General features: G+C 38.2%; 5 protein-coding genes across 11 annotated transcripts in view; 3 read left to right on the forward strand and 2 right to left on the reverse strand.

The window, feature by feature from the left end:
- Nucleotides 1-479: 479 nt before the first annotated feature.
- Nucleotides 480-8,249, forward strand: LOC146462211 (rRNA N(6)-adenosine-methyltransferase ZCCHC4-like). The gene is made up of 12 exons (XM_085085858.1): nt 480-721; nt 1,678-2,060; nt 2,153-2,244; nt 2,967-3,045; nt 3,156-3,369; nt 4,184-4,281; nt 5,003-5,130; nt 5,544-5,619; nt 6,224-6,275; nt 7,057-7,114; nt 7,455-7,547; nt 7,978-8,249. The coding sequence occupies exons 1-12, from the start codon at nt 631-633 to the stop codon at nt 8,087-8,089; spliced, it is 1,476 nt and encodes a 491-aa protein (XP_084941984.1). The 5' UTR covers nt 480-630; the 3' UTR covers nt 8,090-8,249.
- Nucleotides 8,250-11,339: 3,090 nt separating this feature from the next.
- Nucleotides 11,340-24,474, forward strand: LOC146462212 (alpha-1A adrenergic receptor-like). 4 transcript variants are annotated; one of them, XM_085085722.1, is made up of 3 exons: nt 11,340-11,955; nt 21,152-23,109; nt 23,222-24,474. In XM_085085722.1, the coding sequence occupies exon 2, from the start codon at nt 21,183-21,185 to the stop codon at nt 22,221-22,223; it is 1,041 nt and encodes a 346-aa protein (XP_084941848.1). In that variant the 5' UTR covers nt 11,340-11,955; nt 21,152-21,182; the 3' UTR covers nt 22,224-23,109; nt 23,222-24,474. The 4 variants fall into 4 exon arrangements, with proteins under 4 accessions (XP_084941848.1, XP_084941849.1, XP_084941850.1 ...); XM_085085723.1 differs by lacking the exon at nt 11,340-11,955 and adding an exon at nt 12,974-13,090; XM_085085724.1 differs by lacking the exon at nt 11,340-11,955 and adding an exon at nt 15,788-16,414.
- Nucleotides 24,475-26,445: 1,971 nt separating this feature from the next.
- Nucleotides 26,446-39,067, reverse strand: LOC146462213 (uncharacterized). Of its 2 annotated transcripts, none has more exons than XM_085085725.1 (4): nt 38,901-39,067; nt 29,706-29,784; nt 28,452-28,561; nt 26,446-27,520 (listed from the first exon to the last, which is right to left on the reverse strand). In XM_085085725.1, exons 1-4 carry the CDS (start codon nt 38,934-38,936, stop codon nt 27,257-27,259), a joined length of 489 nt encoding a protein of 162 aa, XP_084941851.1. In that variant the 5' UTR covers nt 38,937-39,067; the 3' UTR covers nt 26,446-27,256. The 2 variants fall into 2 exon arrangements, with proteins under 2 accessions (XP_084941851.1, XP_084941852.1); XM_085085726.1 differs by lacking the exon at nt 38,901-39,067 and adding an exon at nt 32,407-32,561.
- An 8,354-nt stretch (nt 39,068-47,421) lies between these two features.
- LOC146462214 (cGMP-specific 3',5'-cyclic phosphodiesterase-like) lies at nt 47,422-68,824 on the forward strand. Of its 2 annotated transcripts, none has more exons than XM_085085748.1 (22): nt 47,422-48,212; nt 51,264-51,353; nt 51,475-51,543; nt 53,110-53,199; nt 54,626-54,766; nt 55,581-55,645; nt 56,064-56,127; nt 57,321-57,368; nt 57,515-57,590; nt 58,505-58,572; nt 59,817-59,909; nt 60,417-60,467; nt 61,729-61,875; nt 62,839-62,946; nt 63,654-63,763; nt 64,455-64,542; nt 64,835-64,935; nt 65,016-65,157; nt 65,769-65,843; nt 66,488-66,571; nt 67,120-67,219; nt 68,267-68,824. In XM_085085748.1, exons 1-22 carry the CDS (start codon nt 47,592-47,594, stop codon nt 68,455-68,457), a joined length of 2,622 nt encoding a protein of 873 aa, XP_084941874.1. In that variant the 5' UTR covers nt 47,422-47,591; the 3' UTR covers nt 68,458-68,824. The 2 variants fall into 2 exon arrangements, with proteins under 2 accessions (XP_084941874.1, XP_084941875.1); XM_085085749.1 differs by having other exon boundaries at nt 55,584-55,645.
- A 154-nt stretch (nt 68,825-68,978) lies between these two features.
- Nucleotides 68,979-71,207, reverse strand: part of LOC146462215 (uncharacterized) — an 8,382-nt gene continuing 6,153 nt past the window's right edge. For both annotated transcript variants that reach the window (XM_085085831.1, XM_085085830.1), the window contains one exon: nt 68,979-71,207. This exon is cut by the window's right edge and continues 1,307 nt beyond it. In XM_085085831.1, the coding sequence (XP_084941957.1) occupies nt 69,366-71,207 (1,842 nt within the window). In that variant the 3' untranslated portion in view covers nt 68,979-69,365.

Genomic DNA, 71,207 nt, shown 5'->3' on the forward strand with positions numbered 1-71,207 from the left:
AGTATGTAAGTAGCTACGATTTCAGGAGGAAAATGACCTTCAAGTTACCCAGGCCTAGGACTGATATGATCAAGAAATCATGTTCATACAAGTCAATTATTCGGTGGAATGCCCAGGAAAACCAAATGAGATCAATTTGCGACATTGACGCTTTTAAAAGGTCACTCAAGAGTACTTTTCAGCCACACATATTGTAAATACGTATAATCCTTATATTAGTTTTATTGTGATTAGTTTAGGAAGTTTAATTTTATTGATTGTACACGACCACTGTCAGCTTTGCTGAACTTTTAATCGTGTTTAAATAAATGCTGTTATTATTATGATTATGATTATGATTATTATTATTATTATTATTATTATTATTATTATTATTATTATTATTATTATTATTATTATTATGAATAAAATGGCAGATTGCGACGTTCTATGTATTTTTACATCAAGTGATATTTCCAATGCCGCTGGTCAAATAAGACGCCTGACGGAAAACTGCTTTCTTCCCTTCCTTTTTCTTTGGTTTTCTTCGGCCTTTCTTGGCGTGACTCTATCTTCGACACAAAATAAGTCACGATTGTCATTTCGTTAAATTAACGTTTCAGTTAACTGGCTACCATCTTGGCATTCAAAATGCCGTCTCCACACGCAGCTAAGGAAAGACATGGAGTAGATGTGTGCTTGACAAAGGAGAATCTCGCAGTAGCTCCACAGTGTCCTCATGGTAAGTAAACAGGGTTATGATGGCAGCTTATTGAAATCCTGTTCAGCTTTTCGCTACCCAAAGAAAGTAGAATGGACGCCTCATTTATGAGCTGCAACCACTTCAATTCAGTGCTCTTCAGATTAATGACAAGTGGCACGAATCTCGTTTTCTTGTTCATGGAAGAACGCAGTCGTAGCGCAGATGCCAAAAAAAAAAGGAAGCCTGAAAATAATTTAGGCTTGAACAGGATACGAACCCATGAACGCTGTAATAATGTTTTCAGGCTTTCTTTTCACTGCAATGGTCATCTGTGAAAAGTTCCATGAGCAGTTCACATACATATACAGTATGCTACATCATGTGGCATAATAATTATATTTTATACATCTCAGTAGAAAGCCTTTATTTTCACTTGATGAGTTTTAAAGCTAAAAGCTTGTAGGGTGGAGTATAAAATAAGTAATAGCATAATAATAGGTGGTTTGCAACCAGTCCTTAGAGATCCAAAAGACAATGGTGTGGCAGCCATGCTGGATGACGACCCTTTTGTTTTGTCATCCAACATGGCCTCCATGCCATTGTCTTGGATGTCCAGGGATTGGTTGCAAACCACCTATAAGTGGATGTAAAAAATTAAGATTTACAATCATTTACATGCTAAAAAATGTATGTTCAGTCAACCAGGTGGTAATATTTCTAAGAACATGGTACTGTGAGGGATGCTTGTTATCAGATGTACACACTAGTTTACATGCCAAAATCTCCATCAATAGTATTAAGTGAACACATTGTTGTGTTGAGGGCCATAGACACTTTTAATAACACAAAACAATATTCTTGTCTTGTCAGAGTCAGAACATCATAGTGTATTGAACATGGTAGTGTACTGGTACAGTGTATCCATGTTCTAGTTCAATAGGTTAACCTTGCAGTCAATACAGTTTTTGTTTTCTTTAATTAACTTTACTTTGCAGGACCAATGCTCCTGTTTGAAAGATTTTACAAAGATGGTCGGCCACCTCGCAGGTTCTTTGCTTGTTCAGCGGCTAGAGACCGAAAGGACTGTTTATTTTTCCAGTGGGAAGGAGAAAATGTCTCAAAGGCCAGAAACAGTGCTCATAGAGAGATTGTAGAAGCATCAAGAGAACCCTATAGAGATGCCTGTGATACGTACAAGGAAATATTTGATGCTTTGAATAACGTGCAAAGGCAAAGATGTTTGTTCTGCCATTCTTGCAGCCTGCTGTTTGTACCCAGGGAAAAGGAAAAACATCAAGCGCATGATTATCAACAAGTTGGAGATATATCCAGACCAACAGGGATCATGAAACCAAGAGAAAATGAAAAAACACAAGCAGTAAGTAATTGAAGATCAGGTTAAATTGCAGGCAAATGTTCTCTACTGTGTGAATCATTTATGTACTGTAATTTTTAATCTTTATTTTACAGCAATACTTTTTTGCAAAGAAGTCTACACAGTTTCTTGCTAACCTTCTTAAAGATCTTGGTTTCAAGAATGTGCTTTGTGTGGGAACTCCAAGGTAAATATCAATTTATTACATGTATGTTACAGTTATGCTTGTGTTCTTTTTGCTCTAGGATGACCCAAGGTACATCTACTTAATTCTGCAGTTAACTTCAACAAGGAGTCAAAGATTTTTAAAGCCAAGTGCTATTATGTTTAATTCATATGTGACCAAGTGCCTATCCCCCGCACATTATCAGTTCTGAAATCTGCACTACTGTAGTATTTAAAGAGTCTGTACACAATTTGTAACTAATGTGTTATCCACAGAGCTGTCAGCCCCAATAAGAACATGCATATTCTTCTCCATATTTTTCCTATGGTATCAGTTTGGAGAGTTGGCAATAACATCGAGACATTTCAAGATGATCAAGTGGTGAAATTGTGGGGAGACATTACATGTAGTTGCTTGTCACTAGTAGGACAATGAAAGAAAGAAATCTCAATCCAAATTAATTTTGTCAAAAATTAAGGTACTGTTACATTGTATGCTAGCTTACATGATAGAGTTTCATCCAGTTTAATCAGTCAGGGCTCTTTATGAGTTTCTGTGTGTATCAATAATTGTTATTGAGTCACTCAGATTATTTCATTTTAAATAGCAAATCTTAGTCAAAGAGGATTTGGCAACAAAAATATCACTAACTTCATTTAATAGATTTTTCTTCTTCAGCTTATTCTGTTCCATTTGTTGATCTTTTGATTAAAGTTTGATATCATCTGCATTATTTTTGACAGGCTTCATGAAGAAATTCAGTGTAGACAGACTTCAGGTGGCACCCTAGATAGTCTTCTTCTGGATATTGACTTCAGATATGTATGTCATCCCAAATTGTGATTTGTTTCCTTAGTCATTTTGTTTTAGACGCTCAAAAACTTATAATTGCCACATCAAAATAAATTAATAGATGTGTTTTTCTAACACAGGGTCAGTTTTTCCCATCATCCAAATTCTGTTGGTACAACATGTTCAACCATTTCTTCTTTGGAAGCCACATAAGTGAACAGGCTTTTCAGGCATTTATCAGGAGGGAGGGGTTGGTGATGGTGATGGACCCTCCATTTGGTGGTCTGGCTGAAGTTCTTGCCGCCTCTGTAAAAACAATCTGGGATGTCTGGAGCCAGCAGATGCAGACTGGTGGTAAGTTTATTTCACTAAAGCATTGCTCATTTTTCTGTGTCCTGGTTGGTTTTAATTTGCCATACAGTTGAACCTCCACTAATGGACACCTCCTGTAGGCGGACTCCTCTCATAAGCGGACACTTGGTCATGTTCTCAGCTACATACAAACACTACATTTTTAACCTCCTATAAGTGAACACCTCTCTTAAGCGGACACTTTTTCTGGCCCCAAGAGTGTCAATTTATGGGAGGCTCAACTGTACTATTGTTTCCTGTCACAAATGGTAAGGTCGTACATTTTGTAGTCAAGTCAAGTCAATTTTATTCAACTCACACAAATGTTAATTTTTACAGAGATGATTATAATTTTTTTTATAACTGGGTCACACACATTAGTATAAAGGATACACTACATACAGTAGAGAGAAAAAATAAAAAATAATTTACATTTCATTGTTATCAAAAATAGTTAAAAAAAAAAAAAGGAATGAGGGAAAAATAATTGAATACTGCTGTATGTTAATTGTGTGAAGTTTGGGACACCCAAATAGCGAATAGAACCTGCGAGGTGCCCCAAAGTAAATAATATGAGCAAAGCGAATATGGTCATAAATTAATGATAATTTAGATAAAAAGTATTACTTCATGTACTAACCAGACGGATACATGTAAAATTGCATACAGTTCTAGGCACTGTTTGGAGTTTGAGCTTCATCAGTCACCAATAGCACTGGATGCATTTTGCTGTGTACAGTAACTGGTTTAATACACTACATAACACGTGTTACTTTGACAATTTACATTTCTTGAGGCAATGTTTTTCTTTTTGAAGAAAAAGACAAGGAGTTACCAACAGTGTGGCTATTTCCTTACTTCCTGGAGCCTCACATCAAAGCTGTTCTTCCATCTTTAACCATGCTTGATTACAAGGTATATTTCCATTATACATGAAACTTATCTCTGACACCTGTCCCTCTTCTTATCTCAAAAAGGATGTTGTTACTCTACTGAGCTGGTATTCATTATGCTAACAGTAATGTATTAATATACTGCACATGATATAATAATAATAATAATCATCATCATCATCATCATCATCATCATCATCATCATCATTATCATCATCATTATAATCGCATGGCAGTGTTCAATTCATCTGTGTGATGAGATCAGACGTCAGCATTTAAAGGCGCCACTGGCAGCCGCTATCTGTCCATGTTTTGATCTCACCCTCCCATCCAACTCACGCATGAATGTGTAAGACAGATGAAATCAGAGATAGATATAGACCACCACACTGGGGACTACGTCCCCTACTCTTTTCAAGCAGTGTGTGGGTTCTTTAACGTCCCCCCAATTATTTGGAACAAGTGTTGTGAGACAGGACCTATTGTTTATCGTCTTTATTCAGATATCATTACAAAGACAGCACTTTCTCCTCAGTTATTTTAAGACCGTGAGTTTTGGTCTGGCCAGGATTTGAATCCACGACCTCCCACACAGTAGTCTAGTGGTCTCCCAACTGAGCTAACTGGTTGGTGGTTTGAATGTTTAAATGTTGACCCCAAAGAACTTCTGTGTAGGAGACTAATATTGGTCTTGGTTTAGCAGTCTGCAGTGATAACTCGTCTCGCATATTCACTTACCACAGGTTGACTATGACAATCACCCACATTTTAAAAGTAAACACATGAAGGGATCTAAACGAGGATCACCTGTGAGAATTTTCACCAACATCAATCCTGCTGATGTAGTTTTACCAACATCGGAAGGTTACAGGTATGAAACTATTTTAATCTTTTTGCCCTCAGTACAAGTACAAAACATGTTGGACTTCAGTTGGTGTAACCTTTTCAGTGAACTGAGGCCACATCCCAACTGTCATTCCAACTTGAATGGGTGCCTTGCACCAGGGGTTTCAATTTTTTTTTTTTCAAGAATTTGATCTATTTTCAGAAAAGATCTTTAACTCTCTGGTTAGCCAAAGATTGAAGAAAACCAGTCACATTAATACAAACCATATGTATCTTATGCTACTTATTAAGTAAACTTTTTGTTTGGTTGAGTCTACATGTACGTGTTACATAAGATAGTATTGTTAAACACTATTTTGCTATGTCAAATATTTCTCCTCCAGCTCTCCTACTCAGTCAGTAATTACATATTTCTCCCTGACTGCCTTTCTATTTCAGGTTTTGTAAGCTCTGTAACAGATATGTATCACCTGAAAATACTCACTGCAACAAATGTAACGGCTGCATGTCAAAGGTAACTCAAGGAAAAAAATAAATCTAAAATACATCGTATTTTCCCGTCACAATATTTCAGTGGTCTCATTATGCATTATTACGTAAAAGCTAATAACAGCAAAGCAAAGTTTGTTTCACTGCATCCAGTAACAAAAGAAAAAAAGCCTGAAAAAAATCCAGGCTATCATTTTCATGTCATTTTTTACAATTATTGTAAAAAATGACATGAAAATGATAGCCTCTATTTTTTTCAGGCTTCTTTTCACAGCTGCTTAAGTTCCGTACAAAACTGCGATGGTGTCTCGTTTATTACTAAAAATGATACTGTTAAGCTTTCATTGAAACCAGTTCAAACATTTGGGTCTTTTGCTTTCGTTTGAATACACTTTACATTACAATGTACACGAACTGACAATAATCATGTTTTCTGTCTTTATACAGTGCTAATTGTCTGGTATTTTTCATCAGGGTGCTACTTGGTTATTTTAGAGTTTTCATTTGTTCACTGTTGTTTGATTTATTAAAAACTGTGTCTTCTAACTTAAAATTAAAACTTGAGCAGTCTAATTTTGAAAGTCTAGCAAATAGCTGTACCGTGAACAATATACTTTTACATTTGTCAGGATGGAAGGCAGTATGTTCACTGTGAGATGTGTGGCACTTGTGTCAAGCCAGGTAATCACTCCTGTAAAACTCGAGATTCTTACGACGATCAGGTTCCATCAGAGTATTAGCTGGAAAGTTTTGAACTCAGAATACTGATGATTATAATCCTTCGTCGTCTGATTTGATATCCCTCGCCCGATTTTTTTTTCGACGAGAAAACAGCAAAGAAAGGAAGTCCTTGGGTGTTAGCTGTTTGAATCTAATCAAAGTGTGATGCAGTTGACTTAAATCTCGACAGTCGCCAATCACGCTACGGCCATCACTAGCTGTTTTGTCTTTTGCAAAGGTGAAGTGAAGTGCTCGCCTTTCAGAAATTATCGAAGGGTTACAAAATAAAAAAACCCTTTTATTCTGGCTTGCTAGTATATCGCATGATAATGCTCTCGTCGGTAAAGATTGTCTTTAAACTTTCATACTTGCCTCCAAAGCTTCTCCTCACGGCCACTGAACTGTTCATTTTTCGGTCGACAATCTTTCAGCCTTGGGTATTATCATCCGTTGTATCAGCCGGCTGAGAGGGGTCCATTTACTTTAAAACTTTTTAAATACGCAAGCTTTGAAAAAAGTAATAAAGTTTGAATCACATCAGGATTCATACAATAAATCATCAGATGGACTTATGTTCGAAAACGAATAGAATAGACCAGGCTGTAATTTTTCTTAGTGTGCCAAGATCTATAGTCTTCATTCTGTTTGTTTAAGTTGCTAGCCATGCTACGAGCAATGTAGTTATTGTAATTATATGTTGAATGAAAGAAACAGCTAAGTGTGCTTTGCTGTCCATCAACAGGCCTTCAGCATTGTTTAACGTGTGATCGCTGTGAAGCAAAGGGGCACAGTTGTAAAAGGTATGTCTCCTCAAGTCAGCCTGCAAGCAAGGTAGTACCTAATAGGTTTTGTTAGCATCGTTTGCGTCCGTGGAAAACAAATTTATGACCCAGTTGCCATTGTCCTATCGCCTTATATGATCGGCTCTTGTCAGCTTCACTGTCACTGGACAATTTGATATGATGCAGAGACTCAAGACTTGACTGTTGTACGGTGCATCAGTCTCTAGAACTCCGACAGTTTGTTTCCTTGGCGATTAGCCGTCCCACCATGTACATCACTGTCACTGACTGAATTATTTAACTTTCCATCGTGTTGAGTTACATTTTCACCTTAATGCTGCTTATCGTTTTGTAACAGATCTGCAGATGCAGGCACTTGTCACATTTGTGGAGAGTTCGGGCATAAAAGAAGGGACTGTCCAACTCGCTCCTCTCAGCTCCTTCAAAACAGGTACTATTGGTTCATTACACTTGGTACATCCTTAGAGTTTGAACAATCTGCACACCGGTTTTTGTCGCCATTTTAACCTCTCACTTTTATTCAAGCCTTCGATGGTGTACAGCGTGATATAAGCGACTATACCGTAGTGCTGGGATCCGACCATACCAATTAGTCAGGTCAAAGAAACCGATTTATAATGTAAAACAGTAGAAAGGGATTTTTGTGAGTACACATCAGAGGGCATTTATTGCGATATATTTTTCGGATATATATAGCATAAAATTATTGTGTTAAGAAAAGAAAAGAAAAGAAAAAATTAAGGAATTTTTTTTATCATTAAAGTGGAGCCAAACTGTGAAAGTTCAACAAATATTACCTGTTTGGTGTGTAGTTGTTTGGTTTTGGTTTGACGAGCATTTATATTTTTTTTTTATTTCAGGAAGAAACGGAAGCAACCACATGAAGCAAAGACTGTGTTCAGTGGAGAAAAGAGTCCGTGGAAACGTCAAAGAAAAGCAAACAAGAAAAAGAAAAAAAAAAATGTGAATTAACTCGAATTCAGTTTAAAAACATCAGGCCAAACATTTTTTTCACAGAAACAAAATAGAAACTGACCAGTGTACGAAGGCCTGGTTGCAATGAACCCGTCGATTCTGGATGTCTTGAAATTCGGTTCGTTTGGTTTTGCAATAAAGAAAACAAGATCCATAATACCTTGGAGTTTTTTGTTTAATTACATGTAGCTACTTTGAGTTGCTGCATCATCATTACTGCTAGCCAGGCTGGTACGTAAAGGTAAAGTCGCACTACGAGCATATTGTAGCATGGAGAAACAAGGACTATGGCCACTCCCCTGGATGGGATGCTTGTCCATCGCAGAGTTATCGCTGGTACGTTACACCTGGGCACGGTCGTTCAAAAGCCGATGCAAGAGGTAAAGAAAAGTCTAAATCAAAACTGAACGGGGAAAATCTTTGGAAAACTGCTTATTGATTAGTAATTAAACTCGAATCAAACTTCACGTTAACCCACGATTTGCTTAATCGGGCTTTGAACAGCTGGGCCCTGGGTGAAGAGATACAATGCAGACTAATTTTTTTTGTCTAAGGAAACAGCACGACAATGCAGACACCAAACTATCCTCCAACCACTGGCCCTCCGGTGTTCCGACCGAACGCTCGATTGAATCAGTATGCGACGCGATAACAACTACACCACCGCTCCTCCACAAGACGGCTGCGACAAAGGTCTAACAAATTACCACTCTGTGTAATCAAATCACGTGCCTTGATCGGGGTCACGTGCGCTCGCCACCCATGTGTCATAGCATTTCATGAATTATAGGAAACTGCTAACAGAATTAAGAACATTGTGTAGTGTGGTCATCAGCCAACAATTTTAACCGCAAAAGCGTTTTTTGACACAGCAATAGTCGGTGGGAATAAAAGCTTACCACAGTTAACAAACTTTAGAGTTGCCATAAAACTTTTAAAAATTTATCGTCTAAGTTTTTAAATTGTAGGTGACTGATAAATTTTGGACGATACTCGGTGTAAAAACCGGTAACATTTTTTCTATATTTTCCACCCTTTTTGCCTCGCACGCCATTTTTCTGCTGGAGTCTGCCTTTTGTTTACTTTGTTTTACGTCACTTGTGAGTTTGGCAGGTTTTTACACCGAGGATAAGTGTACATTTCCTGGGGTAGGTTGCTTAAAACGAAGCATCGGAGAAACTGTTCGGCTGCACGTGCGGTATGTATTTTGGTTCCCTTTTTTGCCTTTCGTTGCAAACTAGCGTTAGGCATACCCGAGGGATTCGTTCCCGGATCAAGTCCCCTAAGATAGCAATATAGCTTTTGCTCATTTACAGTAGGTTCGGCCCATTGGCCCGGTTCAAACGTAGTTTGAACGTGCAAGCTTACACACGTCATAAAAGACATAACTAACCAGGGAAATTGACCTTCCTAGTTCACAGTTACTCCCTAACCCTAAAAATTATTAAGAATAAGACTAATAAGAATAAAAATAACTGAGATTGTCCGGGAGACATTTGAGGTGGAGTTTGATTTGTTATGACTCACTAGTTTATTGTTTCATGTGGTCGCAGGAACATGTCCCACGAACAGCTTACACGAGAGGACAATCAAACTTTGGCGAGGCAAGTCCCGGGGAATTTTCTCGAGGAGATTAGCGACATTGGCCAACTTTAGGTCCCCGCGAGTAGATTTCTGGACAACATGGGGTACTGCACGCAAACGAACTTGCGCCCGACCCCTCCCTGACAAAGTTCTTTTTTTCGTATGGAGAACGTGAGCAAACTGAACCGGTTTCCCGCCGACAACATCAGTACGTAAAGGATAAAGGTGATATCGGGTATTTGCATTGTCTCCAACGTAGACAAAATCCATAAAATTAAATATTTAATAAATAAATAAATAAAACAGACGAGTAAGAGGTTATATTTCGCCAAAATCCATGCCATTGTCAAACTAAGTTTAAATTCAAAGCAAGCGAACTTAAATATTGCAGAGTAGGTAATCCGCAAATATTACGTTAATTATCAGGAGAATAAGCATAGTTTTCTGCTGCAGACTTTCCAGCCATTGTTCAATGGTGGTGTTAGGCGTTTGATATGATAAACTTCTTTATTTAACGATAAATTCCAGTTGTCGTGTTGATCTAAAATTGTTGTGTTGCCGCGGAGATCTTGTAGGAAAAATTCTTTTTTTAATGAAATAGAAGCTGAGGGACACGCGCGGTAAAAAACGTGGATATCATTTGATTGTGAGCATTATTTCGAATGGCCCCTTGGCCGTGAAGCCGGAAATAATGTTGTTGTGTTTACTAACATACGTGTTTTATCTTAGTTTTATATTTAGTCGTCTTTCCACTGAAAGGCTTCAATTTGATCCGTCCCGCCTTACTGTTACTGTACGAAATTTGGGCGTACATGAAATTATAGCAAACAGGGCGGATAGCCTTAAGTGCAATTGATTTATTTTTCAGATAACCATGAATTAGGTAAATTTTAACATAACAACAAAAAATAAAGACAGTAATTTGGCAATGTTTTGCGCGACTTTTCTGTTCGTGTGAACGGATACCAATGATTTAAGGCTTACCATTTAATGTCAAGGCTTATATTTCATACCCAGTGGAATGGCGGAATGAAAAGCCCATTTCAATGACCTGAAATTGCTTGATGTTATTACTCTGTTCTGTTGCAAACAATTTCCCTTAGGCATAATTTTGCGTGCTAAGAAACCCACTGAGTACAAAACAATTTTATTTATCGTTTTAAAAATAGCTTGAGGTCCGTAGAGCCAGAGTTAGACGTTCTTAGAAGAGTGAATCGGTCTACTTCTGTTACGTAAACCCTGAGACAAGATAATAAGCTCTTTTACTATCTGTGGCCAGTGGAAATAATTATCGATGCAAATATATGAACACTCCATCACTTGCTAGTCTGGCGTGGTTCGAATTTTCTGTGATGTAAACAAACGTAGATACTTTCAAACAAAAAAGAAGAGTACTGAGAGCAACCATATGGTAATGTCTTGTAAACAAAGGTCTGCATTAAAAGTCATTTGCATTTTCAACTAAAAGTCCATTTAAAACCGCTCGACAATAAGTTCTCTAAATAGACCACGTAAGCTCAATATCATTATGTAAATGTTTTGTTAACGGTTACAGCAAATTTAGCGAATGGCTGAAGTTTAGTTTGAATTTGACTGAAAATAAAACTTAAAGAAAAAGGTTTAGTAAGTGGCTGGCGCTCTTATGAGTACCTCTGACGGTTATCTCTTGGTCAATACACTGGCTTATACAAAAGACGAGTTTTGACCGTAAATTTTGGCTGTAAACACTGGTGCCGGATGGTTTTAGCTTTTGTTCATTGTACAATTGACAACAATGCTCGTATTATTTACCAAATTTTATGCAGGTGAGACAGCGGAAATTCATTTCTATCTTGCTTTAATGAGCAGTCGATAGTTGAAGATGCTGTGTGGTTAAACTCTTGAGTAATCGCTCTTTTTTTGGTGGGGTTATCGTGGCTGAAAGCAAAATGCGTGCGCACCATTCCTTGCTGTGAAGTATTCAGGCAATATTGACCTAATCACTTGGTCGTCCACAAACGGTTCGTCAGTAAAATAGATGAAATTAAGCTGCAGGCCTTTTGTAAATGATCGCCACAAATGCGTCGCATGCATTTATGGCGATCATTTTCATACTCTCTACAGCGCGCAGGCCCGGCAGTAAAGTTGACACTTGTCTAATTTCGTTTCCAATTCTTGTCTTAGGTTGGGTAGGTTTGCCGCTAAGTGATTCACAGCAAAAGGGAACAAATTTCATTTCCTCTGTAGATGTGCAGTTACATATGTCTGGATTTTGACGTTGTAAAGTTCTAATTTATAAGGTAAGCGATTTCAAATGATTTTAATACAACAAGACCTGGCTGGACATAACGTGTCAAATCGGTATTTATCCCTGATACGATATTGACGCAAGTCAGGCTTATTTCATCTTATGTTTAAATTGTATAAAATGGATGTAAGAACTAACAAAAATTTGTTTATTACGCCCCACACAAATTGTCTTACTTCAGTCCCTGATGCTATTGAAATTATCTTTGCGCTGTTATCCTGCAGGCCACAAGTTACGCTCTCCAGATGTACTTGATTGACAACTTTTTTTTAATGTTTCGTGTGCATATTTAGTTTGCTCGGCCGAAACAGGATAAAACAGCCGTGTGGTGTGCTCAGCAGAGCTGTGTTAAGAGTTAAGGCGATTTAAAGTGTTTTTTTTTTTTTTTTTGCGACTAGACTTCTCATCAAGTCTTGCTTTGCATGGTAATCATTGCACGTTTCTCAAGTTTTTCCTGCGTGGATCAAGCTCAAATTTAAAGAGGTTTTTATTCGAAAACGAAGAATCTCCGTAAGGCAGATGTTGTTGTTTTGAAGGTCAGGTTATTGTTGTTGTTATTTCAACATTTCAATTCTACAGGAAAGAACGATTGAGGTCAGGGGCCGCTAAGTTTTTAATGTGCTTACGTAGCTTTATTACCTGCTACCATGATAGCCGTTGGCTATTCGCAAATTTGGTGACAACAAGTGATAGTCCCCTGAAAAAAAAATAAGAAAACTTTCAAAATTCAATGTTGGATTAATCAGGAAAAATCTAAGGTAACTAAAACTAGCACTTAAAAGAAGTATTTGATGACGGATACACGTGGCATAGCAAGTGTGGATTTCATCTCGAACTGAAGGCAGGTCGAATTTGCAAGATCTATTTGCAACAGAAGTTTTTCGAACAAAGCCTCCGACAGGAAGTTAATCATTTCGTATTTCAGCTGAAGAATATGCAAAAAATTGCATCCGGCCTGTATGAGAGAGCTGATCAAACATCATGATCACTGATCCATTTTGGACATTGCAAATGAAGAGTTATCAGTCACTTGATAGAGGAAAAGGTCGCCGTGCGAACTGATTCCTGTTACTCCACTCAGTTATCAAACGAGAAAAACGGCCAAACGAGAAACTGAATTTGGCAAGGTAGATATATAATTTTTCACCTTTATAATCTTTGCGCGTTTAACAATTTTCAAAGAATTTTATTTTATATTATGTTCATTGTGGCTTGAAAAAATAGATCCGGAGACGCAGAAAAATTCAAAAATGAGTTTGCCTTATTTAATTGCGAAATTTACAGAATCTGGTTTTGCGGGGATTATTTGGAAACTTATACATTTGCTTTGGGACGCTAAGCAGCTTGTTATATTTAATTAACATTCAAATTTGCACAAGACTGCAATTTTCTCATTCGCACTTGAAAATGGGAGAAAATCGTTTGTGTTTTTTGCGGAAACAAAAACTTGTTTCGAGTTTTTGGCGACTGGGCATGATTTGAATATTCACATGCTCTAGCTGACTGAATGGGAATTATTACTAAAAGCGATGAAACACTGTATTTGGTGTCTTATATATAAATATGTTACACTTAAAAGATTTGTCTTTCTTGGCGACCTGTTCAAAGCTCTCATATTACATGTTATTAACATATCATATTGTCAATTCTGGAAAATCATGAAAGGCTTTTGTTGAATATTTATTACTTTGAACAATATGGTTATGGAAAACTTGATTCGTTTGGCATTAGTTTTATAACTGTAGTCCCAGCACGATGCTGTATGTAAGGTTGCATCTTCCCAACCTCTTTAGTGGCCGACTAACTGTTTTTCCTTTGCAGTAATTTATTTTGTCACAAAACTAAACTGCTTGTTGCTGATGCTTCTTAATCATTAAACCCACGGCTTTAACTGTATTGCTTTCGATTTAAAAAGGCAAGAAGCGGAGCCATGTTATTTATTACGTTCATACATTTTCCTCTTTGTAATAGTGTTTTAAAAAGACCGGAAAAATATATTTCCTGTCAGGCTTATTTCAACAAAATCTTGTCATACTTTGACTTTCATAGACTGAGTAGCTTTGTACGCTGCAAAGGTACAGTGACAACTTAGACTGATAATATTGGCACCAAGCAGCTGAAATGTATTTATAGTTGGTGAAATCCTTTCACGGTTTTGGGGGGCTCTTTATTTTGACCACAATTTGTTTTTATTCTCTCTCTGTTCGCTCCAAGAAAAACGTTAATGTGCACATTCGAGGTTCAAGATTTCATCAATTTAAATTAATTGAAGGTACTAATCCAGGTAAGATGTTGATGCAATAAACTAACGCGTGGTGCTTGTAATCAGAAATAAGAAAGAAATATTAAAAAGCTCAATATCGGTGCCACGTCCATACAGGAAGTTCCGATGAAGGACTTTTTAAAACACAGCAAAACTTATCCTTAGTTTATGCTGCAAACAAGCAATTTTAATATGTCACAATTATGAAAGGCTTTACGGACCATAAGTCTGTGAATATTATGAGGATTTTTAAGGCGTGTCTTCTTGTTGTTACTCAAACTTAAGTGAGTTTAATCGTGTAATCGGTCAAAAACTGAGAAAATGTAAACTGCTCTGAAAATGGTGGGGCTTTTGTTCAGTCGCCAAGGAAACGCCAGCTCTCGACAGAAAATGTTTCAGATAATCAGTACAGACAGTGTTTACGGTAACGAAAATCAACTTGAACGTTTTTCAATGTATTTAAGTGTAAAGACGTTGTATGTTATTTTTCTTAAAGAAATGCCCCAGGTTGTTGTGTCAACTGATTGCTAAAAGTTGATAAGCTTTCCAGTGCAAAACGTGATTACATAATCCGGAGAATAGAAAAGGCTACCACTGTCGAAAGACATCAGGCAAATCGGCGATGACCGGTTTGAACGGAAACATTACTTTAAAGGCTACGAAATAGGTTACTTGAGTGGTCAGATAATAACTGAGATTATCATCAATTTATTAAAAAAATAGATTGCTTAACTCACCCCAAATCTACTAAACTGGCTGCTTCGATTGAACATTAGCGTCTATCTTTTTACCGGCAGGAGTTATTTCCGATTTGTTTTTCGTTCACGTGAGATTTTAATCCTAAGCATTGACTTCTCTATCGATTCTATTTTTAGAATAAAGAGGGTTGAAGATTTTTATGCCTAAGTGTTTAATCTTCAATATGCTCTCGTGGTCGGAGTGCAAACCAATTTACGAAACTCGTTAGAACCGCATTATGCTATTGTAGAAGGTCTTTAACGTCATGAAAAGCCCCACGAGAGCGTTTAAATAAACATTATTGCATCAAAATACCTTTAAGGGACATTTATCCTATCCATCAGGTTTTGTTTGTAAAGGGATCGTTACACTCATCACGTTCGCTGAAAAAAGACAAGTTTCTTGTCTGACACTAAATGGTTAAGTCTGTACAGGAAAGGATCAGTCTAATGATTTGAGAGTTCTGTCACTGATGGACACACCTGTATTAAAATAAGATTGATTTGAAAACTTGAGCATGTCTCGAGTGAATACTATACCATACGATGACTTTTATCTATACACGATGAGTTTCAAAACATTAGCTGGTGGAGTCGCTTACGACTTAAAAAATACGATTCTAATACTCATAAATACTGTAATATACTAATAACAATACTTACTTCTCAAAATGTTTGAGGGGATTCAACATTAAAGTCCGGCAAGAATTTTTCAGTTTTCAGCCAATGTTTTTTTTTTACAATTCAAGCAATACATTAGGCATTCGGAAAAACAATTGATCAAAACATCAATTAAAGTGGTTCCAATCAAGTCGGCCCCGTTTATGTTTTTGTGGACTGAAAGGTTTCTTGTGTTTAGCCGACAAAAAGCTGGCGCTACTTATATACCTTCACGTACGAATTAAGTCAGCTCGAGTGGAATCTTCACATATTAAGGTCCATGTTTGAGAAAAGTGAAGATTTAAGGGCGACTTATTTCACTGTGGAAGTAACTAAGAATGTTTTATGTTGTAACGAAGCTTCGATCTGGAAGTCACCGTTAGTCAGATTTCATCACTGTACTCTTACTTGTACGACTGCAGCGAACGTGTTAAGCCCTCAAGGGTAATGTGTTCTGTTAGGGATATTTTGGAAACTTTCTCAAGGACATTTGCGACTGAAACGTTTAAACACCGCATCCGCGTTGAAAATAGCTCTGTAAATGGACTTTTAATGGCCAATGACCTCGGATTGGTTCATTCTATTGAAGTTAATCACATTTATAAAGATCGTACGTTTCCAAAACCATTAGTATTCGTTTCATTTGAAAGGATAGGAAAGCTTCAACTTTTTATCCCAACAACAGCAATCGGGTGAGTTTCCGGCACAGAGAGACACATCAACTGAGATATCAAATTATCATTCGCCTTAAGTTTGGGGGAAAAAATTCCTGTACTGAACACATTAGCCCGGTAAGTCTTCTGTTGGTTTGGCTTTGCTTCAACCGTGCAGACAACATGCTAATAAACCCTTTTGTTGTCAAAATTGTTTCTCAGGCACTGTACACCACTTGTCGCCCAACCTGTTTGTTAGTTGCAATTAATCGAAGGGAATTGGTTGGCTTTTATATACGTAACTAAGCTGTTGGTTTTAGCAGCGCCGGGTGTTTATATCTTGTTATTATCCAGTAGTAGATTTAGCCAAATTAAGCAATAAGCAGTAATGTTTTAATCAGCTTTGGAAGCGAAACGAGCCTAAATGTGTCTCTCGGGGCTTAAGGCACAGACCTTATGCACAAGTTGTTCTGCACTTTTTTATAAGATAATTGAGGCTAGGCTGAGTAGAGAGTGTACTAGCGCAATCTGCTTGTTATACTAGCAAAATCAAGCAAAATACGAGAAAAGCAACAAAGTGCGTGTATAATCTATCAGGTAAGATATATAATCGAAGCAATTTGTGCCCGTCAGTTGAGGTCACCACTGTGCTAGACACTCCAGTTCTCTGCACTAGAGCCTCGTCTTAATGCGATACCAGTTTCAGCCAAAATCCGACCCTGACGCTCATTTGATGTAATGCGCAGAGTACTGCTAGAGTGGACATAATTGTTTGTGGTCGTCGAAGAAATTTCAGAAAACAACTTAATCAACTCATGCAGTTGTCAGGTTACTTCTGAAGATGGAAGCTTGTGACATTTGAGTACTGTAATTCACGAGCTTTAATTTGCGCCAAGGAAACAGACCACCAGAGACTGATTTAAGAAAACTATTTTGAAATGAATGCGGTAGTTAGCTTCTGTGGGAAGTAAAGTTTTTTTAATGACTTTTCCATTCAGTGCTTATTCATCCACTAGTGATCGGGCTTGTCATTTTTTTCCGGCTGATGATTTTTTTCACCTTCAGTTATCGAATATAGGGACAATAACTTTCTGGCCCAACTCTGCGGATGACCTTCAGCCGCCATCTGACGAAAACATTAACTGAGACAGGGACGTCCAATTCGAGTCTTAACATGTATCATCTATGGCCTATACTGTTTTTTTTTTATTTGTTTTGTTTATCTTGAATTGTTTTGTTGTAGGGGATTCAAAATGATATGCTATCCCCGACATTTGCGACACCAGTGTTCTCAACAGACCCAAAGGATTTCAAAAAGTGTATTTTAACTCGAGTGCCTGCTTTTGATTAGTCAGTTCACGACGTTTTAAAATTACAGATAATGGTCACATAAATCCACCAGTACTGTAATCTTGAGCTTGTCGTTAATCACTTCAGGATATCAGGCAATAAAAGGGTCAAAGGAGAAGTTCGTGGCTAGTCTGACGCGGCGTTTCGTCTCGGCCAAGAGACTCTTCAGAGACCTTTAGAATTTGTAGGCAAACTCGTTGAGCATCGCGCTCAAAGTCCCGTTCGCAAATTCAAGATGTTAGCAGTCTGGCCCTCTATCGCAGAAGGATTCCCAACCGCACGTACACGAGTTGAAATTTATACAATAAAGAATTGAAAAAATGTCACTTGTGAAATGTTCGTGGCTAGTCTGACGCGGCGTTTCGTCTCGGCCAAGAGACTCTTCAGAGACCTTTAGAATTTGTAGGCCGAGACGAAACGCCGCGTCAGACTAGCCACGAACATTTCACAAGTGACATTTTTTCAATTCTTTATTGTATAAATTTCAACTCGTGTACGTGCGGTTGGGAATCCTTCTGCGATAGAGGGCCAGACTGCTAACATCTTGAATTTGCGAACGGGACTTTGAGCGCGATGCTCAACGAGTTTGCCTACAAATTCTAAAGGTCTCTGAAGAGTCTCTTGGCCGAGACGAAACGCCGCGTCAGACTAGCCACGAACATTTCACAAGTGACATTTTTTCAATTCTTTATTGTATAAATTTCAACTCGTGTACGTGCGGTTGGGAATCCTTCTGCGATAGAGGGCCAGACTGCTAACATCTTGAATTTGCGAACGGGACTTTGAGCGCGATGCTCAACGAGTTTGCCTACAAATTCTAAAGGTCTCTGAAGAGTCTCTTGGCCGAGACGAAACACCGCGTCAGACTAGCCACGAACATTTCACAAGTGACATTTTTTCAATTCTTTATTGTATAAATTTCAACTCGTGTACGTGCGGTTGGGAATCCTTCTGCGATAGAGGGCCAGACTGCTAACATCTTGAATTTGCGAACGGGACTTTGAGTGCGATGCTCAACGAGTTTGCCTACAAATTCTAAAGGTCTCTGAAGAGTCTCTTGGCCGAGACGAAACGCCGCGTCAGACTAGCCACGAACATTTCACAAGTGACATTTTTTCAATTCTTTATTGTATAAATTTCAACTCGTGTACGTGCGGTTGGGAATCCTTCTGCGATAGAGAGCCAGACTGCTAACATCTTGAATTTGCGAACGGGACTTTGAGCGCGATGCTCAACGAGTTTGCCTACAAATTCTAAAGGTCTCTGAAGAGTCTCTTGGCCGAGACGAAACGCCGCGTCAGACTAGCCACGAACATTTCACAAGTGACATTTTTTCAATTCTTTATTGTATAAATTTCAACTCGTGTACGTGCGGTTGGGAATCCTTCTGCGATAGAGAGCCAGACTGCTAACATCTTGAATTTGCGAACGGGACTTTGAGCGCGATGCTCAACGAGTTTGCCTACAAATTCTAAAGGTCTCTGAAGAGTCTCTTGGCCGAGACGAAACGCCGCGTCAGACTAGCCACGAACATTTCACAAGTGACATTTTTTCAATTCTTTATTGAAGGAGAAGTTGGCAGTTTCATTCTAGGACTTACAGTATTGTACGAAATCTTTTTTTATATTATTTCTTCTGACCAAACCCAAAAATGATCACTATTAGTCGCCCAGTGGCTAAGAGCTACCGGATCTCGACTCTGTTTCCGTAACATGAGATCATCAGTATTATTACAATCAGTATTACAAATATTAAGGAGGCTAGTCTAGCGCAAAGTTATCTGCAGCACCTTTTTCGGATTCCCTAACAGATTGCAGGCATCTATTTATACACCTGAGAGGAAAAAGACATTATGAAACAAAGGTTCTTGATTCAGGAAACAACATGACTCGATGAAGAGACCAGAACCCGGTTGTTCAAAGAGCGGATAACTCTATCCAGCGGATAAAATATATTGGTTGGAGCACACTTTAATCGCTGGATGGTGATTTATCCCCTGGATGGAGTTATCCGCTCTTTGAACAACCGGGGCCAGACTAGAACCACCGACCTTTCTGAGATTTGACAAAAACTAACTTGCTAAACAAATCTGAACGTCACCAATTTGGTGATTAGACTAATTTTCACGAGCGATACTTGTTGTGACGCTGGGTATCCTCTGGCATAATTCTTGTTATCGTTGAAATCCTTTGTCATTTAGATGAGTATTAATATGGGACAGGGGACAATAGAACAATTTAGTTGTGTTCAGTAAAAGAAATCATTCTGTTTTAGGCTCTCGTACATGCCAGTCTTCTGGATTCAGATTTTATAATGCGATTGGGCTTGTATTGTTTTATTTTTGCATAAATAGTAAATAGTGATCGCTGTTACATTGTTATTTACAAAAAATGCTTCCTGAATGGTAGATAAAACTCAGCGTGACAAATATTGAATCGGGGTGCGTTTATCGATTGGCAGCTGCTCAAATGTGGAGATTAGCTTCTTTTGCTTTTACTGGTTAATTTATTCGTACATATTATGTTGGAGATTGTTTTACAATCCAAAAAGACAATATTTATGTATATTCAATGCAACTGCATCATTATACTCAATTAAGAAGTTTTAGTTTCTGCAGCGACACGCCGTACGTTGCTTAAATAGTGTTTTTTGATCCTTCAAGGCTAGGGGCTATTGGACAGGGTCTGAAAGCGGTTTGTTGTGTTCATACGCAGAGAATTAAAAGTTTATCAAAGCTCTTTAAATGGCTTAAAGTCTGATGTGAAATATTCATTAGACCGTAAACTCATGTTAATCTACAGGCCACCAATCATGGAGAACTTGAGGTGTCAAAAGGCAAATTAACTCGCCAACGGCAGCAGCTGCAGATGCTAATAATTGGTTATTTTGAATATAAGAAGCCGTTTATTACGCAAAAATAGGCTTTTACTTCTAAATATCATTTCCGTTGTGTTATTTAGCTTATACGAAAAAAAAATGAGTAGCATTGCGGTTCAATTTTCAAGTTCAAATCGACGGAAAACGTTACTGTTAAAGGAATTTCCCTTCATTCATTTAGAGTTTCAAAATATGTCTGAAAGATCTTGTTAAAAAGGTAAGCCTTTTGTTATCACATAAACTGAGTTTGAAACTTCCATACCATGTCATTGTTAATTTGCTAATATCGCATCTTAACTACGCCATCATCATGTTACTCATTGCAATCCATGGTTCTTAGAAAACCGGCAACAATGTTATGTTATTAAAAAAATAAGCTTGGCATTTCGTTGAGAGAGATATGTCTTTAAAACAGAGAAGGTATGAATGTTACGTACATGTATCATATTCTGGCATACAAAAACAAACAAACGAATTGAAATTTTGTGTTTTTATTCTCTTTGTTAATTTTGCCTTTTATCGTAGTTTCATGTTTCTGTTTTTTATTAAAATTATCAGGGTTTATCAGGGTTTATTAAAATTATACAGTGCTTTTGATATCGTTTTCATGCCATCCAGTAAGAGGTGCTAAAGTTATTCATTTTGCAGGTGAAGCAAACAGAGGCGAGAAGCCACCAAAATGAACTCGTCAGCAAGTGTCAACAACCAATCAGATACAGCCATACATCCGGATGTTGGAGATGTGTTAGCAGCTCTTTTGGGAGGCCTACTGATAGTCTGTACCTTAATCGGAAATTCTTTGGTCTGCATCAGTTTCTACTTATTTAAGGAACTTAGGACAGTCTGTCATTTTTTTGTCATTAGTCTTAGCGCGGCTGACATCCTTGTTGCCATGGTAGCAATGCCCTTTTGGTGTGCGTTACAAGTGACTTCTAATCGCTGGTTGTTTAGTGCGCAGTTAAGAACGTTCTGGAACTGCATGGACATTCTGTGCGGGACAGCTTCGATTATGAACCTTACTGCTGTTTCTATTGACCGACATGCGGCCATCACCGATCCGTTTTCTTATCCAAATGTTATGACTTCTGTTCGTGCAATTTCTATGATTGTTTTTGTTTGGCTGTACGCTATATTGGTATCGGGATTGAGATTAGCAAGCTGGCCCACCAAATCAAGTTATATGCATTTCGTTTCTGCTGCTAGCTTTTTCATACCACTCTTTATAATGATAGTCATGTACACAAGAATTTACCTTGTAGCTAGACAGCAAGTGCATCGCCTGCGCAATGGCCATAACTATGCCCGTGACATCAAAGCAGCCAAGACAATCGCCATTTTGATTGGCTTGTTCGTGCTGTGCTGGGGGCCTTTTTTCGCTATAATCCTCTGCTTTGCTTATGATCAGTCGTTTCCAGTTCCTCCTTCGCTGCTCAATGTTATCAAGTGGATGGAGTACACGAGCTCTTGTCTGAACCCAATTATCTACACTTGCCTTAATCGCAGCTACAGACGGGCGTTTGGTAAATTATGTACACTTGTGCAGCGTAAGAGCCGGGACAGAGCCGACACCTCCACAAGCACGGCATCACGGCAAAAAGCCAGAGGCTCATCTTGCACTGGCAGCACTCTTGAGTATGACAGTACTGCAGTGCGTACTAGGCGCTGGAGAAATAACTCTGTTGTTTTAGATTGTGTCAGAACCAACGATTCACGTATTTGAACCGTGTCATGTTAGTAAAAAACCCTCGAGTGTCATCAGTACAAACATATGAAAGCGTGGATAATTCATCCAGTGGATAAATCCCTTTCAATTATTAACGTCGTATAGAATTCAAATACAGTAACAATTTTACCAAACAAATTTATTTGGTCCGCTGGACTATAAAAGATCCATTCTTTAATCAAACCAATGCCAAACATCCTGTACATATTTTTCGAGTGATAACGTATAACTTGGTAGAACAATAGAATGGGCACCAAGTTCTACTAAATTCCTGTCAATGAATTCTAAACCAGTGTATATAATATAAAACTGAGATGAAATCAGTAGTGCTTTCATGTCTTCATGGTAAGGAACTGACAAAATGAAATCCTACAGTTTTAATATTAATAGAGATTTAGCTTTCATTTCAACACGGTAAGGAATAATAATAATAATAATAACAACTTTATTTGGGTCTTGTATCAAAAGCAGTTGCTCACTACGTCAGGGCACTATAATTAAATGATACCTCAACTATATCGTCCAAAATTTACAACAACAAAAAAACAACCTTTCCTAATACCATGAGTCGAAAAATTACACACAGTGACCTAAACGTTGTAAAATTAAATACAATCTAAAATGGTAACTATATACAGTATTTAGGTGTTAAAATGAGTTAATAAAAGTTAAGAACTACATAAAATACAGTTCTGACAAACATTGCTAACTAATTTCTCGAGATCTAATTTTCTCACTGCCCTCTTAAATCGGTTTCTAGAGACAGTGAATTAGGGAAACCTTCTGCTATCTTAAATCAGCGTAGTGGCCCCAAATATCTCAGTGAATGCTTGCCCTACCGCTGAATTGTGCTATATCTGGGAATCTGAAATTCCTTTACTCAGTTGGCTCATGCGTTGTGTTAGACTTTCCCAAAGTCGTCTTTTTATGCGCGCCGTAAAGAGAGACAAACGAGCGACGAAGTCACGAGGACTCCCGCAAAAACGGACTTTGAGAAAGTCTAACGTTGTGTATTCAGTCCAAATATATCACAGATGTACTCTGGGCAAAGGTTATTCCTAACCTTGTACATAGGGATAGCAATGTCCTGTAACTCCAGCACTTGATGGTACGTTGAAATCCAATCGCACTATACGGTTTGGAGGCCTTTCTCTTGAACGCACTATAATTTTCCTGTATCGCTGACCTTATATATACAGAATTTCCATACCGTATTGTAGTATGTCATATGTGGGAGAATTGCTGCTCTGAATCGAAGGTTAGAGGGTCAGTTTTTAAAGAAATTACTGAGCTCCGTCAGTGGGGGAGTGGAAACGAATATTTGGATTCGCTATGATGAAGGGCTAACGCTCGAAACGTCAGCACTCGAATCTCTTTACGGTCACTAAATTATCTTTAGTTATCAACTCCAAATATTCGTGTTCTTTGTGATAGTAAGAGGTGACGCTTACCGGTGTCTCATTTTTATCGCTAAAAATCAAATCCCGTCAGCAACTTAAGGCTTTTACAACAATTAGTGTTCCCGCTGTTAAGTAAATATAATCAGATTTAATTCTCAATCTCAGTTGTAAGCATGAAGCTTTCGCTCAAAAGAAAAAAGATCGGTGGATTTCGCCCAGTTCAGACACCGTTTCTACGGTGTGTCATACCTCAGGCTTCAAGTGATCAAGTTCGACTTTTGCGTGACTTCCGGCCGATTCAACCGACGCTCTTGTGTCAATCTTGTTCACAGAGGCTCCGTTTCTTTTGGTCGGCGCACCAAGGAAGAAAGACCTCTGAGCTAGTCAATGTCAAAATTCAGCGAATCTGAATCTGATTGGCTACTTTATTTTACTGGAAGCTGAATGGGAATAAAATTTCAAAGCAGGAAATAAAAATGAGATGTAAATTTTTCGCGCGCGTCAGAGACAAGTTATGGGACCAACAAAATGGACTTCTATAATAGTTGCGTGGCTCAAGTTTTTTTTCTTCTTAATTTACTTTCCTTAATGGCACTTGGATGTAAATTGCTTCTCTTTAATTTTCAAAGCTTGTGCTTCAGTAATATCAATATGTACGGCTGCGACAATCAACATCAGATGTCATGAAATACCACCAAAAAATTAATATCCCGGAAGGTTTAGGATTTTTTCTCTTTTTTTTTTTTTTTTTTCATTTCTACTGAAACAAAAAGTACGTATTAATGCAAGCGAAACAAAAAGGGTTTCTCTAAAAAAAAAAACATACATTCATCGAACCTCTGTCCGATAATCTATCACTCAGAGAGTGATTAGGGCAGAAACCACATCCGATTGAGCGCAGATAAAAGAAGAAATAAACAAACTTATTCCTTGTTTCTGCTTCTGAAATGAGCTATTTTTGTTTTAAAACAGTCGATGTTTTTAAGCAGTAATTCTCAAACTCATTAATAATTCATCAAGAGAAAACAAAGAAAATCACTGATGTGACCGTGGTTTGGATATATTTTCCTAATTACCATAAAATTTTGCCAACTTCAGCCTTGAATTTCTCCAAGAATTATTGATCATTTGAGAAGCCATATCAAACACTCGAAAATGTGTTGCATCAGATATCCAAACACCTCGAAGTCGTTTAAAAAAACTCGGCTGCGCCTCGTTTTTTCAACCTACTTCTCAGTGTTTGGATATCTGATGAAACTAACCTTCCCGTGTTTGATATATTACGACTTATACTGTTGCTGACCCGGTACATAGCGGGGATTTTACACGACCAAATCCGGGATTTTTAATCTTTCACGCTTTGGCCTTCAGGGGCCGGGGAAATTAACAAAATGTCCGTTTGACCGGGGCCATTTAGCGGTGATCATGTCAACAGCGCTAGTTACCGGAAGCGGGGACAAAAATTCCGTATTTAATGTGAAGGAACATTATGGCCTGAATAAAGAGAAGTTGTCTGAAAATGTGGACATTGCAACAGATGTGTATGGACAGAGTTAACAGTGCTCCACGTCACGGGGCGACGTTACAGGTATTCAAAGGAGGCAAGGACAAAGCACTTCATCAAAGATGACCTGAGTCTTCTCGCGTTTCTGAGAGGAAATGCAAAGGAGAAAAAACAACTTTGATCAACCAAATCACAACTGTACAAGTACTTTGAAGATGTATGGCAAGTCCGAGAGCGACACATAAACAGTGACTAATTTGAATACCATGTTTTCATGCTTTACTTGCGTCACCAACCAGGTTGTGTGGTAGGGAGCTCACCGATTCAACATGGTATGACAATGGCCCTCCGCTGTCGTATGTTCCTATTTCTATTCCTGACGCAAGACGACCCTGTTTAGGAGAGTGCAATGAATGTGTAGGCTTTTGTGCTGGGCATTACTTAAAACCAGAAGAGCACAGGGACTATGTAAACGAAAATGGTGTCGCTGAGTGCGGTGTGTCTGAAGCCCCCAAATGCAATAATTTAAGGAGGAGTTCTATGACCTGATAAAGCAAGTGATAGAGTTTTCACAATCTCATAGTAGAATACGTGACATTTTCGTTGGCGTTGCCGTTTCGGTTGCGTAGAGCTCCCTGCTCACAGAGATCAAAATCAAAATCTTTAGGTTTAACAATTAGTGGGTGTTTAAATGTGAAAACTCGCCCCGGTGCGAGTTTGGTACCGGTATGACATTGTGATTTCAGACCGTGTTTACTTGAATGGACACTTGATGTCGACAAACGTGATTGTGACGCCCAGCTGACGCCATATTGGATTGGATGTCGAATAATGCGCATGCGCTACCCGTTCCAGACTCCCAGGAGAGTGATTTCATGCTGGAGCGAACAGCCGTACCGCGTTTACATGACATCGAAATGAGTTTTCGTACCGGAATGAAAATCTCGCTCCGGTACAGTTACCGGGGTGAACTCGCACCGGTATGACTCGCTCTTGTGTGAGATTTCGTGCTGGTATCATGTAAACAAATACAGAGCCCCAAGAGGGAACTGGAGTGAACTCGTACCGGAATGAAAGTCGCGCCGGTATCATGTAAACACCCCCTTAGACGGGTTAAGCTGAATGCGGGCGGACCGAATACTTTACATGCAGACCGTATCGATCGTCTGGTAGCTTCTCCACACCATGCATACTAAACAACCCTAGCCTCTCGCCGATTTTTCTTTTCTCCCTATACCCCACTTGCGAGCCTGTTCACAGGCTAAAACAACCCTTACATACAGCCTTTTTGTTATTTGAACTTATAATTACCGGATTAACAATGGAATGATATTTTAATAACACAGTTGTTATTCCAGTGGGGTTTGCTGGAACTGATGATTATAATCAACTCATGTGACTTTACATCTCACCACGTGCGTTGATAGCATAATTGTAAAATTATATACCAAAGCTCTATGCTAAAAAATTTAACATTTATATTATTGTTCATCTACTCGTTATGGAGGATATGTAGTTTACAATATATATTCTGCTACAACTAAATACCTGTAGGATGTCTTGGACGTTTTTACATTTGATAATGTTAAAGACGTAGGTTGCCGAAAATGAAAATAAACAGCAACAACCACATCAGAGAATCCTAACCAGAAATCCGATGTTATCCATAAACTTCGATGGTTTTGTCATCGTACCTTGATCTCGAGAAAAGCTCTCCTCCGTTCATAAAATCCTGTCCGAGTATAGGCGTCCACTTCTCAACACGTGTCATCTTCATTTGTAGTATTCAACGACAGCAACTAAACTGCACAAATTCTCGAGGGAAAGTACAATTTCTACAGTTTGCGAAATTATTTTCGTCTGTCATCTGGCTTTTATACTTATTTACTTACTCCAAAGTCACAGCACATTGAGTGACATACAACGAGTGACGTCACTATGGAGAAATGCGAAATGACGACCACTTACAATTCTATTCGACAATGGGCCGGGAGGGCCAGGAGGAGCATATCACTCAGTGTTTTTAAAAATAGCATATTCCAACAACTAGAGAGCAACAGCCATGCACTGAGCACATGCCATTTCAGTGCCCATCACGTGATTATAGTCGGAATGGCCATTCGCTATCACGTGTTAGCACTCAACGGTAAACCGCTGGCAAGGCAAGCCCACAGCTTGCTCTGGTTTTGAAGTCTTTTGTTGATTTCAGCCAGAGCTGATGTGAATGACTTGCTTGTTTGTGTCGGCTGTTGAGAGTGAACATGCTCCACTGTTGTTTGTGTGTTCGGTTTCTCTATCTTTCCTGTTGATACTGTTGGCTCTCGTCTGAGTAGTAACGGCCGAGTTCTTCTTCTTCTCTTTCCGCGAAATATGTTGGGTGATTTGCTTTTCTGAAGTTGTAATGTGAATAAAAATAAACATTAGTGTGTTGTTCATTATTGCTGTTAGTATTTAAAGGCAATTTCTCTAACTTTACCACTAAAGTTGATAGAACATCGCTCTCCGGCGTCAGATGGCTTCCTGTGTACCTGGAGGATGAGCTCAGTAGAGAAAAACTGAAGCTTGAGCCTGATCATTGGTTTTCCTGTTGACCACCTGGCTCCACTTGACTTTATTCTCGTCGCTTCTAGACTATTATCTGTAATCTATTTGTTGCGTTCTACTTATTTTAACATTTTGCTTTATCTTCACTGTAAATCTATCGTATTTTTCCTCAAATTTTGCTTTTATCTTTATTGTAAACCAATTATGTTTTTTAAAATTCATTGTCACTCTGTTTTGTTATTGTAATATTTCGCTTTCAGTATCTTCAGTGTAAACCCACTGCATTTTCAACCCTAAAACTCCAAAAACATAATTAGAATTTGAACTGACAGAAGTGGTAGGCACTGTTTTCGTCGAACGCACGGATAATTATAACGCTGTTATTAAAAAGGTTCGTTGTAGAGTTCCTTTTTTTTTCTTTGTATTCCTGAACTGGGAGGCAGAAGGAAAACATGCCGGCTACCCAGGTTCGAAATTATGTTTGATGAGATTTTCGTTCTAACCGCCTCGGAATACTCCGTTTATCGAGAAGGTATCTCGGGAAACAAATTAACCTGTATTAAGTGTCTGCTGAATTTCACTTGAACCATAGTTGTACTTCGCACGGTATTTTATTTGACTGCTTCTCAATAATGAGTGCTGGGCCTATGTAGCGTTTGTAACGGAGCCTCGTCGTTTTGCAAGAAAGGTCTACGCTTCTCGTGGCGAAAAGCGTTATTCTCGCGCAGAAAACGCCTTTTTGTAGAAGAAAGAGTACTCGCAGTGTACTTGACTTACCTCTCTCTGTCGACTCTTTGTTGTAGCTTGGTTTCTCTTCACGCGTGGCTTTCGTGCCTGTTTTCTGCTCTCTTCTATCACTAAACGAGTGTACAACTCAGCTCTGTAATCTGAAATGGAAAATAAATAAGCAACGTAACGTAACATTGAGATCACGAAAATTAAATTTAGGTTTCGCATTAAAAGGACGACCGCGACATTTCTAGAACAGCAATGATATATGCGCATAAGAAAGTTAATATTAATTCTATTCCAAACAAACGGTTGGTCGAACGTAAATAATGCATCACGTGTTAACCATGTGTTGCACATGTTCCAAGTCTTCTGCATGTTGATCATGTACCTCGTGATATAGAGACAAACCACCGCATACTCACGGTCTCACGACTGTAACTTTGTAAAGAAAAAATACTTTAAGCCGCCGTTACACGTTGAAACTTCAGTAGCTGAAACTTGTGTGCAACGGCGAACGAGACCAGTTTCACGAAGTGGTGTTACACGGTGAAACTCTTGTTTTTTCACCACTGAGACCGTTGCAAGCCGTTGCAGAAGTAGAAAGCGGTTCTACTTTTCGTGAAACTTGTCTCGCAACGGAAGTTCGAAAAAGTTTCACGAAACCGACCATGTTACACGGTGCAACGCCTGCTGAAACTTGTTTCGCAGCGCCGTTGCACACAAGTTTCAGCTCAAAGTTTCAACGTGTAACGGCGGCTTTAGTGTCGCGGTGAACTGGGAGGAGTAATGACATGATGCAGTAAAGAAAGCAGCCAATCTCGTACCCAGAGTCCTCGGGCTCTTTGGCCAGCGGTTGGTCGCCAGGAGAGACTCTGGGCTGTTGACCAACTGCTGGCCAAAGAGCCTGAGGACTCTGGGTACGAGATTGGAAAGCAGCATGAATAGGCTCTGTAGTTAAGCTCTGTAGTGGGGGACAAGGCGGTCAGCGGAGCGAGCTGAGCGATCAATGGAGCTGGATGCTGATTTTTCATACGCACCTATCCCCAGATCTACACAGGCTAGCTGTAAGTTGTCACGCGAGCTTCTAACCTTTACGCCTCGGGATGTATAGCCTGCGCAGGCGACGAATGTCCGAAGATTTTTGCTCACCAATATGTACAAAAAAATATGCGTTTCTTAGCGACACCAAATGTGATTGGAAAATAGACCGTCGATTTCCACCTAATATTCTAAGAAGGGGTGGAGGGAGTGTTCATGCCCCTCCCAGCAAAACAACTGCTAGTTTAATATACTCAGTACCTGAAAACCTTTTTCCACCGATTGTTCGCGTCTCTGTCAGCACGTGACCACATTGACAAGAACTCCATGATTCGGGTATCTGTTAAAACACGAAGGAATTGAAATTATTCATTTCTTAATTCTCGCTTGCAAATAAATTCAACGATAAAATTGAACGACGTTTCGGAGTCGTATGACACCATTTTCAAGTTTTTAAAAAATGATTACAATGAACTGTGAGAAATAGTTCGATGAACTATTTTAAAACATAATAAACAATTATGTAATGTCACGCAAATAGCTTGGCACGAGTTCAGTCGGATTGGGAGCCTAAGGCTGGTTCGAACCGCTATGCAAATATCTAAAAAAGCTTGTTCTTTTGCATTTTGACGATGTGAACCGAACTGTAGCAAGTTATTACTAAATTAAATGTCAACGTTTGAGCTACTGTCTTCAGCGCAAATGGAAAATTCGACTGACAGACTACTGATCGGGGCCCAAACAAACCTATCAAAGGAGTCAGAATACAAAGATTAACGACATAACGACACGACGACAAACACACTTCCGTTTTCCAAACTATTGAAGGAGTCATTCCAAACGTGAGAGAGGTCAGCAACAAAGCCGGCAACCTACAGCTGTAAGTATTGTTGGCGCGCCAGAGCACTTGAAACATTAAATTCGATATTACTTCTTAATACATGTCGGATTGTATTTTAACACCTCACTCTGTGGTCCACGGCTCTTTTGTTATCTCTAGAATTGAAGTGAATAACCGAAAGACATAACAGGAATTCTACAGCCATCTGAAGGTTTGCTTTTGCGAGTGAATATTTAATATCGGGAAATAAAAAAAGAGCACCATATATAAGCTGACGCGGTCAGCTCCTTCCCAGCTAGAACGATGGAAAACGGGCACGTCTGTTGACCGTTCGTCCAGATCATCATAAAATAGGAAAGAGATTGAGCGAGTGAAAACAGCAATAAGGAAGGCATAACAAGAGTTACCGCTTCCTTTTAAACAACACAACAGCAGAATTCTCTGAGAACGAGATGCAGAAAACATCCGCTGTTGCGACAAACGACACGTGAGCCATAATCACTAATGCTGATTACGTGTGGACGGTTTCCGTAAAAATATATGCTCAATAATTGTCTGCTGCATTTGGAAATTTATTCAGTCAAGGGTTCGTTAATTGCATGCTGCTTTTAAAACTTCCGGTTTTCACTAGCAAACAATTTCGAACCAACCGTTTGGACTTCCCGGTTTCGCCGTGTCAACATAGAGAAGGAATCTTAACTTGCCCTAACCAAACTAAACAGCATGTTTTAGTTTTTTTTCTCTTTTTTCAATTGTGAAAAGGTGGTTCGTTTGATGAGCAAATGATGTCCGTGAAAAAGAGGTGGATTATTGAGAAGCGATATGGAAGATAAACAGGTTTAGCTGGTTGACAACAAGTTTTTGCTAAGGGAAGTCATAACATATTGCGCATACTGACTTTACGTTCGACTTCTCATTTTTCCGCTGTACAAAATTACCTTTACGTAGCATTGAAGACCGTTCAATTTTCGTGTGCAAAATAACTTGCATTTTGTGACTCTTGAATAATACTTCCCGGCGTGGCTGATTCAACCGCATAACAAGCTTGCCACTCAACCCGAAAGTACTTATCTATCACAAGAAGAAGGTCGTTTAGCACTGGTCTGTCGATTTGTGGTCCGTTTAAGTAAGGATACTCCCATTTACACGGCATTTACTAACGTGCATTACCGATAAATTTTGTCACCTTAGAACTTTGGTACTCGTGCACTCCTCAGGTGTAAATTCATCGGCACTCCGTCAGGTGGTGGTCTTGGCTAACTAATATTTTACACGAGCCGATGAAATGGGTATTTATAGGCAAAAAAATAAAGGAGTATTGTGCGTTTTCATATTGGTTTGCGTTCTGAAAGGAGATTGCCGATTGCATCAGTGCAAGTGAACTGTGAGATACGTTATCATACTCAGAAAAAATATTCATCAAAACCACAGCTCTTCACCAATTTACTCTAATTTGCAAAGCCTTTGACAATTTTGTCACATCCAACGCCTCGCTTCTGACATCTGGAAAATGATAGTAGCGTTTATTTCTCAAGCGAATCGTGTTTTATGAGAAATTGGAATTCAACAAATGTCAAACGTGAACATGACGTTCACGCTCGGTTAAACTGAAATATTTTTTCTTCAATACCGTTTTATTTAAATTCAACACGACTCAATTTATTGCTATTTAAATAAAACAGTGCCTGTAGCCGATGAATTGGGTAGAATAACGTTGTCGAGAGAGAACCCGTTCCTAAATCCATAACCGTTTTTAATAGCATCATGAAATAACCGCAAAGCTCAGGCGTCTGTCCGAATGTTCCATGTAATTCAGATGAGCATCTTTCGTGGCAAAAATACCCGCAATGTCTGTTTAGAACGATGGCCTGCCGTGTTTCTTCAATTAATTTTCAGGGTTCAAGAAGGAAAAAGTGGAACAGAAGGCGTCTGTGAAATATGTCTAACAGTGGCGCATTTCTCGTCTGTTCTTCTCTTGACCTCGAATGAACTACAATCAAATGATCGTCGGCTCGCTCGTTCCGAATCACGATTTTGTTCCCGAAATACTCAGTAATCTCATCGATTTCAAGACCAAATTTTACTGAGTTCATTGCTTTTAAGCCTTGAAGAATAACTTACCTGTCTGTTACAGGCAACACACTGCTTCATAGCGGCCATGTTGTCAGTCTATGTTTTCCGTCTCGTGGTAAAATTACACAATTCACCAAACGAGAGAAGGGTCGGGTTATCACGTCATAGAACATGTGACCCTCGAAACGCAAAATATCGGAATTAATTCAGGTTTAAAGTTGCCTCGTGGTTTTTCTCTATTTAAAAGCCGATTATTGATAAGCTTTGAAAATTTATGGAACTGAAAGCTTGGGTAGTATCAGAAATAAATGTTTATTAAATCGTTCAAAAACTTACGGAGTCTTTGTTTGGACAACTTTATATCTAGGCGGCAGGTGGAAACCACCCGAGGAATAAATTAACCTCAACACAGAGCTTAGAACATAAAACTGTCTGGCGATGAATTCGCCTGCTGACCCAGTAATAATGATACTTTGGAAAAGAAAACATTTTGAATTGACAGTCAACTTCCATCTGTGTCGAACATTTCGACAGGCATGGCTCGTGTAAAAACAGAAGGTTTGCGTGAAAGGCTTTACGGTTCTTTGCCTGTGGTAGGAATCTTTTGTGGTTAACATTAATGTGAGCTATTATGAGAAAACCGGGTCTAAAATAATGTGACGAGAAAGACAAGTTGGCAAAGCTGAGCACACTGAATGAATGTCTTCAAGACTGCTTGTTTACTGCTTGACAGAACAAAGATGACATCAAACAAATTAACTCGACATAGCAAGTTATTCCATCTGCATTTATCTGAAATATCATGTCGTATTCAAAATGTTTTCATATGTTTTGTTTCCTAGGTATCAGCTAAATATCTAAAAAAGCATGAGTGATTATTTCAGACGGCTCTACTGGTGCACTTTATTATTTATTTACATTCTAATTGTGACGGCAAGAACATTTTCGCGTCAACTGTCGCATTTTAACGCAAATCTAAGATGACGATTAAAGAGAATCTCTATTGTGGCTCTCAGTTAGCTAAAAAAATTATTCGAGGGTTATTTCATTGCTGAACATTTTTGTTTCGGCTAAGACTCTCGCAGTTGGATCATTGTTCGAATTACATTAACTGACAAATTCAAACAGTAAGCTGTTTTGGAAATAGATCTGACGTAGGTTGTTTGGTAAAGATAAAGAAACAGAGCAACTTTAAATCAGTAAAAACAAAAAGCTAGTAAGAGGTTTAGTCACTGACTACCTCAGGGTGTACCCAACGGATGTATGGTGGGATATCTGTTGGGAAGGCTAGGCATAAAGCGCTGCAGAAATTCGGATTTACTTGTGTTGGAAAACAAGAGTTTTCTTTTGTTAAATTTTGCTTCTGATCTTTCGTAACATGAGCAAACCAATTTCTTTTGTTTTCGAAAATAAACGAAACATCCGGTGTACAAAATAAGGCCAGCTCTAGTATTTTCATTAGGGTACTTGCCTAAACGTAGTTCATCCCAACTCATCTCAACTAAATCCCGGAATCTTCACAGACCTTATTTTTACTATTTTCGTAAAAATACTTGACTGCATAAAGTGTGACTAATAATAATAATAATAATAATAATAATAATAATTGAAATATTCCGAGCAAAATCGATATTTACAAGTTAAAAGTACAACAAAGAACTATTAAAAACCTATTTACAACTCAATTCATCATCACTAAAAATATATTTGGAAGTTAAAATACGGTCCTCGATGACGGGAAAAAAAAGAGAAAAAAAACAACTCTTATTAAAAATATAAGCGGATTATATCGGTCATTAAATAGCTAAGGGGAAAAAAAGAAAAAAAAAGAAACCTGAGAAATTCGTTCTCATCCTAAAATCTAGCCAGTTGTTTATCGATTTCAAAGTCGGTATCTGCAATCTTCAGCGGTGCTCTTTGCGTACAACGTGAGCCTCTCAAGCATAGCAGCGCAGATCTCAGGAGGGCGAATGAGACTTTGGCGCGAATCCATGACATTGTAATACCGTAATTCTCTCCCTTCTTGGTCGATAAGAGTTCGGCCAGTCTACTATGATATCTCATGCATTCACCTGCCATTCCTCCGGTGGTAGTAAATACCAGTGGAGTGAAGGATCCTTGTTCCACCTCCAGCACCCTGCTGGCGTACATTCTCTTCTTGTCACTCTCATGCTGGCGGTAGATTTGTTTTGGGGTGAGGCCTCGATAAGACTCTGCGCTCGGGTAACAAACCCTTACATCAAAAAAGGCAGAGCCTTGCCGATACCAATAATAATAATAATAATAATAATAATAATAATAATAATAATAATAATAATAACATTATTAGTTAAACATTAGAAGTTTGGATTTTCTTCAGGGTTTTATAATTTGATTCATGTTTAGAGCTTCAGTGTATATGATTTTCTTAACTGAACATTAGGATTTAGCGGTTTGATTAGAAGTTAGTGATCAGTTGTTACGGTTTAGTCTTCGTGAGGTTGGCTACGGTTTCCTGCCCAACCATCGTTTGCTTAGGTTCTGGGCATCCAGAAGTTTACACTGCCTTTGTGATAATAATAATATAGTGGTTTATTAAAACCACATATTGGTACTCGGAAGTGAATTACGAGTGTTTACAAGTGAAATTTAAAAAAATACAGTTTCTGATTTAAAAACTACTGGCGAGGGACTGGAATTACAATACTTTGAAGGTAAATGACAATTTAATCTAATCTATTTACAAATTAGATTTCAAGATATCAAGAAAAGATTCACATAATGTTCTCTTGCCTTCAATAACATCTTTCAGCTCACTGGGCAGGAAACAACATCCCCAGAATCCCTTTCACCCTTGTTCAGCGATTCTTTCAGCTAGTTTTCGTTGTAAGTTGTAAACCAGAAGTAAACAAAGGCTCCTATGAGCCAATCCGTGAAAGAAAACGGAGGGAACCCAGATGCTTCAGAACGGAAACAAATATTTGACCCTTGAGGTCTTAGAACTTTATTTTCTTTAAAAACCAACAAAGCACTCGGTCACCCTTTTAAGTCTATCACTGAAAATGATTTTTTGAGACTGGACATCTTTGAATTCTGTTGCTGTAATGATTTTTATTCTCTACTAAGAGAAGCCGGATTCTGACATATTGTTCGTTCAATGACTGCTGTATTATCCGAGCCTATCACGACTTTATTTGGCCAAGTAGTGCCTAATTCATAAGTGAAAACGAAAGAAATGTGCTTTATAGTGTAAGTACATCGTAGATTATCATGCTGTTTTAGCCCAAATCAAACTCATTCACTGAGCCCTGTTGGTACTCCCTTATATAGCTATAGGTATTTGCACCCTAAAGGGTATGAGGTTTGAGCCGTTTTGATCTCAAAATGGATACAGATTTTAACGATTTTGATCTGAAGTCTGAAAACGGGTATGATTTTACAGGCTAGCTCTGGATAGGGTATGAATTTGGGAAAAATTCATGTTTTTGGTATGAAATGGGGTCAGAGGCTTACAGAACTGGACGCCCCACATCCCCAGCAAAAATTCCGAGGAGCCAACCCACCCCGAGCCCTAGAGTCAACGAGAGCTCAACTTCTGAGTACCGTATATTCTCATAAAAGTAGTTGAAACTATTTGATAGGTCACAGTCAATAAAAGACAGTTCCAGCTTAAACTCTCGTCTATTCCAAGAACTATATAACGTGGATCGGCTCTTGACCGAGACGAAACGCCGCGTCAGACTAGCCACGAACATTTCACAAGTATTATTTTCTCTTATCTATTCTAATAAATGTTCGAAAAGATTCAAACTCATTGAGAGCACGGAGAGGTGAAAAAAAGCGCCCACAGAGTCGCGCGAGATTTCCTGAGATTTTATTGTAAATACAGTTGAATCTGAAAAGTACAAAAGCTACGACAAGTTCCAGTGATCGGAGGTTATATTAGATTATATTAGATTATTGCCATGATTTAAGCTAAAGGTTTGACTTATAGGTTTTATTGGGGCTTCGAAGAATACTTAGAGGATAACTTATGGCCAGTCATATCAGCCCTCTCATCGCAGGTTACCTAGCATCATGATCGAGATCGAGATCAGCGCCAGGATATCATACCTTAGACTGTTGTATGTCAGTTGAGCCACTGATGACCATTTTGTTGAACACGACAATGTACAAGTAGTCAGAAGCCAATTGATACAAAATTGTTATTATTCGCAGGTTGCTATCGATCGTTCGGGAAATCGATTACAGTCGAACTCAGTGCTTTTTCGTTCATCGATTGTTATCGATTAGGAAAACCGATAGCAAGCGATAATCGACCATGTGATCAGTCTCGATTCAGTGGTCACGATAGCTTACAATATGATTGTTTCAATTGTGACATTTTTCGATGAATCAAGTCTAGTGGTTATTTTAAAAGGCAGCGTGGTGCATCATGAATTAGTGAGATATATTGCAGTCAGTGAAACTTAGTTGAACGTGGGAAAACCGATAGTAAGCGATAGTCCACCATGTGTTCAGTCTCCATTCAGTGGTCACGGTAGCTTACAATATGTTTGTTTCGATTTATCGATTTACGACATTTTATCGATTTACACATTTTCTGTAACATTCTCCGCTCGCAGACTACTTCTATTTCCTTTGAGCTCAAAAAAGGAAATAGAAGCCTTATCAGCGCGCAGGATATATTCGCTAGTACTCTATAGCAATAAAAAAAATAAGAAATCAATAATAACCGAACTCACCACCTTTTGGATTACAGATTTCTATCGATTACCTGGGTTATAATCAGATATCGATCTTTGCTTTCTATTGACTGAGTATTATCGATTTTCGATCAAAAGAGCGACTACGCCAGTTGTAGTGTGCCGCAGTGCACACCAGTGAAGAGTGAAGCTTGTCTTGAGTACCTTGCTGTGACGCCTTATTTCCGACTGTACTCAGTTGTCTTTTGCTCGCCTCTTCAAGATCAGAAATCCCTTGCGCACTTTCCGCCAGTCTGGGCACATCTGTCTCAAGCTGTTTATACTTCAAATGTGCCTTTGTCGGTGTTGAGTGCCTTGAAGTGTCTTCGTAGCTACCATACACTCTTTTTTTTTTTTTGTACTGACGAACCTTTTTATAAGAACGTTAAGGCTGAGATTAACTAAAATTTAAGAACATAGTAAGAACATTACCCAGGCTGACAGTCAGTTAAGAACATTTTTATTACGACCAAACGTTTTTTTTTTTGTAAATGAACAGTATAAATACGGATAAAATAATACATGTAAAACTTCAGTCTATATTGTCAAATTAACCCAAATAATAGGACAGTCTCGGGTCACGTCCTCATAGATTTATTGAAATGCTATAACAGATAATAATTACAACATCTTAAGAACTTTTCAGGCTCAAATTGCCAAAAATAATAAGAACGTTCAGCCTCAGCCCGAAAATTATACGTTCTTATAAAAAAAGAGTGTACTCTAGTTTCATGGCCGAAATCGATCTGCATTGTGATTTATAACCCGGAAATAACCCCTTCTAAATTCAGCGCCAAAGAGCGTGAGCTTCCTTCAAAACTGAGATGGAAATGAAACCATACGGAAAATCAAACTCACTTTAAGTCAAAAACATTGTAGACAAAGACTACAGCTAATATACGCGACATGCGCAGACGAGAATTCTCCATTAGTATCTGTGTTCCCAGATTTTTATGCATGGGTAAACGCGTGAACGAGGAAATAAATCGCATAACGGACAAGAATGAATGATAAACGTCAGGATCTCGCTTTCTTCTTTGCAACTTTTCCATTTTGTATTGAAATGATTAATACAAGCACAGGCCTAACTCCATTCCCAGCAATCAAAGACGCGGCAAGCAAAATATCATTGAAGATCGTTTATGGCGCCGTTAGGCTTTCCTCAGCCTTTCTCAGGCGGCGTGAAAGAATAGGGAAAAACCGTCACAAAATACTGAGTCATTCTACACATGTACGCTTACACGCACTCCTGAAAAGCTTTACTCGGGTTAAAGAAACGACCTTCAGCACAACTACGTGATTTCTGCTCTGTATTGTTTCTATTGTGTCACTTAATCAGGAAACTAGTCAGACAAATAACGCAGAGAATAAAGAAAACGTCTAATATCAATTGCAAGTATAGGGATCAATATTTAGCGACTTGTATCGTGGGTTTAATTTAGTCGAGTTGAATCCTGCCAAAAACCAAGTCGTCGTCGGTTTCTACTAGTCTGTAACATGCTAACGTATGCGTTCTTGGATCAGTGCGATATTGAATTCATTTATGTCTGTACCGAACTACGATATTTTGTAAATTAAAATCTTTTGTGAAGCCTTTAGCGAATCTTCTATAGCAAATTAGCATATGTGCCTAGCTTTACTTTCTTAATTCGGCCATTTTCCGCTTAGCATCTATTTTGTACGTTGTCTCTTGTAGCTTAACGTACAGGTCTGACCTTTTTCTGTTGTCGTGCTATTAGGCAATAAATTCAACGGCAATTATGCGACACTGTGCTGACGTTTAATTTGAAAAAAGACGACGAATTCGTGCTGACTTACCGTCTTACCACAAGCTACGCATAGATGTGAGTCCATGCCGCCAAAATTACAAGCGTCTGAAACGTTTCCGCAGATTCTCTGGGGTTCAGATGATCTGCTTGTAGCTGCAGATCGCTGCAGATGCAAATGCGTGTAATATAAAGTGACGGGTAATTTCAAAATTAAACATGTTGACGTGATGACCGCAATCACACGTGACGCAATGACACCTCGTGATTCTTTCATTGGAGGGAGGGAACACTTTGTAGAGGAAGGGGGACCACTGCACTAAGAGGAGGGTACCGCTGGCTGGAGGGATGAGGCCGACATTAATGGGAGAAGAGGAGGACAAAGAATTTCAGGCCACCGGATAGATCGGTTCAGGCTTTGGCACTGCTGCGTTAGGGTAAGTTTACCCCGGAAAGGGTTGAAACTATTTCAGGCAATGGCATCATTCAATTATTTAGTTTACATGTCACGGCAGATGTTGCATCTCGAAAAATCCGTGATGAATAGATATGAAATTTAAACCTAACTTTGAGGCCGTGAACTCGAGTTTTATAAATGGGTCTGCTCAAATCATGCTTCTTTGACAAGTCAAGTCAAGTCATGCTTCCTTGATTTTATTTGGTTTTCTTTTTTCGCTGCATATAATTTTAGTTATAGTTTATTGATTTTTTAGCATATGATGTTATTTGTATATAGGGCCCCGTTGATAACAGTAGTTTCATTGTAAATTAGCTGAAGGTGCTACCCTATTCAAATAAAGATATCATGCCATGTCTTGACAATACGGTTCGGATGTTTTTTGCTGTTGTTGTTGTTGGTTTTTTTTTTTTTTTGGCCGTTCAAACTCTCCAAAGTCGCCAATATAAAAACAAAAGGTTGCAGTTTTCTTTCGTCTCCTCTTTCTTTTTTCTCCTTTCTTTTCTCTTTCGCATTATTCATAAACTTTCTTGGCGCTATAAAACCCGAGATTCGGTGACGTTTTAAATCAAGTTCATCGGGTACCTTTTCAAAAATTCGAGTACATCATCAGTTCATTGCATAAACGTTTTCTAAAATTTTGCCCAGGCCATTCCACAATTAACGGCGATATGAAAAGGCTCGCAGGGCAGATAATCTGCATTGTGGAATGGTTAAGGCTGCCAATGTGTCTTGTTTGTCTATTATGAATAGTAAAGCGACTACAAAAATTATCTGATAAATACGTGGGAGCCGCCAAGGAATGGAGACTCTAATATGACTAATGCAACATTCATTACAGCGTCGGAAACCAAAAGCCTTTCTTGGACATTTAGCCACATCTCTGACGCTTCAATAATCGCTTCAATGATCATACTGTCTGAGTCCAACTGAACAATCCTAACTACGAAATTCCGCATTAACTTAAGTTTATGAATATTGATAAGTTAGGAGTACAGTGCTCTAAACAAAAGAGCAATAAAAAAGCCCACTAAAAACCGAAAACTTATCCATGCTTCGGTTGGTCGTCAAATCTGACAGATTTTCTGCTCGGAAAATGGTTCCTTTCTTTTGCTGGTGATTAGAGTCTGAGCGCCGATTTGCGATTCGGAGGACTGACTCCATGCTTCGACAAAACCCCATAGAACTTTAATTCTTTTTGCACTTTCTCGTTCCTCAGCTTCTTCAAAACTTAACTTACAGTTCACGCGAGTTGCGAAGAGCACAGAGAATCGATGTTCGCATTTCCCGCTACATTAATCCTGATTTATTGAGACGTTCAGCCTACACAATGCCTAATGATTCGTTTCTCATCGATGGCTTGACTTGACTGACAAATTTACACGGAAGATTTTGGCTTGGCACTGCTACCGTCAGTGTAACTCTCGTTAGCACTATTTTCTTTTTAGCGAGTCCCCCAAATATGTCATGATCGTTGAAACTTGTTTGCATTTCGCGCCCTCAGGGTAGTCAAAGTAAAGTATAAATCGTGAAAATATACAGCTACATGTTAACACTCCTGAATAAGTCAAACAACTCCGGGAAATCAACATTAAGAAGTCCTCTGGCCAGTAACTGGAATCTCGCCGCGTCTTCTAAGGGACGGCGCTGAAGCCTTAGCTGAACCTCTTTCACTGCTCATGAATAGGACGATTAATGAGGGCTAATACGGATAATTTAATAATTTATTTACTTGTACAGCGCCCTTTAACATTAGAATGATCAGAGGCGCGGATGGAAACATGCTGTGTTAACACCTGTTTACAAGACAGGTCCCAAGACTTGTCCATTGAACTTTAGACCCACATCAGTCTTGCCAGTGTTCTCAAAGATACTTCAGACGTGTTGTACATGAAATAATCCACAAGTACCTACAAGAACGCAAACTTCTTTCGTCGCACCAATCTGGTTTTCGCCCGCTCACTTCACTCAACACGGATGTAACAAACACCCTTCTTTAAGTAGAAGAAAGATCCTCGCAGTTAGTACGCAACTTAGTAGTTGCACAAATAAAGCATGAAAAAAATCCCGGCTTGAACGGGATTCGAACCCATGAACTCTAGTGTTAATGGCGCTATCTCCGAGCCTACGTCAATTCAATTTGGAGTCCCTCAGGGCAGCGTCCTGAGCCACTACTGCTTATTATGTATATTAATGATCTTCCGCTTGTTATAAGAGCATGCAGCGTAGAGCTCTACGCCGATGACACCCTTATTTTTCTCGCTGGTAATTCCGTTAGAGAAATTGAATCTCAACTTTCATCTAACCAAGACAGTCTAATTGGCTGCTTATGGTTCATAGCCACCCACCAGAGGCTTAAAACGGTTCACAGTTTCTCGGTCATGGTAAACAGCACCAATTTAGAACGGTGGACACTTTTAAATACCTTAGTATCCTTATCAGGGACCAAACGCTATCTTGGAAAGAGGATATCCGCTCTATGGGGAAAACGATCCCCTCTAGATTAGTCTTATTAAGCCGCGCTCGAGAGGTACTACCAATATCTTCATGACTTACATTGTATAACACTAAGGTGCTACATTTGTTCGTCTGGGATAGCTAAGACCTCGGTAGTAAATCCTACTTAAAGGGGAAGTGTCATGGTGTTTTTGACCTCTTTTCTTAAAAATGGAGAAATAAGATCTTCACTTAGCTACAAAATAATTCTAGAACAACGAGTGGAAAAAATCAACTCAATTCTTGAAAGGAACATTTCTTGATCTCTTCTTACACTTTTTAGAAACAAAATGCGAGAACTTGAAAAAAATTAGCCTAACATTTTTCAAGTTTAAATCCATTCCGAGCCAATTTTGTCTCTGACTAGAGGCACTAATCGACAGTTTTGTTTCACTGGGGTGACAATTTATAACAAAACTAGACAATCATTTTCTTGTTTCTGTTGACAGACAAACGTTTCGGGGTTTTCAAATGACACCAAATTCTCGTGATACTCAGTTCCCCTTTAAACAAGCTTAATCGCCGTGCTGCATGTATAATCGAGGGCCGTTCTGTTGGATCTGACGAACTGCTCACCTTATTTAGTTGGCCCAGTCTTCAAGCACGCCGAGACGAAATTTAACTGAATTCGCACGCTCACTAGATCCACGCCTATTACACCAAGCATCGTGACCAGCTACGACTGCCCCAAGCAAAAACATCCAAGTATCAGGGCAGCGTCAGGATTAATGGTGCGCGTACTTACAGTTCTTTACTGTGGAATATTAGATCAGAAACTGACCTCGATATGTTCAATTCCCTCTCTAAAGGCCACTTTAAGCACGAGTATCTCATTAATAATAAGGCCCTATGTGCCACGAGGCACGAAAAGGATATATGATCTCATTAATAATAGTGCCTCAATGTACTTTTATTATTTAACAACATTTATTATTCAGCAAGGACTCTGTTCAACCTAGCTACTCAAAACCAGATGTTCCTGTATATATAAATCAGAAATAACAGAACAAGGTTCTAAAGTTCAAGACCTTCCCGTGGAAAATCGACAAGATATGGACCATGATTGCCTCATGGGCTCCTGATGTTGTTTGACAGCCAACCTGTGTCACCTGAGGGTCACCGCTTAATACAGGTTCGACTGTATTGAAAGTTCCCTTTATTTAAATGTCATACATTGAAAACGGAAACTTGACATCCTTTTCAACTGAATATTTGTAAACAGCCAGTTTAGTGAAGAGGTAGGTAATACTTCGAATAGAACCTTCCTTCAATACATAACCGACGAACCAATCTACAGCTTTTACAAACGAGAACAGTCACTGGTAACTAACAAAGTCGGGCACTTCACTAGTCGGAACCAGAGGGTAGTCCTCTAATATACAAGATAGCATTGAAAAGATTTAATAACAGAAAAGGATAGACGAAAAATTGACAGCTTATTGGCAGTGGCCTGGCAGCCATAACAAAAACAAAGAGGGGAGACTCCACTATCATTCTGCCCTATTCAGTCTTACTATACTAAGTACAGTAAGACACCTGTCTGCTAAAGAGTGATCAGTACTGAGAAGTTGCTCTTCTGATCTACAGTCTGCTGTTGTGACTCATTAGCATGTGTAAGTGTTCCTGATTAGTTACAATCTGTCTTTCTTGTCATCAGTTCTAACCTTAGTTATTTTTTTAGTCTGATCAGTTAATGCGAAGTGCGTTGAGACTTTTAAACGCACGGTCGAGAACTTGGTATGTACAAGCGAAAATTCTTTCCTCTGTGTGGAAGAGCCTGTTCACAGGGAGGAAGGCTAACTTATTGCTAGTGCGTTACCCTAGCATTTTTGCGGTTCTTCTTTTGCCGCTGTCTTGTTCACAAGGCAGCTAGGGTTATCTTGGGCTGAGTATTTACCCTAGTAGGCGGGACAACGTTTTCCCTTTGGAAATGCTTAAGCCCCTCTACTGGCTATGGCAACTTTAAGCTAACTTTACGCTGGTTCCCCGGCAGAATCAAAATGCCGCTAAACTTAAGGTTACAGTTGCCTTTAGAGGTGTCTCGCGTCCAAGCGATGTAGCGCGTCCGGTTTCAACTGTAGATACCTACACCCTTATATCAAATTAAAGCTTATAGAGCTGGCTATCAAACTAAACCAAGAATTTTGAAATAAAATGAATTGCCGAATTTTTAGCACTGTTTTCTCGAATCAATTTTTTCACTTAGAAAAGACACTTTAAAGAGCTAAAACTCAAAGGGAATTTGTTCGTTTGCCTTCAAATTTGGACAGTAGTTAGTTTAACATATAAACAACAAAAATGTGTCTGCAAATTTTTTCTTTCGAAATATTTTTTCTCCCAGAGCGATTTTTGTACGATCACTCCACATTTTTTTTTAATCCTATTTCGAAAATGTTCTGTAACTTTTCACTGCGACTGAATATGGCAAAACGCAGACACGTGTTTTTAGCGCTTTGGGTATGGAAACTGAGGAGCAAATTAAATTAGTGAAAAACAAAATTCGCTTTGACTTGCAGCTTTTAAAAGGTGATTCGGACGCTCATATTTAGAGGTCATAAAAAAATTTGACAATTTCTTTTCTTTCGACATTCTTGGTATAGTTTGATAGCCAGCTCTATAAGCTTTAATTTGATGTAGGGTATATACGGTTTAAACTGGACGCGCTACATCGCTTGGATGCGAGACACCTCTGAAGGTATAGGGTAACCTTAATAACGTCATAAGCGGGTAAACCTAGACGTGAGATACATATATGTTATTTACCGGGCGGGAGGTCCGTATGGTAAAAAAACTGTGCCCGGCCGAGGGCCGTACTCAAGACCAAGGGCACAGTTTTTTACCATACGGACCGACCTAGACCGGTAAATAACTTTTTTTTTTTTTTTTTCTGTTTGTTTGCTTTTTTTTTTTTTTTGCTGGTACGCGTGTAAGAGTGTAAGTTTAAGGCTGGAGGAGGAAAGTGGTAAAAAAATCCATGAAACAAATGTAAATAGGGCATCAATTTAAGTGGCATAATTATAGGAAGTTTAATTTTATTTTCACTCGCAAGTCATCATGCAAAAAAGCCGAAAAACCATTTAAGAGTCATTGAAATGACAATCATCTGTCAAACGTCAAAAGTGGATGAATGTTGACACGCTGCAAATGATGACACGCATGTCCAAAAGGTCTAAAAATATTGATCGAATGATAGAAATTGTGAATGAAGACTCAAACACGGCGAAAGTTTACTTTTCTTAACGGCTCGATGCATTTTTAAAACGTCCCTGGATTTGTGAAAACTAACTTTCCAAAAGCAAGCTCAAGTTAATCTGAGTCTGAGTCATCTGAGATGATAATGGGGCGTTTTCGCGGCTTTGATCGCCGAGCTTTTACCACCGCTGCAAGGCGCTGTATTGAAAGAGAAATTGAACGTGCAGCCTTCAATTTTACTGATGTTCGAACCAGCAAAAAAACAAGTGAAGGGATCCTCGCCTGAAGAAGCTTGCTTGTCTTCTCTCGGCTTGAATGGGTGTTGCGAGGCTTTGACTACTTGATTAAGCGGTGCATCGTTTGAAGAAATGGGAGATTTCGTTTCGCTGCTCAGTAGCAAGGACATCTTGCGCTGGTGGTCGTCGGAAGCAGTTTGTAGGAATCTAAGCTTTTTAAACTCTTATGTCCACTCAGCTGAGCTACATGATTAACAGGAACTTCTGCATCCATCAGCCTTGAAATGCAGGTTTTTCGCACAGAATGGTTGCTTACATTTTCAGGCAGTGCTGCATTCTTCGTGGCCTTCGTCAAAAATTCTCCGATCTTCTTTTTTCCGAGAGGAGTTCGACTGTACCACACCGGATCTGCAGGCTTTCTTTTGTGGTTTATTGCCAGGAAGAAAGGCGCCTCGGGTTTCTTCATTTCTTCAGGACGATCATTTTGTGTTAGAGTTGTTATGTTTCAAGCAGCGCTGAATACTTCTCTGGAGCGATGCAAGTGTACCTGGCTCGTACACTCCGCCATCTTTTTTACGGACGTCCATGAAAAATCTGCACAACAGAATGTTGAGCTCGTTAGGAGGAATATTTTCCAAGGTTCTTGTCTCTCCAACTGAGAAATAGTATCTTCGCCAAATGTTCAGATCGTAAGTTGTCTTTTTTTTAGTGTTATCAGGGCGAAGTGAGTGAATAAAATTTTGAATTTTGCTTAATTGCCTGTCATGTTCAACTTCTTCATATTTTAATGCTGTCGTTTCGTTGGGGGTTTCTTCTTCTGGGTAGTAAAATTCACTTTCGCTGTGTACACTCTCGTCTGAATCCATTTTCTTTAGAGTTTATATTTTCCTTACATATTTCCACAGGAAGTTGTTTACGTGTAACTGTTACCTTTGTTTGTAAACTTTCGCAACAATTTCAATTTGCCGCGAATAGCGCGGATAAAATTCCGGACCGTGGTCCGTATCGTAAAAAGCTGGACCGGTTACGAACGCGCGATTAGCCAATCAGATTAGAGGATTTAAGATTCCGGCCCGCCTAGATGCTTCAGAAAAAAATCAGTATATCAAAAACAAGTCTATTTTTTTTTTTGGCAGAAAGTTATTTCTTTTAATAGCAGGGTCAATGTTTCGGCAAAATTTTGGTTTTACTAAATTTTTGGTGCAAAAGACCGTGAAAAAAATTTCTTATTTGATTTGAAAACTCAGTGAGCTTAAAACCTCTGTGAAAATCAGTTTTGCTCTTAAAATAACTGATTCTCGCGAATTTTAAGTAACGTTTGAGTTGTCTTGGCAACTTTTAATTAATAACCATATCTTGCCCCTGTAGCTGGCGATATCGGTCCACAATTCCGCTTTACCCTCATTGATTTGCTAGTGGTAGCTTTTAAGTGCAAACGAGCTAATTGTGTCTCATAAATATAAGAAGACTTGAAAATATTAATTCAAATATAGAGTCTATATTGATGGACAGTTTTTGCACACAAGACGGCAGCGGGATCGATAAGTTGAAAAGTTTTCAGGACTTTCATTTAGTACAGACCAGAGGATCAAGCAAATTAACATGTCCAATAATTTCTTTTTCTACCCAAAAAAAAGCCCAAGGATTAAATGAGTTTGTTGTTCGATGAAAGTATCCAAAGCGGTTCAGATGTAAACAACTGGGTTACAAACCACCAACCGCGCGAGGACCGCGCGGGGAGTATAAAACGGAATAAACGTTTTAAATATGGATAAAGATGAGGCTCGTATAGTTTGTGTGTTACCGGAAAATAATTTTGAACTTTTTAAACATTTTCCTTACCAGTAATTCCAATTATCGAGACTCACAGAAAGGCGACTCGATAAACAATAATACGTAAACTGGAGCGGCAGCCAGCCATCTAATTAGTCTTATTAGAATTCATTTATTATTGCTTCGGTTGGCCAAATTAACGAAAAGAAAAAATGGCCAATACTTTTTTTTCGGAAACACGCGGGGATCAAAAACTCAATGTACGGAGAGTTAAAATAAAATCATTTTGTAATCACATGCGGTGCTGACATTCGCTTTGCCTTTCAAACGTTAATTGGGCAACAGCTGTATGCGCGAGGACCGCGCGCGATACCTCGTTTGTAATGTCTTGTAATTACTTATGACAATTGTGACGTCGCCAAAATCACTTATCTCTGTCAGTAATAAAGAAAACACTGACGTTATATTGACATGCGTGGCACTAGAAACCATTCAAACAGAAAACCAATAACTGTTGGGGAGAGATGAAGCGCTTGCCTCCGTGAAATATACCGGCAGCTGCTGGTAACAAATATAAAATTCTTTGATCATGGCAGACAGCATGGATTTGGACAAGGATGTTGTCGAAAAATATCTGGATGAACATCAGGACTTTACAAAGAGATATTTTGAGCGAAAGGCTACCTCTTCTATGGTTGACAACTGGATGAGCAGTAGGTCTCATCGGCCTGGCTCACGAGCTATGCAAGTGAACCATCTTCACAGAGACAGTGTCAAACCTCAGACGATTCTAAAAACCGATGGCGACTTTAACGATGGAAGGCTAAACTCGATATTCGGTTCTTCGCGCGATGGAAAGAAACATTCTATCGCACGTCGAAAATGCAGCCTGGAACAGTTAGACGAGAAAGAACTTTTTATGGAATTAATCAGAGACATCGCTAACGAACTGGACATAAACATGCTTAGTCATAAAATCCTTGTTAATGTCAGTATACTGACAAATGCAGATCGCTGCTCGCTATTTCTTGTGCGCGGGTCTCGCGAAAATAAGGTTCTCGTATCCAAGCTTTTCGACGTGACTTCCGATTCCACCGTCGAACAATCAGTAAGGTCAGAGGAAGATGAAATTTGTGTTCCGTTAGGAGTTGGCATCGCTGGGCATACGGCTGCAACGGGCGAAACTATCAACATAAAAGACGCATATTCGGTAAGTGAATTTTAGTGTTTTATGTATATTAAAATCTGCTGGCTGATTATGGATTTGATCGGAAAACTAAACACTCGGAGGAAATGACACCAACATACTACCTCCCCCAGCAGGAAGCTAGCTGGTCCGTCTGCAAGATTTTCCGGTGGTTTTAGGAACATTGCAGGCGTTCAGATTTAGAGAAACATCGAAGCATGAAATTGTTTTTTTAAGTAGGTAAACAAAATTTGTAGAATGAACAATGGATTTTTTTCACAGTTGAAAGACGTAGCCTATTATCTTTTTCAAGTCGATTTGTTATGAAACTTAGTAAAATTGATTCTACCTGACTAAAGTAATTTTCAGCTAATAAATTTGGAGTGTTTAGTGCAATAGCAACCCTTAACATTATGGCTCCCTTGGGAACATTCAACAACAGTATTTAATTGTCCTTAAAAGTGTGTCTATTAAAGGATTGGGTTTAACTCAACCTGTTGTCATGTTAAATGTTTACAATTTTCACGCATTGTGTGTGAAGGGGAAAACGGTTAGTCCATGTCTCGTACTTTCTAGTCCTCTGCCGGAATCCAAATAAAGAAGCATATTTCACTTCTTTGTCGTGATTGTACGACTTTTGGACGAGGGGATTGGGGGCCGGAGGGGGCAGAGGTGTATAATACCGAACGTCTTTCTGTGGCGAACATACCGCAGCACTGAAGAAATATTGGCTAAGATACGTTCTGGATTCTGTCATCTTCTGCCTGTTAACTTTGCCATGCATGAAATCCAGCAGCAACTAACATCATTAACCATACAGTTGACATTTAGCCACGAATCAAATGAGCTAATAAGAGCCTTCTACGCAACAGCAAGGTCCCTTTTTGTCTGGCAAGGCTTGCAAGTTACCATGGCTCACTCAATCTTCAGTGTTTAACTGTTAATCTTTAAGAACTCGCCCGCTCAGTGGAAATTGATTGGCAATATGGCATCCTTGAAGTTGTGATTACTTTCGTTGACTTATTAAGAAAATTTTTGCTCATATCAGATTTTGCTAAATGAATGTCAAAAAGAATTATCTTCTTTACTTTATTAAAATTTTAGTAACACAAAATATCAAGCAGTTATTAACAAACAGTTATTGAAGTCGAAATTGACCAACCATGTATACATCAGCTAAAGATAGACACAGTTCTCGAAGATGAAAAAAAAAATCTTGAGCAGAATATCGGGGTTATGACAACCGATGTAGTATTAAATGTTGATGTTAGCTATAGAGTGCCCCGTCCGAGCCGAGTTTTTAAAACCAAGTTCATTTTTTTTTTTCAAAACGTTTAAAGACTTGCTGCGCATCATAACGCACGGTGCTTGCGTTATTATTTACTAAAACTGAAAACCGGCAATTTGCTAAGAAAACCAACAAAACCGGTCGATTAGCTCGACCAACACAACTCAGGAAATGTTTTTAGAATTTACAACTTGAACTCAGTTTTGCTGTTCTTGCAAATGTAAATTTAATGTGTTAAGATCACTTATATCGTGGACCGAAAAAAATTTTATTTTCAATAGTCGAGCGGACCTTTTGTTTTCTTTCCTAACGCCGACATCCAATTGCCTACGTATTTAATGCAAAGCCTGTTGGTTAATGAACTCATTTCTTAAAATTCCGTGCATGATCAGGCCGGACAGGAAACAAACTGAACTAAACTTAAGCTTTCTCGGATTCGTTTAACTATTCTATCTTCTGATTATATTGCGGCTTATGGACGGGTGCTTTTCTAGCTTCAGATCTGCAATTCAAAATTCAAATTAAAAGTGCAAATAGTTCGAAAACACATTTTGCCTAGAAAAATAACCTGTTTTAATCTCTGAGTAAGCCAGAGGAATTAAAATAAAAACAATTGTATGGCAGCTGATAAAGCTTTTAATTGACAAGCCGTACACATTTTCCTCTGCTTGTGATATGTCCGCCAATCAGCATACCTTTTTAAATGTCACAGACCATGTATTTATGATGATAAATTTATAGTATGTTTATCCGTCTGTCTTTTTGATCTGGTAACGAAGACAAACATGAATCTCATGTATGCAAATTACGTTAAAAAAACATAAATATCTTTACCAAAGAAGTTTTTGTTCCAAACTCGTGCATAAGGATAAAGACCACTGTTTTCTATTTTTTCTTCTTCTTCATTTTTTCAATATTTGATTATCATCAATATATTCAATTTCGCTGAAACACACAATCAACAAACCTCAAATACAAACATTAATCATCGCAATGGTCAATCACTTTTTTTTTCATTATGCTGCATAATTAACAGCCTGCGAATGATCTCAAGCTAATGCCTCCCGATTCCTCGCGCTTCTCCCACGCGCGCACGTGCTAGGTCATCGCTCCAATACCTTTTCAGTAAGCATAGTAAATAAAGAGTTAACTGTCATTTATTTTTTTATTTGTAGTTAACAACCCATCATCATTTTGAAACCTACCGAAATAAAAAATCGAAAGGTCTCAGAAAGAGGTGACTTGAGGCGCAGGCGGAAAATATACTTTAAAATGTTCTCAATGTGCTTTGGGTGCGTTCGATTGACCCTATTTCGGAATGGGAATACATACAACAATGACAAGAAATTCCTCATAAGAGGTTTTAGGAGTCACTGGAGTACGAAATTGCTCTTAAATTCAGTATCATGTGTCAGTGAACGTTTGCACAAAAAGCTTTCCAAATTACTTCAAAAGAGAAATTTAACTATTCCGCTCATTCCTATTCCGTAATACGGTCAATTGAACGCAACCTTAGGTTTAATAAAAGATAGTTCCAAACAGTAGGTGAACAGTAAACGAAAAACCGAGAAGCAAACACGGCAAAGTGTTCCTCCTAAAATTATCCCGTGAGTGCGTACATCAGTGTACTTACAGTATACATAAATGCACGGCAATGATCTGTTAGATAGAGTGGTTCTCGTAATATCGTTTCTTTGCTGAGTTTCTTCTCAGACCCTTAAGGGGGCAAATTTACACAATATTTTCAGTCGATCTTGCGTAACGTTATTTTCCATTTTGTGTTTCAGGATCCCCGTTTTAACGCTAACGTTGATAAGGCCACTGGTTATAAAACCCACAGTATTCTGTGCATGCCAATCAAAAGCCATGACGGAGAGGTGCAGTGAAATCTTTGATATTTTACATTGTTGCAGTCTCCAAGAAACATTTATTTTTTTTATTTATTTATTTATTTATTTATTTATTTATTTATTTATTTATTTATTTATTTATTTCCAGGTTATTGGAGTAGCTCAGATCATTAACAAGAAATCAGGAGTACATCAATTCACAAAAAAAGACGAAGAGGTATATATAAATTTTTCGTGTGACTCTCAGTCTGATTAACTGTGCAATGGTATTCTAATTTGTGATAGCCTGCCCTGGGAGCGCGCACAAGGTAAATTGTAGAGTTTCTCAAACTGTCCTTTTTCGCTCGTCGGTCACTCGCTCGATGCATAAGAAGACGACTTGATGCAAGTCTAGGAAAATTGCTAAACTCGCCAACTAGCTGCTAACTACCTGTAACTCCTTCTTCCTAATTTGGTTGTGAAATAGATCTGTCAGTAGCTCAGTTTCAGTTGTTGAAAAAAATTAAACGATTCGCATCTGATATCCTCGACTGAATGGCAACAGCTACCTAACGATAAAAATAGAAGGATTTCTATGAAAATTCATCGCCAATAAGATCGAAGTAAAAAGTTACGTTCACATACCACATGAATTATTGTCTATCTCTTGCTTTTTCGTTGCATGTAACTAGCGAGGTTTAGTTTTCGTTCTTGTTTTACTCTAAAATGCGGTCAAATGGTAGTTTACATGTAAATCAGCGCACACAAAAAATAAAAGATGCACCTTTAGATGCACAGCGATTTATGTGGTATGTGAACGTGTGTATTCGTTTGGGAAAATCCAAATCCAGATTATGTGATCCGTTTTAGGATTTCATGTTTTCTTGGGATTCCGAGTAAAAGGAGGATTTTTTATTTAACCCAAATCTGGATTTCTGATCTTGAGATGTGTAGTTTAGTAAAGTAGTTCTAGTAAACAGCGATGTGATTCGAAATTCTAGGCGCCCCCATTCATGTTCAGCGTCTGTTTTTCCTTTCGTTCCTGCGCGTTTTGTTGAGTGCATACAAAGTATGAAAAAACAGTCCATTGAACAATTATTGCTCGTTTTATTTTGATCGGGAATGAGTACGGGTCTAAACATAATGTATACAATAATCTTTAAACTTCTTTCTACACGAAACGACGAAGACTTTTGGTATTTCCATGCAGAAATGGTATAGTTTAAAGCCTGTAAAACCAAACCCCAACAAATACAACAACAACAACAACAATTTTTTATAAGAGAAGACACTTTTTACAATATTAGTTACCCACAATTAGCAAGGGCTATTCGAGGTGGGTACGCATGCTAAGCACAATTCCCCGTGAGGCAGGAATCAAAAACATTTTCCTTGCATTTACTATTCGGGGGAAACATGAAATCCACCAAATCACAATCCCTCGGCCGGATTTTGCGGCAGATGAGCATTCGAGCCGTCGTTCTTTCACCCGACTGGTCAGCGTAATTTCAATATGGCGGCTTCGTGTCGGTCACTCGGTCGACTTCTGAGTCCCACTTGTCTTTGTCCTACATTAACCAAGACCTTATGGACTTTGCCGGGCACTAATGCTGCTGCACATCTTATAACATGATTCTGAACATATTGCTCTAGAATTTTACTTCTAATCATGCTTAAACCCGAAATAATTTAACACCTATGACAGAGAATGCTTAAGCTTAAATCATTCAAGTTATTAGAGACTTCAATTAGAAGTTGGCTGAGTCATGCACCGATTAATTTTAGGGTGTTTCTTGAATTGCAGGTGTTTAAGAATTATCTGACGTTCTGTGGAATTGGAATTACAAATGCTCAACTCTTTGAAATCTCTGTACAAGAATACAAACGAAACCAGGTGAGCTTATGTTGTGCACCCCCGGGCTGACCTCCGGGCATTAGGATTTTTTGCAAACTTACCGGCAAATGCTCCACGGCGGGGGCCAACGAGCTGAATTTATCGTCTTTTCCGATGAACTTATCATTGAAAGGAAGCAACATTAACAGCGCTGACAGTGAAAGTCACGAGGCAAATGCCCCAAGGGAATAGACTAATGTCCATCTCCCGGGACAGATGTGAAATATTCCCCACTGATTGATGTGCAGAAACTGCTGAAATTGACTGATGTATTGATTAGCAGTTCTAAAATAATAATAATAATAAAAAAACATTAAGCTTAACAGCAAAGGTGAAATGATCTTTATATTTTGTGAAATTAATTTTGAAAAGCCATATGTATTATAATGCATCAGTCAATTCCAGCTGTGCCCACCCACCCCCTCTCCCTGGGCAATAGTGAGGCATTTTTTCACACTGTCCATCCTGGGGGTCGGGCATTAACCTTCCACCCAATTACCCCAGGGCATTTGACCATCTCACTTTTTTCACCTTACAGCATTGTCGCTTATTTTAATGACCAGTTCATTGGCAATTCAATAAGTTTTTTATTGAATACATCTAGATAGGACTACAATACAATACTATGAGAAATAAGGCCTACATGTAGCTAGGAATAAATTTGGCCTGAATAAGCCATTTCCGAGTTGCCGTAAACCTCATTATGAAAGCGAGGCTAAGTGCAAAGCGTTTCTTATGAAAATTAGTTTTGTTTGCATATGAATTAAAACTAATATTCATAATAAAGAATTTGCACTTAGCCTCGCTTTCATAATGAAGTTTACGGCAACTCAGAAATCAGGCCTATTAGATCAGATTTTATTGAAAGTAAGACGAGAAACTAAGAAAACCCACCTTTATGACCCACCACCCTGAGGCATTTCAACAACTAGTTTGTCCCAGCCATTGGGCATTTCCTAGTTAGTTTTCAAAAATTCCTAATTCCTGGGGTCAGCCTAGGAGGGGGGGGATGGGCATTGTCGGAATTGACTGATGCATGCAAAGAATCAAGAGAGGTCTGTCAGCAAACTTTTTTATATAAAATCAAATGTTTTCGGCTTGTGTCATTTCTAGTTTGCATTATTGATTCCATGTTTTCACTTTCAATATGTTTCACGTTCAACTTTCATTAGAAATTCCAGTTCATTCAGCTAATAATAATTTATTAATATTGCTATGTGTTTTGTAGGTTATGCGCACACACAGCTAATAATCCTTCAAACTCCTTAAACTTTCATTAGGTAAAAATATATTTTATTAAAAAACACCAAATCGTATAAATACAGATGGATTTATCCATACATGTAAGATACACAATAGTACTCAGTTTATAATTATTCCAAGTATTGTTTCAAGTGACAGTCACTGAGGTATTTGTTGAATACAGATTCTCCTTCAACTTGCACGAGGCATATTTGAAGAGCAGAGTAACCTGGACACATGTGTTCATAACATCATGGCAGAGTCCCAAGAATTGCTTGATGTTGAACGTTGCATGGTGTTCCTCATTGATGAGTCATGCAAGAGTGTAAGTCTGTCAACCTTGTTAATGTTATAATTTATTTTAAAAAAAGTTCCACAAAATCAGTTCATACACCTATAGCTGAAGCTGCTATTTTCCTATGTCAAACAGTGTATGGCTTACAATGTAGTTCCATATTTAATTTTTGTTATAAATATTATTTAAAATCTTCAATTTAACAGAAATTGTCTGGTAATAACGTCTCCTTGAAACTCTAACAAATGTACACAAATGATTAGAGCAACACTTGAAGACTTTTATTGGTTGGGTTAATTTCACAAAAAGAGAAAGCAAAGTCATTCTTGCTTCATGCTAGGTACTCCAATATGTAGGAAAAAACTGGGGGCAATTCAGAGCAATTCTGATTTGGAGGCTCCACATTCGTCACTTGCATGGTTTTTGCACAAGCCCTTTCAATTGCATGCATCATGTCATGGAAAAATTATAAACCCCTTCTACATGCACATATCAGTACTAAGTACTCCTTGTATTTCATGAACTGAACTTTCTGCAACTTCACTGTTGACTAAGAAAACAGTTCTTGTGATCAAGTGTTTATTGCACAAAATAACTATAGTGCTTTTAATCAGTGCATGCTACTGAAGATTTTCTTCCAGCAGAATACTGTAATCTTGAACAGAAAATTCTTTGGTTTGATCATTATAATGGCATTGAAAATAGAATGTACAGTATATTGAAGTTAAAGAGGAATTGTTAACATACAGTACACGGGGAAAATGTGAACATGAAGTCAATAAATAAGTCCTTCACCGGTTTAAATCTCACCTGATTCTGCATATATGTTTTTTTGTGTGTACAGCAGGAGGTGATATTTTCCAAGGCATTTGATCTGCATTCCAGTGCTGTTGAGGAGGATGGGCCAAAGTAGGTGTTCATAATCAACAATATTGTTTTTGTAGCTTGTCTCCATCTTACTTAAAACATTCTCTAACTAAAGGCAAAACCTTCAGACTAAAACATCTTAAGGGAGAAATAAGATAGTTGTTGAAAATATTTTCAGGTCTTGGCATGCTTAGATACACATAGTTTATGTTACAAAGTACTAGACGTTAAGAAGTTTAATACAAAATGTATGGCTTTTAAAATAATTTGCAAGTCACACTGTTAACCATGTAATTTCTCCTTTAACCATCTGGCAACTTTGCATCTCTTTTATTGAAAATAATGCTTGTTTCTCTTTTTGTCTCTCTTAGTGTACATAAATTTTTCAGTTCATCAAATTGTTAATAAATGCCTGTTTATGTTTATGCATTTTGTACTTTTGTTGTTGTCTTGTTAATAGGACAAGTAAAACCCACTGGTCAATGAACACTGGTATTGCTGCATTAGTGGCATCTTCTGGCAAGGTAATATGAATATTGAATGTGACAGCCTGCAACAACTTCGACCACATGTTAAGTTATTTTTTCATGGTAAACTCCTAGCTTGGCTGTAAAATTGTCTCATTTTGTAAATAGTAAACATTTATTCATTAATCCAAGAGGTTTAATTAACAATTATTCCACAACACATGTTGGATTATAATAACAGATGATAAATTAAGTCAACAAAGTATGTACTGTAGTGCCAAGATGACTATAATCATCCCTGCACATCCAACAAGTGTGAGTGGAGTAATTAAACGGCTTGGTGTATAACTGACCAGTACTGCTTTTTAGATTGCTCTTTGTTGTTTCGCTCAGATTCACTGGATTTTTTTAGCCGAGAGGTTTAATTAGCAATTATTCCACAGCATGCACTGGATTATAATAATAATTATTATAAGATGATAAATTAAGCCAACAAACTGTGTAGTACCAAGATGGCTGGGTCCACAGTAATTGGCTTGCGCTGTTGCAGGTTCCCTACCATATTGTGTTGTTATTGTATATTTTTGTAAGTTGTTGATTATTATTGTAATGTACATGTTTTATCTGTTGGCGGAGCTAACAAAATAAAATAATCATCCCATATCCAACAAGAAAGCTTGTAAGTGGCTCGGTGCATAACTGACCTTTAACTTTGCGTTTCAAATCGCCTTTTGTTGGTTTAACTCAGATTCACTGGAGGTTTGCATGTGGCCTTCAACTCCTTCAGGAAACATTGCTCTAATGTTTTATCTGTTGCTTTTAATGCTTCCTTTACAATAAAAACCTATGATTGCAGGTAAAATCTCTGTTTTTGTCACAAAACTAAGCACAAAGCTTAGCAGATAAAACATTTGGGTAAGTAATGTTTCCTGAAGGAATTGAAGGCTGCTTACAAAATGTCCAGAACATCTGAGCTAAAACAACAAAAAGAGATCCTAAAGCTTACATGACATGCATGTAGGTTGGTTATGCAATGAGCCCTTCAATCACTTTATTAAAAACATGCAACCAAGAAATATCTTTAAGTTACTGATTTCATTTTGCAAGAAAGACCAGAAGACAATTTTTTGTCCACTTTATACAGTGTGTAGCTTGCTTTTAGTAGTATTTGTCAGGCATGAATCCCTCAATACATTTATTACTGAGTATGTTATCTTATTTATTTGCTTGTTTATTTGGTATTTCATTAGGCTGTCAACATCCCTGATGCTTATGCTGATAGTCGCTTTAACCCAGAGGTAAGGTCTGGATGATTTCCTTTCTAGTGCTCGAGTAGTACTGAGTTAAATGTAAAACATGGTGATAGGAGTTTCTAGGACAGTGTAATGTGGTAGCTCTTCAATATTCAATCTCTCGTTAATTTTTCTTCATTTTCTTTCTTAAGGCGGATGTGGAAAGTGATTTCAAAACCAAATCCATTCTTTGCATGCCAATTTTTGACACAAATCTAAAGATTGTAGGTAAGTGTTCAATAATAATTATTGTTATAATGTTGTTATATAATTGAACTTTAAGCAAGACATCATTATGGAAATACAATGTATACCACTCATAAAATTCATACAAAACTAGTACATCCGGGACCCAAGTGGTGTAAAAGAAAATTAGACAGTGGCTCAAAGATATGAATTTTATTTTCTCATGTTAAAACAATATTTTACTCACTCGCTGCACTCGTTTGTAAAATATTGTTTTTACCACTCAAAAATAAAATTCAAATCTTTGTGCCACCATCTTAATATCCTCTACATGTATGTACATGTATTTTTCATTGAAAGTCTAAATTTGTGAACATTTAGTGTCCAAAAAAAATGTATTGCCTTCAAAATCACAAAATACCTGTAGCATCATAAAGTGTGGCATCATAAAAAAAAATTTATATTATTTTGTGACATTACTAGAATTGATGAGTTTGAAAAATTCATCCACTTGCCGCAATTAGCTCTTTGTCATAATTTGCAGCTGAGATATGGGCACTTTCAAATCATAATTTCTCCTGACCAGTAACAAGTCTTTTTATTTTTGCAGTGGCTTCTTCGGTTTAGAATGGGGGCACAGTTTGAGAGATTTGTATAGAGAAAGGAGGAATTTAAAGAGCTCATATATCAGTTGTGAATTGCAACAATTACCTAATGTTTGCCAAGTAGACACTTTCCTCAACGCTCTTTTAAAATATCTCATCATATCCAGAAATACAAATTCAATTTTTTAGATTTGTGATGTCATCACATTAGCACGGATCAGAAAATTTCCTGAAATAACGTCATTACTAGAACTTTTCCACCACTGCATTTTTTTTTTCAGGAACAATGTTGGCAGCCATCTTTCAATTAAACTAACTTTAAGTGTAGTTTGTTGTATCTGTTTTATTTAGGTGTTGCACAGTTACTCAATAAGAACAATGGTAAACCTTTCACTGAGAGTGATGAAAATCTCTTTGAGGTAAGGTGATGCAGTTGTCATTCTCTCAGTTGAGATGTTTCAATGCAGTGTTTGAGGGACCATACCTCACTTTTTCAACTGGCTATTGGGTACATGTTCTCCAATGCCAATCGATGTGAAATTAACACAGTTACTGGTTTTGGATTTAAGTTTGTCAGGATTGATATAATTTTTGGAAAAATCAACATTACCATGACAACAATAAACAAAAAGTCTCAAAATCAGTAAAAGGTAAATTTTGCGCAATCCAGATTTAAATTAGAGAAGCCACCACCAATGTTTGGTGAAGATTTTAACAAAATCTATTGAGCCAGTCTTGAGATTTTTGCAAAAAGGTGCAAATTGGAAAATTGCATAAAAATTCATAGGCAAGCACTGTCAGACATTAAAGTTGTTCCCTAGCTAGCAACAGGGGAAATCAACAACTGAAGACTTTTTTGTCATCACACAATAAGGTCAGGGCATGTTTTGGCAATATTTTCAAGTCATCTTTATTTTTTTCTTTCTATTTACGTTTACCATACAAATGGTATGGTTTAAAATGCTTCTGCAATTTATTTAAATAAAAAAATATTTAAAATCAACAAACATCATATTTTTTTATTATTTTTTGTATTTTGCCTGCTATGTCCTATAGTTCAAGATTTTGGTTTTAGTTTTTCAAATTAAAATCTGGAATGCTCAAAATTCATGACTTACTGAGTTGGAGATTTTTTGTGAACTTCATCATGGTGATATTGATTTTACTAAAATATCAATCCTGACAAACAATCCAAAACAAATCTCACATTGATGAGTATCAGAAAGGACTACCAAATAGCTGGCTGAAAAAGTGAGGTAATTGGGTACTCAAAAACTGGATCAACATTTGAGAGCTAGTATTTTATAGAGAAATGCGCTAAGACGTTTTCTAAATCACTGGTATTTATTTACAGACTGTGGTAATTATTAAAAGATATAGCCTGCTATGTGAAAGAGTTTTTGTCAATATTAATGTCGGCTAGGTTGGTTGTTTTTGGATGGTTTGGGGGAGCTTTATTTTTTTGGAGGTTTTTTGGAGTTGTTTGTAAGTGTTTGTTTGTAAGTGTTGTGTATGTCTTGCTTCTTGTTAGTAAGTTTTGCTTCAATATTTGCATCAGGAGTTATTTTGCATGAACTATGTGGTGTCTTAGTAAATCTACAGCTATCATGTGATGATTCTATGGCTAGCCAAAATTCATATTGGCATGCTTGTCTTTTCATAGGCATTTGCCATCTTTTGTGGTCTTGGAATTCACAATGCATTGATGTATGAACAAGCATGCAAGTTGCTGGCCAAACAGTCAGTCGCCATGGAGGTAAGTAATATGAATTCCAGTTATACACAAATTAATCCTTTCTAGTTGTTGTTGCACTATCCTTACAAAACATGTTTCCATGTTGCCAATTTCCAACTTACTATCAGTAAACCACATTTGTACATTAGCAAAATCATACTGGATACTATGGTCAACTTAACCCAAGGAAAATGGAAATCATTGTCACTGAGAAAAGTGTGTTATCTTTTATTTGCCATTAGCTCTGAACATAAGTGCATGGCATTGTAAGGTTCAAGCAATTTAGTTTTTTAGGGGGCCTGTGACCCATTTACGCACCATCATGGCTCATGTTTGTATTTTTCATATTATTTCTTAGCTTAGTGATTTTTTTTTTTCGTCCATTTAATTGTAATAAGTAAACAAATAAATATTGTTGATGTATGATAACTTTTATAAAAAGTTTATAAAAGACTTCAAAAAATGCAAATAAAGCTTTTTCTAATCTTACTGCTATTCAACATTATTTTTTAACATTTCCTTTTTTAGGTTTTATCTTATCATGCCTCAGCCCAACAGGCAGAGGTGGACAAGATAATGGTAAGTATACTCTTGACATAAAATGTTCCATAGTTGATCACCAATGCATGTTTCTTTTAAAAATTCAAATTTAAAATAAAATGCTATTTGGGCATTTTTCTGGCGACTGGGTTACAGCATTTTACTACATAATTTATAATCCAGTGTTCCACGCACTTAACCCTTTAAGCCCTGATAGTGCCACATGGCACAAGATGCAATTACATGCTCAATATTCAGTTAATTTGCGGGAAATTTGCACTACTAAAAGATCTTGGAAAGATCTGCACATGGAAGGCATAATATCATGCCCCCCCTCCTATACAAGACTTGATTTACCACCCCTGCAACTTTTGGAACTTTTAATCTTTGTATTTGTTAGGCCAAGTAAATATCTGACAACAACCAATGCACTGAGGGCTGCAAATTAAGCTATAGTTTAGGGACATACCCAATCTGTACAAGGAACAGGAAAATTTTAAACGTTTTTATTTTTTTCATTTTGGGCACTTGTCAATTCAATCTGTGACCTCCCCCATTTCTTTTGGTGTGATTTATAGCATACCCCAAAAAATACCTTTCAAATGGTATATCACGTGACTTTTGTGGTCTCCTGGTTCATAGTTACTGATTTAGAAAAATTTGGCATTTCCCTTGGGGCTTAAAGGGTTAAGATAGGAGTCTTGGGTCAAAAATCTAAGAAAACTGGCTTCCTGAACTGACAGATTGAACATAAGAACATTTGCAGAGGCCCATGCCTTTTGAGCCCCCTTGAAATTCTTCATTGACTCCAGTTCTGACTTTGAAAGTTACCTGCAACACTGTTTTCCTGTACAGACAAAGTACTACCACAATGGAAAGTTACAGCGCCATAGAATAGATGGTTTTAAATTATTATGGTTTAGAAATTTCTTGACAAACGGAATGCAGCGTGTTTTCTTAGAGGGCACTTGTTTGGATTGGTCACCTGTGATATAGGGTGTGCCCCAAGGAACGATACTACATGTAGGTCCAGTCATGATTGTTATTTATATTAATGATATCTCAACAAATATAACATATATCATTAAGATTTATGCTGATGATATATGTAGTACCAAAATCTATCGCAAAATCAATGTCCCTGAGCCTGAGGTGGATATCTTAGCTTTGCAGAGTGACTTGGATAGATTGGGCGAATGGGCGAATCAGTGTAGTAATATCGCTGACTTCATAAATCAAAATAGAAAGGACCTTATACATGTAAGTCAAAGTTACAATCTTGATTACTTATTGTTTTTAGCGTCATGAGATTCGAAGTGCAGATCATTTCAAGCTGTGCACATTTGAGTTCAATGATTTTGATCTGACTGATGATGAGACCATTGAGGCATCAATAAGAATAATGCTTGAGCTTGATTTTTTGAGTGCTGTCCACACCAGTCAAGAGGTTAGTGATGTCAAACTGAAAGCATATTATTTCCTCACAGTTGGTGAAGTGAGTAAGAATGTAAGAATAGTGTAATCAAATGAATGACGAAACCTCTTTACTATCTGCTTCATGACTAGCAGACTTCAAAGGAAAGAGAGAAATTTTGCATAGTCTACCAGAATATTATTGTGTCAGGCATTATTGTTCCTCCATTCTCAAAAAGCAAGGAGCCATTACTGTATGATGGATGAGGAGAAACAGTTTGCAGTTGTTGGTAAACCCAGTATAATGCCCCCCACCCCCCCCCCCCCCCCTCCACTGGAAAAAGATGAGAACCATTTATCTTCTACAGAGCTTTGATGAAACTGAACCCTTATAGTTTTATTTCAGAAAACCTTCGCCTGTGATAACGGTTGTGTCTGATAGCATTTGGCAATAAATCTTTTGCACCAGTGAGCCCAAAGATGACCCATATGCAATGATCATGTAATAGATTGTCATCAGTACATGTATCTGTACATGTATTATTGCATCGTACGTGAAGACAATGCTGGAGGTTTTAGTAATTTGATATAAATGTGTTGAAAACATATTAGACTGGCAAGAAGGTTCTCACTGCAAAGCCTCGGTAAACATTCTAACATTGCTGTACAACATTTTGTCTGCATGTTAGATGATGACGGACATTTTTCGAATGAATGTTTTGCTTTCGTTTAGCCGTGCTTCAAACTGATTGCTATACCGCAAATGTGGGATGACTGTAGAAGGTTTTGCTTGGCCTTTATAGATTCTCTTTCATTCCTCATTCTCCATCTTTCGTTTCCTGCTGATCAATTATCATTCACTGCATTCCGTTCTCGATATTTCGTGAAGGGTCTTTGTGTCCACGATTTAAGGAGCATTACATTCCAGACAATTATGTGCTGACAACGTATTTAAAACGTAAACTTATAATCGCTTCATATTCTTCACTTATCACAGACATTGTGTCGTTGGTTACTGAGTGTAAAAAAGAATTACAGACCTGTTATATATCATAACTGGCGACATGCCTTCAATGTGGCTCAGAGTATGTTTACAATGCTTACGGTAAGGCAATAAACAAGTAGCTTGTTCTTATAAGAGAAGTTTACTTTTCTTTTTCACTTTGGAAAAGTCTGGATATACAAGGCGTCTTGTCATATTTTTATTCGTGATAATTATTATAATATTTAGAAATAGTTTTATTTGCAGTTAAGACCATTTTCAGTAACCCCACAGACAGGGTTGACCTCTACAGTAGGATCCAGTGATTCAAATCTGGCATTAGCCTTAAATTCACAAATCAACTCCAATCATTTTTTTTTTCTTTTTCAATTGACCAATCTCCCTTTGTGGGTACATCAAAGGAACAATGAAAAAAGGCTTTTAAACAAAAGGCATTAGTTTGCAGGCAGTAACACTACATCAACAAGTATTGATGGAAACAAATTGAGCTGCTTTTCATGTTCTGTCCTTGTATGACAAAAGTCACTGAAAGCTTATAATGGTTGGCTCTCATATACCTTCGAGGATATCTTCCTCTTTGTCTTCTTCACGTATTTTGAACGTTGGGTACTAAGTCATAGTTTGAGTACAGCTTCGACCAAAAAAGCAACGAAGTCTGTCTTCTTACCATCTTGCTTTATTGTGATGTGGATGGACTTAATTTCCATTCTTGAACTATCTTTTCGTTAAGAAAGATCAATGTTCCCAACTGGAATTGAACCATGACGTCCGGCACACCGTTTTCTTATGCCTTTATGTTTATTCCTCAGACTGGTAACATGAGGAGATTTTTCTCTGACCTGGAAGTGTTTGCTTTAGTAGTGGCTTGTTACTGCCATGATCTCGACCATCGCGGTACCAACAATGCCTTTCAAACCAAGTATGTATTCAGCCACTTCTTGCTCTTTTATTTTTAAAAGACGATTATCATATAAATCATGGCTATGTTTCTATGCTTAATTCAAAAAGTAGCGCCAGAAAATTTTAGCCATCAAAGGTAGCGTATGAATAAGATGAGATGAAGGATTGGTTGATCGATTGTTTGTTTCCTTTTGTGTATTGGGTTTTTTTCTAATTTCCTTGTTCGATTTTAAGAGTAAGTAGCTGTTAAAAAGGCTGGTTTACACGTGCGATAAACATAAGCCCAAGGTGACATACGCAGGCGCAGTGAACTAAAATTTTGGCGCCAAAATTTTAAATCCAAGATGGCGGACACCGAGGAGATATTCAGCGACGAGGAGGAGAGGAGATGTTGTTGCTTGTTTTTGTGCTTACCGGCTTGCGTTATCCCGGTTTACGCGGGCGACGCAATGACGCAAACATAAGCACAAGCACAGGAAAAAGGAACGATTTCCTTTTCTTGTGCTTGCGTTTATGCTTGCGTCGCCCCGGTTTACACGTTGGTTTCTTGTGCTTCTGCTTGCGTCGTACGTCGCTCTTTTACCGTTATAATAAAGTTGATTATGTCGCAGCACTATATGGTTCTTAATTGAGTATGCACTGTGGAACTTTGCCATGGCAATGGGTTTTTATAGTAGATCACTGTTGATGCAAGTGTTATCGTCAAACAGGACGGAATCTCCGCTGGCCCAGCTTTATGGAACCTCAACCATGGAACACCATCACTTTGATCATTGCATCATGATCCTTAATTCAGAGGTAAAATTACGTCTTTGTTGTTCAGGGGCTATTGCCTGGTTCGGTATGGTTTGATCAAAGTACAGTCTTAAGAGTCGTTGGTAATAGAGCTAACTTACTCAGTCTAGTAATTTTTGGGGGCGTCTAAATTTACCTTTGTTCATCGTCTTTATCCACGGTGACAAATTACTTCATGTAGCCCCACCAGTGAATTGTTCCCTCTAATAGTCCCCTTCTCTGCTTGTAACATTCCACGCAGTTATCGCAATTTAAATGTCTGTCAAATGGCTTTCCCTTCTTTCTTTGTTTCCAGGGAAACAACATATTCGAGCATTTGTCTTCCGATGATTATCGCATGACTATCAAGATTTTGGAACATGCTATCTTGTCAACGGACCTCGCTCTTTATTTCCAGTAAGTAGCTTTGTTATGTCAGCCTGACATGTCTGTTGTAGCTGTCTACTTACTGTTTCCTTTTCCGATAAACTCAACAGAAAGAGGGGCAATTTTGAGAAAATTGTTCATTGCGAGTCAACCAACTGGACTCTGGACAACAGCCGAGAGTTGTTAAGAGCGATGATGATGACAGCTTGTGATGTAGCGGCCATCACTAAACCGTGGGAGATACAAGAACAGGTCAGAAATTCATCATCATGGTACTATCACGTGCAAGAAAATTATGCACGTGTTTTTTAGGGACCATGCCATTAGGGAGTAATACCTGGAATAGATAGCAAACCAAAAACTTTCCCGAAAGAAGGTAGTCTGATTCTGCCTATCCAGTCTATGCAAACCGAATTCCGTTCGAGAGCTCAACGAACAGAGAATTATTCTGTTCACTGCAGTCTGTTGTGGGAATGGATATGTCCAAAAAAGAACATATTACAGTCCGTTGGGATGTAATTGATGCTCGATGTAATTTTGCGGCAACTTGCAGCACAATGCTGCGCTATGACATAAAAGTTGTTGTTTAGAATGTTGCAGATGTTTTTCAAAATGTGAAAACCGGATATGATCATTTTCGATTTGTTATCACTCGTTCTTTTATTGAACAATAACCGAGAAATTTGTGCACGGAAAACTTGCGTCAATGATTTTGTTTTCACCTGCACAGTTCGTGCAGTTTGTCTGTGGGCGTGGATTGCAGAATTGCGGTGTGTTGTTGTTGTTGATGTTTTTGTTTTACTAGTTTTTGAAACCGTCTTGAGCATGCATTTTAGTTAACGAGTTTTGATTATTTTAAACAGGTAGCTGAGCTGGTTGCTAGTGAGTTCTTTGAGCAAGGCGACATGGAAAGATTTCAACTCAACTCGGAACCCATTGTGAGTCCTACACATTTAACCAACGGGTAGTTTACTATCTTGTGTTGTAAAAATAACTTACAGCTAGTAACGCTAGTAATAACAGTATTTGCAATACAAATGTTGCGTCTCGCCTTAGAAAACGGATCTCGTAGGTCCGTGCAATATTCGACTACGTGACCAATTTTTTCTACTTTTTTTATTATTTTTTTTTCTTAGTTTAAGAAATCTTGCGTTGAACTCAGGAATATCTTCACTCAAAGATTTAAAAGATTTATTACTATTTTTTAATCTAATGATTAATGACAATGTAAACCAAACCTGGATAATAAGGTAATTGTAAAAAAATTCTTAAATCAAGATTCGTGAAGGAATTCTTTATGTAATCGATATATATCGAATTAATATATTATCTTTTGATTCGTGGCATTAAGTAATTATTCAATGAATATTATATATATTTCAATTAATAGTATCACTCCTTATTTGCTTTCTTTTTCCCTATTGCTGCCATGTAATATGGAAATACCGAACGGATTAAAGTTGTACCTCTACTTAATTCATTAATTCTTGTTTATTGTCATAGTTGAGTTGTTTGAGCCGTGGAGGTTTCCTTTCTCTTTGAGTAAGGCATGTACATTGCGTATTTTTGAAATCATTTTCAGCCAATGATGGACCGGAAAAAGAAAGATGAGCTACCCAAGATGCAAGTCGGTTTTATTGACTTCATCTGTTTACCAGTGTACAAGGTAAATCATATTTCGGCTTTACCACACAAGTCACTTTAGCTATGTATGCTTTTATTTTTTGTGAATTTCTTGTCTACTGAAATTTTGGGCAGATTTGAACGCCCCCTTGACTGTTTATTTCAGTTTTGAAAATATAGCGGCTGTATTGCCGTTGGTTGCATCTAAGAATGACCACTTGACGCGAAAATTCGCCTAACGTCCATTTAAATGCACCTTTCAAACCCAATTATATCAAGGTTTTTCGTCATGTGGTCCGTTTAGATGTAACCGGCGGTATCGACAATGTATCTTTCGTGTCCAACACATCGAAATTTATAATTCTACCTAAAGGCAGACCAAAAAACCTTTAACTGACTATGGTGATTATGTCTCGAACAACTCTTAACGCCCGTTTTAAGGCGGCTGAGTTGCTGTTTTTTACTGCGAGCCGCACGTTTACTATCGATGTAAAATATGGCAAAACTGAATTGCTGAAAACAAGCTGTTGCCTGTTGCATGAACGAGCTGCTTACTGAGCTTTTACTGAGTTAGTTTTATCAATCGTGTAGATGTTCTTTGATCTGGAACCTTGCTTGAGGCCCATGTACGACGGATGCGTAAACAATAAGAACAATTGGCAGGCGCTGGCGGACAAGACAAGTAGAGAAGGTAAGAATCCAGAATACTGGCAAAACCAGCATTAACACCGTGTATTTGTACTCTTTGTTTCTCTTTTAAATCATGATGTGTTTACTCGTTTTACTACATTTCACTGTCATATTTCCCCCGCTGCGTTCGTCCTGAGCACTTGTTCTTTTTCATTCCACAGTTTTCACGCAAAGGGCGTTTCTTAGATTTATCAAACCAATAGCTAGTGAAATCAGATATACCTCAGCGAACAATCTTAGGACCCATTATGTTTATCATGTACATTAAGGACATGTTGGCTGGAGATACATGGACAGTGAAATAAGACGCAGATGATACCAGGCTCTACAAAGAGATCTCTAACATGGCAGAGAATACAAATGCCCACCAATCAGATTTGTTACGTCTAGTAGAATGATCCAAAACATGGCAACTGAAGTTCAATTCCGATAAATGCGAATTAGCCGAACGGAGACTCTACTTTTCCTTGTTTGAATGTTGCAAATCTGTTTTGTCCTTAAACAACCTTGTCTTCGAGGTAGCTTCAAAGCGCACGAGGTCCAATCATAATTATAAGCTGCAACTTGATTAAGCCTTCAAATTTTAATTGTTATAAATACTCTTTATTCGTTAGAATCGTTCGCAAGTCGAATGACTTACTGGCAAACGTTCGAGAAGCCGGCAACCTCAGTTGGTTCAAAAAGCCCTTAAATATCGCGCTTTTATGTATTTTTTTTTTCTAATTCCTTGTTTGTGCATATTCTTTTAATCCTCCTTAGGTTTTACGTGATGAAAAGTTAATAAAGTTGATGTAAATGTAGTTCCTATTTAACCTAAATTATTCTAGCTTTTGTTCTTTTTTTTTTTTTTTTTTTTCATAGCGTTTTACTCCTATTTTTTTTTTTGACGCTTTAAATAAACGTGCATGTCATGTTATTATTAAGCAAGCCGACTGCTCTTTAAATGGAATTTCACTATGGAATTTCCAGAATTCTTGCTCATTGGTACCTGTTGTTTCTTTTTTGCGAACAAGATACCAATTATTGCATTTAAAAACTTTAACCACAGAGGCAGCAAATGAAGCAAGTCCGAAAGAAGACAAGAATGAAACCAACAAGAAGAAGAAGAAGTCCGCTGCTGAAAAAAACAATAAACCAACCAGTGCAGAGCGCAAGATATCCCAAATGAAAGATTTAACCAGTGGAACAGACAGCAAAAAGAAAGAAATTAAGAAGTCGAAGATGTGCAGTATCCTGTGATATTGGAGTCTTTTATACTTTTTTCGTTTTGTTTTGTTTTGTTTTCAGTCAGAATTCCTGTTTTAGTGGCTCTGAGAGCATCCTGTTTAGTTACGGAATTTCAGCTTCTGTTCGGAAGTCACAGATTTGTAAAAGTATTTTGACCTTTGTTTTTTTTATACAGCATCTCATGCTCATCTTCCAAACACAAGTGTAAGTTTACTGAAGTTATCTTATAAGAATTTATTAATGAAAGAGTTTATTTATTAATGGATATAAAGTATATATCACCTCTGGATGTGCGAAATAAAGAAAGCTACAGGAAAGGTGTATTTTTGTACAGAGAAAATGACTACAATAAATGTTTACATGCTGTAAACGGACTTTGTATCTGTTGTTTTCTTTTGTGTGCGGTGAGACGGTGTTTGTGTTTGTTTTTGTTTATTTTGTTTGTTTTGGTTTGGTTTTTTGTTTGTTTTTTGTTTTGTTTTGTTTTTTTGTTGTTGTTTTTCTATCATTTTTTTTTTTTTTTTGGGGGGGGGGGGTGTACGCCTAGTAAAGAACAGCTTGTTACACATGAAAATTATTGACACATCTATAAAAGCTCCTATACAATATCGGTTTTTGTTCCTGAAAATGATTTGCCGATTGCAAGCTGGAGGGAAGTCCATTTATGCTCTGAAATTTTCTACTTTATAGATCCTTGTGACCAAAATTGGGCATAAATCGCGTTTGTTTGTTTGTTTGGTTCGTTCGTTGGTTTGTTGGTTGGTTGTTTTTTACCATAAGCATATTGACGACCTCTTAGCTGGTACCAGCATGCTCTTCACATTATTAACTTGTAAAACAACGTGTAAGTTGTCATTTCTTCTTTGAATCAACGTTTTCCCCGTCCAAAATCTTAACTTTTTCTTACTTTGACAGTAAACCTAGAGGAGACATACACCGTCTGTATACGGATGGGAGGAGATGTAGTGAGTTTTCAAGGCGTTCTTTTGGTAAAACCCTTTCTCACAAAACTCACATTTGAATGGCTTATCGGATGCATGTGTACGCATGTGAGTGTTGAGCGTGGAAGTAAGAGTGAACGCCTTCCCACAGATGTCACACCTGTACGGTCTGTTGCCAGTGTGTCCATGGAGATGAGCTTGGAGGTTTCCTTTCTGGTTAAACCCTTTACCACAGTGTTGGCAGGTGAACAGTCGCACGTCTGAGTGCGTTCTCATGTGGTATTTAAGATGCGTCAATTGTTTGAATCCCCGGCCGCACTTGTCGCATTTGTGAGGCTTCTCACCCGTGTGCGTGTATCGATGTATTTTCATGTCCACTTTTTGATGGAATCCTTTGCCGCAAAACTCGCAGACGAACGGCTTGTAGTTGGTGTGTGCCTGCAAGTGATTGTTCAGGTTGGACGTGCGGGTGAAGGACTTGCTGCACTTGGGACACGCGTGAGGCTTGAAACTGGTGTGAGTCAGTTTATGACGAGTTAAGTTTCCAAGCTGACGGAATGATTTACTGCACAAGTCACATGGAAACGGCCGGTCACCCGTATGGATCCGTTTATGAGTTGTTAAGGTGTTACTGCGACTAAAGGCCCGTCCACATACTTCACACTGGTGTTTTCGCTCTTCGTAGAGCTCTGATGTCAGGTTTTCCAAGACAGATGTCTCAGTCACGTTTGGGGCAATTTTTTCGTCAGTGCTTCCATTGAAATAACGATTTCCACTTCGATGGAAAAGCACTTTTTCTTTTGTTAAATCGGCTGTGAACTTCAAACTTTCTAATTCGAGCAGATTGTGTATATTTTTTGGTATCCTGGTATCTTGTATGTCTGAGCGAAACCCGTCTTCTGTAGAAGATGATTTACCTTCTCTTTCAAATTCAGCACTTCTGAACGTCTTGCTGAAACCCTCAAAATTTCTTTTCGTGCCTCGTGGTTTCATATCCATGTTGCTGGGTGCTACAGACTCCTTGCTAGTGTGATGTTTACAGACGATCTCTCTGGTTGATGGAAGTAGCCTGATAAAATCTGCGGTGGGTTTGATGGATGGGTGTGCACCACCTGTCCTTTTATATGGTTTGCTAAAACTACCAGCGTGAAATGTTTTAATAAGCAGGCTCTGCTCCTCTGCGCGGGGTGAAGGGAATTCACTTACTGATGGTGCGCATGAAACACCTGAAAACACTTGAGAGGTCGGAATAGATTTTGTCTCTTCATTTTTACGCAAATGAAACTCAGAGTCTTTTGGTGGTGAGTTGCCAATGAAATACGTAGCCCGCTTTTTAATTGGTAAGTGTTCATGGAGCTTTGGCGTCTCCTTGGTTGTATTTTCTCTTGGCTTCATGTGTTGCACAGATGGCCCGATGTTGTGCATGTCATCAGCTGTGACCATCTTGTTTACCGATTCGCCATTGGCTTTGTGGGTGGGGCAAAAATCTGGTTGCGATGTTTCATCCGAGACCCGAGAGCTTACTTTCTCATTAGCTGAACACTTTTCTGGCTGTTGTTTTAGGGGGTTAGTTGGTGTAGATTCAATGGCGAAATCAAGGAAATAATTGGGAATCTGAACTATTGGTTCTTCGTCACTTTCTGAACATATTGCGTTCTTCAAGTTCTCGAATAGTATAGGCGCTGGTGTGATTAAAATCTGCGAGCTTGGCAATTTTCGTTTCGGGTTTGCTGGCTTCCAGTTAAGTGGTTTCTTCAACTGCTGTCCAACTTGATCCATTTTCTTCAAGGGAGCAGTTGCAGTTCCATGCTGTCTTCCATC

Source organism: Pavona decussata, unplaced genomic scaffold (assembly GCF_977016875.1).
Source record: "Pavona decussata unplaced genomic scaffold, jaPavDecu1.1 SCAFFOLD_190, whole genome shotgun sequence".
Lineage (NCBI taxonomy): Eukaryota > Metazoa > Cnidaria > Anthozoa > Scleractinia > Agariciidae > Pavona > Pavona decussata.

Excerpts from the sequence above, each read along its gene's own strand:
- LOC146462213 (XM_085085726.1), bottom strand. The coding sequence starts at position 32,445 with ATGGCCGCTATGAAGCAGTGTGTTGCCTGTAACAGACAG. Across the intron at positions 29,785-32,406 it reads GTGTTGCCTGTAACAGACAG|ATACCCGAATCATGGAGTTC; the intron begins GTAAGTTATTCT and ends GTGTTTTAACAG. Across the intron at positions 28,562-29,705 it reads CGGTGGAAAAAGGTTTTCAG|ATTACAGAGCTGAGTTGTAC; the intron begins GTACTGAGTATA and ends TTTCCATTTCAG.
- LOC146462212 (XM_085085722.1), top strand. The coding sequence starts at position 21,183 with ATGAACTCGTCAGCAAGTGTCAACAACCAATCAGATACAGCCATACAT.
- LOC146462214 (XM_085085748.1), top strand. The coding sequence starts at position 47,592 with ATGGCAGACAGCATGGATTTGGACAAGGATGTTGTCGAAAAATATCTG. Across the intron at positions 63,764-64,454 it reads AACAATGCCTTTCAAACCAA|GACGGAATCTCCGCTGGCCC; the intron begins GTATGTATTCAG and ends ATCGTCAAACAG. Across the intron at positions 64,543-64,834 it reads TCATGATCCTTAATTCAGAG|GGAAACAACATATTCGAGCA; the intron begins GTAAAATTACGT and ends CTTTGTTTCCAG.
- LOC146462211 (XM_085085858.1), top strand. The coding sequence starts at position 631 with ATGCCGTCTCCACACGCAGCTAAGGAAAGACATGGAGTAGATGTGTGC. Across the intron at positions 4,282-5,002 it reads TAACCATGCTTGATTACAAG|GTTGACTATGACAATCACCC; the intron begins GTATATTTCCAT and ends CACTTACCACAG. Across the intron at positions 7,115-7,454 it reads AAGGGGCACAGTTGTAAAAG|ATCTGCAGATGCAGGCACTT; the intron begins GTATGTCTCCTC and ends GTTTTGTAACAG.